Source organism: Artemia sp. Qi Xiang Cuo, chromosome 3 (assembly GCF_049724085.1).
Source record: "Artemia sp. Qi Xiang Cuo chromosome 3, ASM4972408v1, whole genome shotgun sequence".
Classification (NCBI taxonomy): Eukaryota; Metazoa; Arthropoda; class Branchiopoda; order Anostraca; family Artemiidae; genus Artemia; species Artemia sp. Qi Xiang Cuo.
In genome coordinates this window covers 77409685-77481773 of record NC_142796.1, presented here as the reverse complement: position 1 = coordinate 77481773, position 72089 = coordinate 77409685, and the positions used below count along the sequence as shown (strand labels likewise).

At 34.1% G+C, this 72089-nt stretch overlaps 1 protein-coding gene across 1 annotated transcript; it reads right to left on the bottom strand.

Annotated features, from left to right (window-relative positions):
* Window positions 1-16578: 16578 nt before the first annotated feature.
* Window positions 16579-60857, bottom strand: LOC148954559 (T-box transcription factor TBX20-like). The gene is made up of 8 exons (XM_089087148.1): window positions 60616-60857; window positions 49086-49359; window positions 46367-46483; window positions 41537-41693; window positions 33917-34069; window positions 32856-32923; window positions 31148-31281; window positions 16579-17567 (listed from the first exon to the last, which is right to left on the bottom strand). The coding sequence occupies exons 1-8, from the start codon at window positions 60704-60706 to the stop codon at window positions 17275-17277; spliced, it is 1287 nt and encodes a 428-aa protein (XP_088943274.1). The 5' UTR covers window positions 60707-60857; the 3' UTR covers window positions 16579-17274.
* Between the last annotated feature and the right edge of the window lie 11232 nt (window positions 60858-72089).

Here is a 72089-nt window from a genome sequence, read left to right as displayed (position 1 = left end):
TAAGAAACATTTCTGTGTGTTCAGTAAAAGTATGTTAGTATTAAGGTAAAATATCATTACTTTGATGAGAATGTTTGTTAGTGTTAAGCAAAAATTGCTACTTCTGACAGAAAAGTTGTTATCACAATCAAAAATGTTACTTCTATGAAAATATTTGGTATCTATGGTAGAAAACTTGCTAGTTCGAACAGAAATCGTGTTATCAGTGATGAAAAATATTATTTCTGAGAGAAAGTTTGGTTTTTTTGGTTAAAGTATGTTAGTATTAAGGTAAAATATCATTACTTTGATGAGACGGTTTGTTAGTGCTAAGTAAAACTTACTACTTCTGACAGAAAAACTTTTATCTCAATCAAAAAATGTTACTTCTAAGAAAAAATTTTGTATCTTTGGTAGAAAAATTGATAGTTCGAAAAGAAAAAGTGTTATCACTGACGAAAAATATTATTTCTAAGATAAATTTGTGTGTGTTCAGTAAAAGTATGTTAGTATTAAAGTAAAATATCGTTACTTTGATGAGAAGGTTTGTTAGTGTTAAGCAAAACTTGCTACTTCTGACAGAAAAGTTGTTATCACAATCAAAAAAATTTTACTTCTATGAAAAAATTTGGTATCTTTGCTAGAAAACTTGCTAGTTAGAACAGAAAAAGTGTTATCATTGATGAAAAATATTATTTCTAAGAGAAATTTTTGTTTGTTCAGTAAAAGTATGTTAGTATTAGGGTAAAATGTTGTTACTTTGATGAGAAGTTTTGTTAGTGTTAAGCAAAACTTGATACTTCTGACAGAAAAGTTGTTATCACAATCAAAAAATGTTACTTCTATGAAAATATTTGATATCTTTGCTAGAAAACTTGCTACTTCGAACAGAAAAAGTGTTATCACTGACGAAAAATATTATTTCTAAGAGAAATTTGTGTGTGTTCAGTAAAAGTATGTTAGTATTAAAGTAAAATATCGTTACTTTGATGAGAATGTTTGTTAGTGTTATGCAAAACTTGCTACTTGTGACAGAAAAGTTGTTTTCACAATCAAAAAATGTTACTTCTATGAAAAAATTTGGTTTCTTTGCTAGAAAACTTGCTAGTTCGAACAGAAAAAGTGTTATCATTGATGAAAAATATTATTTCTAAGAGAACTTTTTGTTTGTTCAGTAAAAGTATGTTAGTATAATGGTAAAATGTTATTACTTTGATGAGAAGGTTTGTTAGTGTTAAGCAAAACTTGCCACTTCTGACAGAAAAGTTGTTATCACAATAAAAAAATGTTACTTCTAAGAAAAAATTTGGTATCTTTGCTAGAAAACTTGCTAGCTCGAACAGAAAAAGTGTTATCACTGACGAAAAATATTGTTTCTAAGAGAAATTTGTGTGTGTTCAGTAAAAGTATGTTAGTATTAAGGGTAAAATATCATTACTTTGATGAGAATGTTTGTTAGTGTTAAGCAAAACTTGCTACTTCTGACAGAAAAGTTGTTATCATAATAAAAAAATGGTACGTCTACGAAAAAATTTGGTATCTTTGGTAGAAAACATGTTAGTTCGAACAGAAAAAGTGTTATCGCTGACGAAAAATATTATTTCTAAGAGAAATTTCTGTGTGTTCAGTAAAAGTATGTTAGTATTAAGGTAAAATATCATTACTTTGATGAGAATGTTTGTTAGTGTTAAGCACAACTTGCTACTTCTGACAGAAAAGTTGTTATCACAATCAAAAAATGTTATTTTTATGAAAATATTTGGTATCTTTGGTAGAAAACTTGCTAGTTCGAACAGAAAAGTGTTATCAGTGATGAAAAATATTATTTCTAAGAGAATTTTTTTTTTGTTCAGTAAAAGTATGTTAGTATTAAGGTAAAATATCATTACTTTGATGAGAAGGTTTGTTAGTGTTAAGCAAAACTTGCTACTTCTGACAGAAAAGCTGTTATCACAATCAAAAATGTTACTTCTAAGAAAAAATTTGGTATCTTTGGTAGAAAACTTGCTAGTTAAAACAGAAAAAGTGTTATCATTGATGAAAAATATTATTTCTAAGAGAAATTTGCTTGTGTTCAGTAAAATTATGTTAGTATTAAAGTAAAATATCATTACTCTGATGAGTCGGTTTGTTAGTGTTAAGCAAAACTTGCTACTTCTGACAGAAAAGTTGTTATCACAATCAAAAAATGTTACTTCTACGAAAATATTTGGTATCTTTGGTAGAAAACTTGCTAGTTTGAACAGAAAAGTGTTGTCAGTGATTAAAAATATTATTTCTAAGAGAAATTTTTGTTTGTTGGTCTATTGGGTGTGTCGGGGGGCCTTAGGGGGCCTTTGGGTTCGGTGTCCTTTGGTGGGCATTGTGGGGACCGGGGGCCTGGGGGCTTTGGGGACCGGGGGGCTCCTTCGGGTTGGGGATTACTTTTTCTATCTTCCATCGAAAAATTAAAATTGAACTTTAAATTTCTTTATGTCTTTTGAAATAAAGAACTGAAGTGGAAGATTTTTGTTTTCTCTGGAGAAATTAGAATTGAAGTGTGTTCTTTGGTAAAGTTCAGAAGAGAACTTGAACTTTTCTTCACTTCGTTGAGAAAATTTGGAACAGTATTTTAAATTTTTCATCCCTTTGAGAAAAATCTGAACTAAAGAGGACAATTTTTATATTATTTGGAAAAATAGAATTGAATGAAAACTAATTTCTTTTCATTGAGAAAATTCAGAAGAGAACTTGAACTTTTCTTCACTTCATTGAGAAAATTTAAAATTGAAATAGAACTGCTTATCTTTCGAGAAAATATTCACAGCTATGATATAGCTTTTTCTATCTACTATGGAAAAATTTAGAATTTGTAAAATTGGTTTAAGAAGCATATTAAGAAAAGAACTTGTTCTGAAATGCCTTTGAAAAGTATTGCTTGGTGTTGGAGCATTCAATCAGCTGTAAAGTATAGTTGTGGGTGAAAAATATGAGTACTTCAAGTTGGAAAATGGGTTAAGGATGGAAGTCGATATTGGTTATATCTATGATATGGTCTAAGTCAATTTTTACTTGGTTTTGTATTTTCCTTAATGCTGAAATGTATATTTGAGCGTGAGAGAGTGATTTACAGAAGTCTCAACATAAGGTTTAGGATGAACGATGAGTATTGAGCTTGCACTGACATTGCCAATGAAAGAATTTCTTGGGGGGGAGGTCTCCAAATTGCTGTAATTTATTTTAGTGAGTGAAATAAGTAAGCACATCAAGCGGTAACAAGGTTGGACAAGGGACAATTAGAAATTAAATTGCTTATAAATTGTCTTGTTAAAGTAGGTCTTGGTTGTGTGTAGTCCAAAAAGATGAGATGTATAGTTTTTGGTGCTAAATATCCTTCAGTCTCGATGGAAAAGGAGTATAGAAGAGACCTTGATACTGTAAATTGATCTGAAATGGTCTTTGAAAAGTAAGTCATTGTGTTGTTTTTTCCAAAAAGCAGTAAAGTATAGTAGTGGGTGAAAAAGATAAGTACTTCAAGGTGGAAAATGGGTTTAGGATGGACATTAAGAAAGTAACTTGCTCTGAAATGATCTTTGAAAAGTATTTCTTGGTGTTGGGACATTCAAAAAGCTGTAAAGTATAGTTGTGGGTGAAAAAGATAAGTACTTCAGGTTGCAAAATGGGTTTAGGAGGGACATTAAGAAAGTAACTTGCTCTGAAATGGTCTTTAAAAGGTATTTCTTGGTGTTGAGGTATCCAAAAAGCTGTAAAGTATAGTTTTGTGTGAAAAAGATAAGTACTTCAAGTTGGAAATTGTGTTTAGAAGGGGCATAAAGAAAGTAAGTTGTTCTGAAATGGTCTTTGAAAGTTATTTCTTGGTGTTGAGGTAACCAAAAGCTGTGAAGTATAGTTGTGTGTGAAAAATATAAGTACTTCAAGTTGCAAAATGGGTTTAGGAGGAACATTAAGAAAGTAACTTGCTCTGAAATGGTCTTTGAAAAGTATTTCTTGGTGTTGTGACACCCAAAAAGCTGTAAAGTATAGTTGTGGGTGAAAAAGATAAGTACTTCAAGTTGGAAAATGGGTTTAGGAGGGACATTAAGAAAGTAACTTGCTCTGAAACGGTCTTTGAAGAGTATTTCTTGGTGTTGAGGTATCCTAAAAGCTGTAAAGTATAGTTGTGAGTGAAAAAGATAAGTACTTCAAGTTGGAAAATGGGTTTAGGATGGACATTAAGAAATTAACTTGCTTGTCTTAGTCGATTACGTCATTCTATGCCCATAAATGAATTCCCATCATGACCTTCTGATAGGGTTCTACCGATTATGTAATCAATTTCTCAGAAATCCAATTGTCTTAGTCGATTACGTCATTCTATGCCCATAAATGAATTCCCGTCATGACCTTCTGATAGGGTTCTACCGATTATGTAATCAATTTCTCAGAAATCCATTTGTCCTAGTTGATTACGTCATTCTATGCCCATAAATGGATTCCCGTCATGACCTTCTGATAGGGTTCTACCGATTATGTAATCAATTTCTCAGAAATCCAATTGTCTTAGTCGATTACGTCATTCTATGCCCATAAATGGATTCCCGCCACGAGCTCCTTATAGGGTTCTACCGATTATGTAATCAATTTCTCGGGAATTCTCTCCCTTCGATTACGCAATCAATATATCTCTTCCCCACCTTCCCCTTAGAAACAACAATTAATTCCCCTTTCTTGAATCAATAATTCCCCTTAGAAACAACAAATTAATTCCCCTTTCTTGAATCAATAATTCCCCTTAGAAACAACAAATTAATTCCCATTTCGTGAAATAACAATCAATCTTGACATCACCTGTCAGACATTATTAAACTTCGCCTTGAAACAATTTGATTAATGATTGACAGTACCTGTCAGACATTATTAAACTTTGCCGGGAAACAATTTGATTAATGACTGACAGCACAGGTGTTTCAAATTTCCAATCGCTTTAATTAACCACGTGTTTTCCCTAATGACTATGCACATTGCCAAAACAACAACAACATCAACCTTGGAAATTTAGGTCATTGACCCCATTAACCACGTGTTCTCCCTAATGACTCTATGCACATGGCCAAAACAACAACAACAACAAATGTCCTGTTCGGAGTAGCGCCCCCCTTTCTAAGACATTCGCTGAAAGCGTGCACTTACAACAACAACAACATCGACCTTGACATTCGCTGAGAGCGTGCACTTACAACAACAACAACATCGACCTTGGAAAAAAGAGGTCATTGACCCCATTAACCACGTGTTCTCTCTAATGACTCTATGCCCATATTTGGTGTGGGTACGGGACCTTTAGGGTCATTTCTACTAAGACTGTATATTACCCACTATTGGTATTATAGCTGGTGAGAGCAAAATGCTGCTTGATAAATCAATCCAATATTTCTGTATGCTGTTCAATTACTTCGCGGTTATTGAAAAATATTTAGTTTTACGCTCGTGTTTTTAAGATAATTTTAATTGTATACTGAAAGTTCCTAATGTCAAAACTGGTGTAAGACTATAAAAAGCTTTATAGATCCGTTTAGTGTTGTCAAGATACATACTCATTTTTGATTCTTGAATCAATAATCCTGTTTTTTATGCGTGACGTCTGTGTTTTCAGTAAAGTGCTAGTTTTGTATAATCCTTAATGCATGGGGAAACATAACTAGTTGGTTTATTTATACTAGTTATATGGGTGTATCCCATTTGAGCGCTTTCCCATTTGAGCGCCATGGCGCGCAAATGGGAATTTCCCATTTGCGCGCCGTATTTTAATTAGTTCAGTTGTGTCCCATTTGAGCACCAGATAATATTTTGCGTTTCCTCTTCATGTTGAAAATCGCTCTTCTCTTATCCAAGTCCGAAATTGAACTGAACTGAGCTAACAATCTTGCACCCTCTTATAACATTTACTTCGAGCGCCCATTAATCCTAATTTACGATGCAAGGTCAGGTGACCTAATTGCGTAAGCGATTGCACAACCGTTTACCCACAAAATGCAATAGGATTTAGTGTGGGAGCATATTTTTTTACCCTCTTATAACAAGTATTTAGTGATGCCAGGAACAATATTTCTGGTTAGTATTAATAAGTCAGTTTGACAATGAAGAGCTCCAAGAATAAACAACTGCTAGAACACGACGGTTTCGTCTACAGATTCGATAAGCCGATTTCTGGAGGAAGAAAGAAGAGCTGGAGATGCATGAAGAAGGGATGTCTCGGGCGGTTACACACTGATTCCAGCGACGGCTCACCAGTTTCAGTTGGTACGCACGACCACAGCGCTGATCCTCTGCAGACCCAGCAGTACAAATTCCGGTCAGACCTTCGAAGCGAGTCAGCCCGTACTACTCGTCCGATTCCCGCTATCTACGACGGCCAGGTCGCAAGTGCTGCTGCCAGTGGGCTGAGTGCTTTGCCTCAGTTACCCTATAAGCACGTGAAGTCGTCCATGTACAGATCACGAAACAAGCTGATACCACCACTGCCCGCTGATACTATATCCGTACCGACGCCCTTGCCCCAGGCTTTCAGTGAGACGTCTGCAAACCAGAGATTCCTCCTCTTTCAGCTTCAAAATAACGCTGCGATTTGCTTTGCAACCGACGAGTCGTTAAGTCTGCTTGAACGAAGCCCGGAATGGTATATGGACGGCACCTTCGACTCAGCTCCTTCCCCATTCGGCCAGTTGTTCACCGTTCACGTTTTCTTCGGCGACAAGCAACTTCCCGCTGTCTTCGTGCTCATGGAGAGCAAGTCTGCGCAGCTTTACAACGACGTCTTCAGCGAGCTGATCCTACAGGCTGCGATGAAAGGAGTGACACTTCGCCCGACGACCGTCGTCTCTGATTTTGAGACCGGTCTGCTGACATCCGTGAAGCAAGTTTTTCCGGCCGCCAAGCACCGTGGGTGTTACTTCCACTTTTGCCAAGCAGTAATCAGAAACTTGGGGCGTCACTCAGTCCGTGAGCTGTACATGACCGATGCAGACTTCAACCTCTACGTTCGAAAGCTTCTGGCTCTGGCGTTCCTACCTCCAGCGATCGTCAGAATCAATTCTGGTCCAATCATTTCTCACATCGTTCGTACCTGGCCTTCGGCTCGTCCGTTTGTCACTTACTTCAGCCGTCAGTGGTTCGACCAATGTCCTCCTCATTTCTGGTCAGTCTACGGCATCCAGCGAAGGACAAACAACGACCTCGAATCATGGCACATGCGGTTTAACCGAAGAGTCGGTCGCTACCACCCGAACTTGTGGCAGTTTATCTCTTTCCTGAAGGAAGAACAAGCAGTCGTCGATTCTGCAAGGACACAGCTACTCCAGGGTCATGTCATCCATCGGACGAACAAGAAGTATGCAAGGCTGAACGAACGACTCGAAAAGCTGTCGACGGAGTACAGGGCTGGAACTCGAACAGCAGACGAGCTTCTCTTGGGTGTCGCACATAACATTTCGCCGGATGTGTGATATTAGCAGTTTTTGTTTGTATTTTTACCAATATATTAATTTGAATTATCCGTTTTTGGCACGATTTTTGGGTGATTTCGTTCCATTTCTAAACGATCGTTGTGAAATAACTCTAAAAAAAGAGCCGAATATTTCGACTTGACCAGCAAGCCTTCTTCAGCGGCAATCAGTTCTTACCCTATGAACGTGCGTAAAATCTTCACTTATATTCTTCACAAGCTTAACAAACGTTTAGCTTCTTAACTCTCAGTACAGAGTTATTTCACAACCATTGACCCAATAAAATCCTCAGTTTTCTTCGTTGTCTTCGTGGCAATAAATATTTCTACAGGTCAATGTGGCAGCAAACCACGCTTCATCCACCGCAAAATCACAATTTTGGGTTTGGCGCTCAAATGGTACTCCGTGGCGCTCAAATGGGAACAAAATTCCGTGGCGCTCAAATGGAACAAAATTCCGTGGCGCTCAAATGGGAAAGCGCTCAAATGGGAACACCCCAGTTATATTAATGTATATTAAATAGGATTTGAAGTAATGATTTTTGTCCGTTTTAAGTTTCAACTTCGCTCTTTACTTCCCTCGGAAAAACTTTGTTTTTTTGAATTAATCTTTGTTCGTTTTTGATTAAAATTTAATGCAAAAACAATGCTGCCATGATCTTTTCTATTTATACGGAATGCATGCTCGATTTAAATTTGGATGTAACTTCTTAGTTTCAGTTGAAAATACTCACAAATATGACCTATGATTCAAGTGAACATACCACTCGATGCCTATTTTTAGGCTTCTTCCGAATATAATAATTGTTTTTGGCGCAAATTCAATTTTGAACCCTTATGAAGAGAAGCTGTAACCACTTTGCATCCTATGTACCATCCTACCTTTTTTATTGTTTTTTTTTATATAAATAGTTTTTCGATTTTTCTCTCCCTACTCGGCTTATCAAAAACTTGCATTTACCCCTTAAATCAAAGAACAGTATATTTCCTTTATTCGCCGAAACAATTGATAAATAGCACAAAACACTCCCCAGAGAATATGGAGAAAGTAGGTCACATTTAGACGTTTAGTAATTAGTACTGAAAATACTTCCTAGAATACAATATTTCTTATGCCATATAAGAACACCGAATTTTCAACAATTAATCATTCATATTTTGAACTACCTCGTATTCACTAAGAATGTAAACTGAGGCAAAATTTATTCCCATGAAGTCAACAAGCAATTTCCCACAGAAAATGTAAGTCTATGATACCATTTTTCTAAGGTTGCGGAATGAAAAATATTTATACCGATATCCTGTTCTATTAAAACATTTGATCATATTTACTAAGGCAGTCAATGATGCCATAAAGAATTGTCCCTTCTCTCTCTGAAGAAATATAATTTCAAACAAAATATCATTCAAAACATTGAATACAATAAGAAATTACTAATATTCTAATGAAGGGTGTGTGCAATAGAAGCAGACTTGCCACCCCTAGTGATTTATCACTATTTCTAGTGATTTTTTATGTTGCCTAGTGATTTTTTCTAGCTAGTGATTTTCGTTCAAAAAATAGTGATTTTTACCTAAATCTAGTGATTTTTCACGATATAGCGCGTAGATTCATGATTCAATTGAATAAATGATGCAACAAGCTAACTATTAAAAAAAACACAAAATAGTGGTTCACTACAGTTCCTAATATGTTCCAGATTAGCGCTTATGCAAATATACCGCCTTTGAAAGCACGTAGATGCGAGAAACAGCTTTCTAATGAGCCATTAAGCATCTCTCTATGATATTCTGGTAAACCGCTAGCCCTGGAAAAAAAAAGGAAAAAAAGGGACACAGATCAGTGCTACCCATGCAAAAAAGTCATTTTCCTTGGTGTTCAAGGTGGGGGACTGTAATATCCTACAAGTGGTTTTCGACCATGCTGATTACAGTGGTGTACTTTCTATTTCGATCTGATGCCATTTCATGGGGCTTTAGGCTCGTTTTCAAAATCATTACAAATTTCTTTTCACGATAGATTATCACTTCTATATTTAATTAAAGCAACAGTTACTGTTTCTGATTTAGGGTCAAATGACAATTTTTTCTCACATTACTATGGGCTGTGGTTTGCTCTTTACTAGGTTGCAGCTGCCGCTGCAACCATGATTGTGTGTAATTTAAGCCAGCCTTGAAGAGAGGTATTTTTGGTTCTTTCTTGATAAAAGCTCACAAGGACTTCAAACATTTTCATGAAGACGCAAGGGATCATGCCAAATCCCAGTGGCACCACGAAGCCGTAATTGATGCTAATAACTTCTGTGATTCAATGACGATGAAGAAAAAACATCAAAGAACAACTGGATTCTGCTATATCTGATCTTATACAGATAAACCGAAGCAAACTTACATCAATTTCAAAAGCAATTATATTTTGTGGTACTCACGACATTCCTCTTCGTGGAAATTATTCAAATGAAGAAAACTTTGAAGACCTACTTCGTTTTCGCATTGCAGCAGGAGATCAAGTCCTGAAAGACCACATAACGACACAATCAAGAAAAGCTAAATATATATCTCATAGAGTCCAAAATGAGCTGATAAATATTTGTGGGACTATACTACAAGATAAAATAGTCAAAGAAGTAAATGATAGACAACCATTCTCTTTGCTAGCAGATCAGACTGCTGATATTAGTGGGAAAGAGCAGATGTCAATAGGGGTACATTAGTTAAAAACGGATTCAAACGTTGGATGGGTGATCAAAGAAGAATTTATGGGGTTTGCTGAATTTGAAAAATTAGATGCAGGAAGTATTGCTGATGCAATTTTGCATTTCAAAGACAAGATAGGACTAGACATGACAAAGCTGATTGGTTTAAGATTTGATGGATGTTTAACGATGGCCGGGAAAGATACTGGAGTTCAACGAAGAATCCAGGAAAAATATCCAAAAGCTCTGTATTTTCACTGTGCCTCTCATAGATTAAATTTAGTTGTGAATGACCTCTGTATTGTACCAGAAATTAGAAACACAATAGGCACAATAAAAAAAGTGATCCGATTCTTCGGGGAGAGCACTCTTGGAAGGAAAAAGATCCCAAAAATTCCTATTCTGTGTGAAAGAAGGTGGTCTGAGAAGTACAGATGCATACGCAACTTTTCAAACAATTTTATAGCCATCAAGGAAGCTTTGAGGCAACTTTCTACTGACAATGAGGCGAACCAAGAATCGCGTTCACAAGCTTTTCAGTTGGATATTGCAACATCATCAGTAGTTTTTATCGTATGTCTAAAAATCATTTTTTTTTTTCAGATACTCTTCGAACCTTGAGCCAGTTGTAAACAAATTGCAGTCAGTAGATTTTGACCTACATGTTGTATATATGCACGTAAAAGGGAAATTGTTATGGGTTTTTCAAAAGCACAGAGTAGAAGCAGTCACGGAATTTGAAGGAATTTTCACGGAATTACAAGAAACCTGTGATTTACTGGAATTTGAAATCAAAACACCTAGGACTACCGCAAGACAAACTCATCGCTCAAACATTTCTATGACTAATCCAATAGATTACTATAGGTTAGCTGTTTTTATTCCTTATTTGGATTCGTTAATTGTGTCACTTGAATCGAGATTCAATGACCACGACAAAACCCTGTTCAAAGGAATTCTTATTCATCCCAACATCTTAAAAAATACGGAGCACGATACATTTGTTAAGGCTATGAAAGATCTATGTTAAGCTCTATGACAATGAAAATTTAGAAGTGGAAGCAAGAACCTGGTACGATGTGTGGAAAAACAAAGACTGGGATGAGGAAGAGAAATTTGTAGATCTCTTCTCTGAAACTACATTTTCCCCTTCAATTATGAGAGCCCTTATTAACTATCTAACCATCCCACCAACAACATGTACTGTGGAAAGATCCTTTAGCACCCTGAGGCGAATTAAAACATGGCTGAGGAGCACTATGAGTGAAGAACACCTATCAAGTTTGAGTTTATTAAGCATTCACAGGTGTAGAGTACAAGAGCTCAATTTGGAAGAGCTGGCTATAGACAAATTTTCCAAACAGAAGCGAAATCTACAATTTGATTTTTCTGAAAAGTTATAATTTTGTGATTTAAAGATCATATGAAAGTTACTTTTCATGGGTTAATTCATTTTTTTTAAGATTTGGATAAATCCAAATCTTAAATTTGTTTTTTTATTTTTTGAATTCGTAATATCCTCTTCATATAATATCGCCGTCAATGATCTGAAAAAAGTTGTTACGGGTTCTTTGAGCACAATATCAGTTTGGAAGCACCACCCTCAGCTCACTTCTTCATTTCAGGAAAATAAGTGATGGTAGTAGTATGCTATCTATATATTTGACGCGTACATCGACGCGTACATCATATGCTATCTATATATTTGACGTGTACAATGGAACTAACATTTGGAACTTACATTTGGAACTTACATCGTAAAAACCTATCGAACCGGTTATACTCGGACCATAATGATAAACAATACTCAGCTTACATCCTGAGGGAGTACACCGTATCAATAGATACTGATTATAAATAATTTATTCATCATTAGTACTTGCAAGATACCATAGCTATGAGGCCATGGCAACCAATCCATAGCAACCAGTTTCAATATAAAAACGTATTTTCAATTTAATTCATATTAGTAAGAAAATAGAATTCAGAGAGAGAACAGTTTGTTTATACTCTTTTATTTGACAAGATATTTATTAGCAAAAATGAGTGCTATGTTTACACTATTAGAAGTTGATAGTGGAGCTGGTAGCAGCAATGATACAAAGATGAGAGTACCAAACATAGCAGTAAAAATTGCAAGAGAATCTAGACTAAGCCTTGAATAGGATGATATGTATCCAAGATATGTTATATCATTGAGCAAATTCAAATTGGAGGAGCAGTTAACCTTTGCAGCGAAACTTGACTTAGTGCATATAAATAGACTTCAAGCTGCTTTAAATACAATAGTGAATTATATTGAGGAGAATAAGTTGTATCAGTAATTGAGGATTATTATTGTTGTAACTATATACAATAAAAATGTTTCTAAATCGAAAATGTTAGATATTTTATAGCAGGTCACCGAGTATTATTCAATTAAGAAAATCCCAGTTAATCTGAAGTAAGTTTTAAGAGTGTTAACATTAAAAAATGGATGGATTTGAGAAACAGAAAATTATACGGAATATTGTGCTTATGGAAAAATGTTTGACTCTAGATGACGATTTTCTGGCGTTATCTTTTCAAAGGAAAATATTTCCTTAAAGAATACTTATCGATATAATGAAAAATGATTCTCCATCTTTGGAATATTGTATGAAACTTTTATGCTGTGGTCCAAACGCATTTACAAAATTTATTGACAAATTAATCGAAACAAAACAAAACTGTATTGTGGATTTGCTTTTGAACACACTGCCTTAGAAATTTAAAACCATATCCAAATGATTTTTAATGAGAAAAATGAATCAAGAATTTGTAAGATCTTGTCCAAACAGGTTTTATTATATCATTCGATTATTCCTCTCTCTCTCACTCTCCCTCTCAATTTATCGATTGTATGTCAGTTTTATTTTGGCGGTGAGAGTTTCAACACCGGAAAAAATGTTCTACACCTGTCCACTGTGCATGTGGAAAAAAAAGAAAAAAAGATGCCGTATAGGCAGAATGCTGTTATCGCTGCCACTTTTCTTGATTTTCAAGCCGATATATTTCCCTTAATGTTCAAGCTAGGGGACAGAAAGTTTCCTATATAAAGGTTTCGGACAAGTGGTTCTAATGATGTACTTTTTGTTCTGATCTGACTCTATTTTTAGGAGGTATGGTTTATTATATTTCTTAACATTAAACATGATCGTCTCTTACTAGGTTGCTAGCTACCGTTGCAATCCGGATGACTGTTTCTAGTAATTTTCTTTTTGGTTAATCAGTATCAAGTTAATGCAAAGCAAACACTCTATCATGTCAACTAAAGTTCTTAGCAAAGCTGAAAATTTTGAGAAGGGAAACAAAGTATGGTGCCCTGCAGGAGAAAAGAGAGCAGTAGTGAAGAAGGTGAATATATTTAAATCTACTAGAATTTCTAAACTCGCACCTGGAGCTACGAAAGTGGACTTGAAAAATAACAATTCTGGTCAGATGGACAAAAACGTCATCAATTTTCAAAAATTGAAATGATTGCTGGTAGCAAACAGATTGATCCGTTCGAAAAACTAGACAAAGAGATTGCCGGAATTGCCAAAATGTTATCCATGTTTTATAGACCCCCAGAAGTGAAGAAAAATTTCAGATTACAGAAAGAAATAATGGATTCTATACGACAGACCAACTCACTTGCGGAAAAATTCAAAAGATATCAAAGCCAAATTGAAAAACGTGATTTAGAGGGAATCTTATCCAGTTCTTATTTTCATGCTTCCAAACTGAGTTCAACTGTATCCAACTTAGAAAAAGAAATGAAAAAGATGCAAAATGTAGAATGTATATCAGCAAAAAACATTTTTCAATCCGAGCCAACGGCGATTGATTCTAAAAAGGTAGATAATATCACGAATCCGACTGCTGGGAGTGGCCTCAATTTCTATATCAGAATTGGCTATATTCTGAAGACATTATCAACGCTTCGTGATTCGCAAGTGGCTAAAGTGAACAAGTTGATTTCGGACATAGAATGTCTCAAGAACGATAAGAGCAAGGAAAAACAAAATAAAGCCCCAGAAAAAGAGAGTGCTGATGAAGCCAAGAAAAATAAGGGTGGAAACTCAAACTTGAATAAAAGAAATTGAACTGTACCAAAGGCTACAATTTGTACGAGAATTCCAAATGAGGCTCAAGAAGAAGGTTTACATTTAAGCCAGAACAAAACTGAGACCATGAGTTAGAACAAAGTGAGCCAGGATCAAAAAATATGTTCAGATAATTAGTTACAAAGTGGTACAAAGCTGAGCTCAAGGAAAAAGCCTTCTTCTAGTGGTGAACTGGATGAAAGTGGCAGCACCTCAAATATGAAAAAAAAGAACGAAAAAGAAATTTTTCAGCAAAACCCGGAGGAATTTTGTCCAAGGTTCATCATCAGATAGTTGGTGGAGGCGTGGTTCAATGCCTAGCTTAGAAAAATATACTCCTTCCAGTGATATAGAAGTTACCAGAGCCAACACTTCAGATGAAGAGAACCAGGTAAAAATAGATGCTGTCACAAAGAAAAGACAGTTTAATGGAAAAATCAATTGTTGACAACCGAGACAAAGTCACAGTTACCAATGTGTATGTGCCACCGTGCAGAAGAGGTGTAAACTACAAAAAAGAAGAGCCATATGCTGGTCCCAGAGTTATTGTAATAAGGCAGCCAAGAGGGCCAGATGGAACCAGAGGTTTTAAAAAAGAGTATTTTCAGAACTTCCACCAAACACGTGATGGCGTTGATAACAAGACCATATCTCCAGAGCGAAATTCTGTCGGATGAATCAGTTTCATTTAAATTTTCTGTTCTTTTATTTCTGTTAAAGTGTGTTTAATAAATGTACAAAGAACCAAAATATTGTAACTTATACAAATAATGATCGGTAGAAACAGAGAGATTTATAAGAGTTAGAAGGTGAGATGTCAGATAACTAACAGAAGTAAGCTTCTCGGTAAAACTAAAGTCAGTTCTTTTATGCCTAGGTTGGCCCCCTTAGAAGTGGCGACAATTCCAAACTGTTCGTAAGATATTGCTGTAACATCCTTTTGACAACCTGCATACAGATGGCGTGTTGTGATTAAGTTTACCTCACCCCCCTCCCAAACACAAAAAAATTCCTTTAACATTTCACCTTCATACCCTTAGGCATAGTTGTAATAATAGTTGTAATAGTATAAAAGTATATTTTGGTTTCTTTAACATGTGTCTCATCAAGTCCTGGAAGTTTCAACTTAATACAATTAGCCATTGCTATGACATTACTGATATTTCCTTTTTATAACATGTTTGTTCATATACTTCTTGAAATTTTCATCTCAATATTATTAGCCCTACTAGTAATTGCAATAGAAGTAGTAGTTGAAGCCGTATTAGTACTAGCGTGCACATATTGCCTTTTAGTTAGATAATCTTCACCTTTAAATATTTTCTTTTGGCGTCATTGAGCAACAAGGACAATTACTTTTTCTCACTGGAAGCAGTAAATCTTCTTGTTTATCAGTAAATCTCCTTTTTTAAATCTTCTTGTTATTTTCGTCGCTAATAGTGGGGCACCAAAACACCAAAGAGATATCCTTACGGGCTCGTTTGAAAGCTAGTTTTTCTATTTATATGTTTTTTGTAAGTAACTCACAGCAATCGATGCGCACAATTTTCCAAAATAAACCCAATATATTTAAACAAACATATAACAACCACATGTTTACGACAACTGTTTATAGAGACGAAAACGTGTGTTGCTTGTCGAGTTTATGCAGCCGAGAATGAAAATTGCTGGATATTTTTATTGCAGAACTTTGTGTCGGCTACGGAGAGTTACTTGAAACAAAAAAGAGACATGCTGACTTCTGGATTGTTCTGATTTACAACAGTAGCCGTCCTCACACTGCTCCAGATCCTTTAGTAATTAAAATGGGACATTTTTGAACACCAAACATTTAGTTGTGACTTACACTGAGTGACTGCCATTTTCCGTTGTTTAACTGAACTGAAGAAGTGACTTGGGGACAGTATGTCCAATCCCTTTTCATCCGCTGATTAAGCGTGTTCACCCTTTTTTCTAAGATAAACAAGTTTTCTTGCGCTCATGACTTTCGATATTTGAACTTGAGGATTTCACTCATTTGAAATTACCGTTATTTACTGCTGAAATTCCTCAGACTCTTTTGAAGCTATCCAAATTCTACTTTTAGAGTTTTGGTATTTATTGGCTAGTGTTGCCATACGCATTACCATAAACACCTTGAACCTAGTTATTAAAAGCAAAGAAGACATTTCGGTTCGGCGAAAAACCAGACGTTATTGTGGTTGTTTTGCAAAGATGTGTAACTTGATTTTAATTTTGACGTTGGATGGTCATTTTACCAGTTCTTATTTTAGATTGAATTCCCTGACAAAACCTCTTGTAATATAAGAGCCCAAAATTTCGTTGCATAATTTTATTAAGAAATCGAAGAACAAATAAACCGTCCAAAGAGGTTTCTATAAGGCACTGGACATAATAAGAGACTAGCTCACAAAAATATAATATGCACTTTTACTTTTATTAAGAACGTATAAATTCCGTCTTAATTGGTGTCACGGCTTGTCTTATTGGTAAACGAATGTAATACGGATGCTACATCTTGAGGTGACACTATAAATTTCATGAAAAAAAAATCTTCAATGTTTATATCAAAGTGTTTCTTGGGTTTTATATTTCAAAATTAATATTGTAAAACTTGCAATTTGAGCATCTCAAAACATAACACAGCATGCGGAGAATTCGCTTGACGGATAACTTGTAATTTCTACCACAGTTTGTATAATGGGATTTCTGAGTTTGTAAACATAAATGTCCAAAAGCAAAATGAAATGAGTATATGGATATTGTTTGCACCAATTTAGATTTTTAAGGATTTTTGGCCACTAATGACAAGAATAAAATCAAAATTGTAGTACCAGTATCCTTAAATGTTTGTCTATTAATTTGACGAGGCTGATATTTTGTCTCTCTGCAGTATTTCTATAACGATAGAGAATAATAAATAAAAGCGAATAACTCCTTTACAACTTAAATACAAAAAAACAACGAAAGAGAAAGCCCAAAACATCGGAAAAGATAATTAAAGCTAGTTAAACTATCTAGAAGAGTAATCGTATGGATTGCTCATATTGCGGCTATAAAAACTAGCATTTGGCGTGACAAAATTGTGGGGATAGCTAGGTGGATACATGTGCATTGCTGGCCGGGTTGGGTATGGTGATGACCGGGTCTTTGATGTGTACCCAGTGTAAACAGGACTGTATTGGCCAAATTCTCCAGGATACTGTCCAACCACGTTGAGAGATGCAGTACCAGTTAATACTTGTGTTCTTGCGTCTATATTTGACAGGACTACACTTGTTGATGGTGACTGAGAGAGGATATCGTCTATAAGAAAGTTTTGTTAGGCTAATTATTATATAGATAGGTGTTAAAGCCAAATTTCCGTTTTCTATGTTGAGTTTTCTAGTACCATGGATATGGAGAATTTCTTTATCTTTTGACTAATAGATACACTGTATAAAGAGCCCTCATGCTTGATATTATTCAAAGAAATTTGAAGTTATTATTTATTAACATTTAAAACTAAGGTTACAAACAATGAAAACAGATATACTATCAGTACTTACACATTTCTAAAACACCCTCTAAAGTTTTCGGCAGTCCCTTACTTTCCACGTAGTATTCGTATTTTACGTCTTTTAAGGGCTAGAAACCCTCCTTACATATTCCAAATAATAAGACAAATTAATTGGAGCAAAAAAGCATAAAATAGTGTTTTATTTTTAAGAATTAAAAATTTGAATCAGTTTTGACGCTGCCACTTTTCTGAAAACGAAAATATACAAAATAATACGAGTAAAAACGGAAATTGGGGTAGGCTATATTTGATTTAACGACTTGGAGTTAAGAAATACTCCAATGGGGCAAACAGAAAAATGAACAATATCCTGCATTTTTATCAATTTCCTTAGATATGATTATAGGCCTAGGCTGCTATCTTTAGATTGGACATTCAAGCTTGAAGGTCAGCAAGCTTGAATGGTTTTTAATGTTTTCAGTAAAATGTACAGTTATTATCATATGCAATAAAACTTATCAGGTTTACTGTAGACTACTCTTCCCCATTGGTAAGCTTGTATGTAATCTTGCTCATTGCTTGTATATTCAAAAAAAGAAGTAATTATGTTCCGTTTTTTTCATTTTGTGAGGAAAATCAACCAACCGACCATAAAAAAACAAAGACAAAACAAAATAGATAAGATAATTTCGGAGACCACATTGCCTTAGTAGGGAGCTATTAAGAGGTCCGAGACTTACATAATTTATTCAAGGATTATTGATCGAGTCTAATGGGGTCAATGCTCCCTTTTTCAAGGTCAATTTATTTGTTGTTTCTAGGTGTAATGATCCCGGGACGAAGTTTGCACCTGCGCATTGAATTCTAACGGGACAATGTATTGATCGACTCGAGGGGAACTAGATTTCTGAGAAATTGATTACATAATCTGACCGTGAATTATTGATCCACGAAAGGGAATTAAGAACCAATATGGCTTCTTTGGCCTTTAGTTTCAGGAATTAGAAATGACATCACTCGATTTCTAGAATTTATGCGGGACTCTAAAGAGATAGAAATTCCATTTTTAAATATGGCTTAGCTGATCTTTAGGTCACAGGGATAAATTAATATTCTATCGAAACCTTAATAGTGTAGCTAGGTACACCTTTGAGATGAAGACAGATTGAATATATTTAACGCGGGAAATGGTTTATTGGGAATTTCAAATGTGACTGCGCAGGGATGTCGAAACAAAGGAACACGCAGAAATTACTTTTAGGAGATTATTTGGGCGAAACCGTTTGAGACATTTTAGGGGATTAGTTGGGCGAAACCGTTTGAGACATTTGAGAAGATGATTTAGGTAAAACAGTTTGAGACATTTTAGAAAATGATTTTAGAAGATGATTTGGGGTGAAACTCTGTGGTCGTTATAATACACACGTTCCATTCGAACAGTGTTGTGAGGTCCCCTATCCCAACCCCAAAAGGACCCCATCCTCCCGAGCATCCCAAGGGGCCCCCTCAAAGGGGCCCCTCCCCCCGGGGCCCCAAAAGATCCCTCCGGGCCCTCATCCCCCCGGGCCTCCAAAGGGCCCCCCAAAAGCCTCCAGGGGCCCCCAAAGGCTCCTCGGGCCCCTGAAGGGCTCCAGGCCCCCCAAAGGTCCCCCCGGGGGCCCCAAAGAGCCCCTCTCCATATTTTAGAGTTTTAGTTTGATGTTAGCTTACAGTTTTAGTTAGAGTTATAGTTTAGTTTAATTATAGTTCAGAGTCTAGAGTTTCAAGTTAGACTCTCAGCACTTAGAGTTTTAGTTAGAGTTATATTTTATTTTAGTTTTAATTAAGTGTTTTGAACTTGTAGTTTAGTTTTAGCTAAACGTTTTAGTTTAGAATTTTAGCCTAGAGTCTTAGCTTATAGTTTTTTGCTGCACTTTTAGTTTAGTTTAGTATTAGTTAAGAGTTTCAGTTTAGAGTTGTAGTTTCGTTTTAGTAAAGAATTTTAGTTTAGAGTTGTAGTTTAGTTTGAGTTAAGAGTTTTAGTTTAAGGTTTTAGCTTGGAGTATTAGCTTAGAGTTTTAGTTAGAATTATAGTTTAGCTTAATTTTAGTTAAGAGTCTTAGTTTAGACTTTAGAGTTTAGAGTTTTAGTTAGAGTTATAGTTTAGTTTAATTTTTGTTAAGAGTTTTAGTTAAGAGTTATAGTTTAGTTTTAGTTAAGAGTTTTAGTTTAGATTTTCAGTTTGGTAATAGCTTACAGTTTTAGTTAGAGTTATAGCAGTTAAGAGTTTTAGTTTAGAGTTTAAAGTTTTACTTTAGAGTCTTAGCTTGGAGTTTCAGTTAGAGTTATAGTTTAGTTTAGTTTTAGTTAAGAGTTTTTGTTTAGAGTTTAGAGCCTTAGCTTAGAGTTTTAGTTAGAATTTAGAGTTTTAGTTTAGAGTCTTAGCTTAGAGTTTTAGTTAGAGTTATAGTTTAGTTTAATTTTTGTTAAGAGTTTTAGTTTAGAGTTATAGTTTAGTTTTAGTTAAGAGTTTTAGTTTTGAGTTTCAGTTTGGTATTAGCTTACAGTTTTAGTTAGAGTTATAGCAGTTAAGAGTTTCAGTTTAGAGTTTTAGTTTAGAGTTTTAGTTAAGAGTTTTTTGTTTAGAGTTTAGAGTCTTAGCTTAGAGTTTTAGTTAGAGTTTTTGTTTAGAGTTTTAGTTGTATGTATAGTTTAGTTTAGTTTTAGTTGAGAATTTAGAGTTTTAGTTTAGAGCCTTAGCTTAGAGTTTTTGTTAGAGTTTAGAGTTTTAGTTTAGTTTTAGTTAGGAGCTTTAGTTTAGATCTCTAGTTTAGTTTTACTTTAGAGTTTAGTTTAGAATTTACAGTTTTAGTTTACAGTTTTACTTTAGAGTTTTAGTTAGAGTTACAGTTTTAGTTCAGTTTTAGTTATGAGTTTTAGTTTAGATATTGGAATTTTTGTTTTGAGTCTTAGCTTAGAGTTATAGTTAGAGTTATAGTTTAGTTTAGTTTTAATTCAGAGTTTTAGTTAAGAGTCTTAGCTTAGAGTTTTAGTTAGAGTTATAGTTTACTTTAGTTTTAGTTAAGAATTTTAGTTTAGAGGTTTTGTTTAGTTTTAGATAAGAATTTTAGTTTAGAGTTTAGAGTTTTCGTTGCACTTTTAGTTTAGTTTAGTTTTAGATAAGAGTTTTAGTTTAGACTTTCAGTTTGGCATTATCTTACATTTTTTGTTTAGAGTTTAGAGTCTTAGCTATGAGTTTTTGTTTAGAGTCAGAGTTTAGAATATCAGTTTTATTTATAGTTTAGTTTATTTTTAGTTGATAATTTAAAGTTTTGGTTTTGAGTGTTAGCCTAGAGTTTTTGTTTAGTTTAGTTTTAGTTAAAAATTTTAGTTTTGATCTACATTTTAGTTTTGCTTAAGAGTTTTAGTTTAGAGTTTATAGTTTTAGTTTACAGTTTTACTTTAGAGTTTTAGTTAGAGTTACAGTTTTAGTTTAGTTTTAGTTATGAGTTTTAGTTTAGATATTGGAATTTTAGTTTTGAGTCTTAGCTTAGAGTTATAGTTAGAGTTTAGTTTAGTTTAGTTTTAATTCAGAGTTTTAGTTTAGAGTCTTAGCTTAGAGTTTTAGTTAGATTTATAGTTTACTTTAGTTTTAGTTAAGAATTTTAGTTTAGAGGTGTTGTTTAGTTTTAGATAAGAGTTTTAGTTAAGAGTTTAGAGTTTTCGTTGCACTTTTAGTTTAGTTTAGTTTTAGATAAGAGTTTTAGTTTAAAGTTTCAGTTTGGTATTAGCTCACAGTTTTTGTTTAGAGTTTAGAGTCTTAGCTTAGAGTTTTAGTTAGAGTTTAGAGTCTTAGCTTACAGTTTTAGTTCTATTTATAGTTTAGTTTAGTTTTAGTTGAGAATTTAGAGTTTTAGTTTAGAGTCTTAGCTTAGAGTTATAGTTTAGTTTAGTTTTAGTTAGGAGCTTCAGTTTAGATCTCTAGTTTAGTTATACTTAAGAGTTTTAGTTTAGAGTTTATAGTTTTAGTTTACAGTTTTACTTTAGAGTTTTAGTTAGATTTATAGTTTTAGTTTAGTTTTAGTTAAGATTTTTAGTTTAGATATGGGAGTTTTAGTTTTGAGTCTTAGCTTAGAGTTTTAGTTAGAGTTGTAGTTTAGTTTAGTTTTAATTCAGAGTTTTAGTTTAGAGTCTTAGCTTAGAGTTTTTCTTAGAGTTATAGTTTAGTTTACTTTTAGTTAAGAATTTTAGTTTAGAGGTGTTGTTTAGTTTTAGATAAGAGTTATAGTTTAGGGTTTTAGTTAGAGTTATAGTTTAGTTAAGTTTTAGTTTAGAGTCTAGAGTTTTAATTTAGAGCGTTAGCTTAGAGTTTTAGTTATAGTAGTTTACTTTGGACTTATACTTTAGTTTTAACAAAACGTTTTAGCTTACAGTCTTAGAGTATAGACATATCTTAAGATTTTTTTAATTGCACTTTTAGTTTAGTTTATTTTCAGATAGAAGTTTTAGTTTAGAGTTTCAGTTTGATATTAGCTTACAGTTTTAGTTAGATACATAGTAGTTAAGAGTTTTAGCTTAGAGTTTAGAGTTTTAGTTTAGAGTCTCAGCTTAGAGTTTTAGTTAGAGTTATAGTTAAGTTTACTTTTAGTTAAATGTTTTGTTTAGAGTTTAGAGTCTTAGCTTAGAGTTTTAGTTAGAGTTTAGAGTTTTAGTTTAGAGTTTTAACTTAGATTTTTTTTGTTAGAGTTATAGTTTAGTGTCGTTTAGATATTGGAGGTTTAGTTTGAGTCTTAGCTTAGAGTTTTAGTTAGAGTTATAGCATAGTTTAGTTTTAATTCAGAGTTTTAGTTTAGAGTCTTAGCTTAGAGTTTTTCTTAGAGTTATAATTAAGTTTAGTTTTAGTTAAGAATTTCAGTTTAGAGGTGTTGTTTAGTTTTAGATAGGATTTCTAGTTTAGAGTTCAGAGTTTTAGTTAGAGCTGTAGTTTATTTTACTTTTAGTTTAGAGTCTAGAGTTTTAATTTAGAGTGTTAGCTTAGAGTTTTAGTTTAGAGTTTACTTTAGTTTTAGTTAAGAGTTTTAGTTTAGACTTATAGTATAGTTTTAGTTTAGAGTTTTAGTTTAGAGTTGTAATTTAGATTTAGTTTTAGTTAAGAGTTATAGTTTAGAGTTGTTGTTTAGTTTTAGTTAAGAGTTTTAGTTTAGAGTTGTTGTCTAGTTATAGATATGAGTTTTAGTTTAGAGTTGTTGTCTAGTTTTATTTAATAGTTTTAGTTTAGACTTATAGTTTATTTTTAGTTAAGAGTTTTAGTTTAGAGTTTTTGTTTAGTTTTAGATATGAGTTTTATTTTAGAGTTTTAGTTTGATATTAGATTACAGTTTTAGTTAGAATTATAGTTTAGTTTAGTTGTAGTTTAGAGTCTATAGTTTCAAGTTAGACTCACAACACTTAGAGTTTTAGTCAGAGTTGTATTTTATTTTAGTTTTAGTTAAGCGTTTTTGGACTTAGAGTTTAGTTTTAGCTAACGCTTTAGCTTAGAGTTTTAGAGTAAAGTCATAGCTTAGAGTTTTTTCATTGCACTTTTAGTTTAGTTTTGTTTTAGATAAGAGTTTTAGTTTAGAGTTTTAGTTTGGTATTAGCTTACAGTTTTAGTTAGAGTTATAGTAGTTAAGGGGTTTTAGTTTAGAGTTTAGAGTTTTAGTTTAGAACCTTAGCTAAGAGTTTTAGTTAGAGTTATAGTTTAGTTTTGTTTTAGTTAAGAGTTTTTGTTTAAAGTTTAGAGTCTTAGCTTAGAGTTTTAGTTAGAGTTTAGAGTTTTAGTTTAGAGTCTTAGCTTATAGTTTCAGTTCTATTTAAAGTTTACTTTAGTTTTAGTTGAGAATTTAGAGTTTTAGTTTAGAGTCTTAGATTAGAGTTATAGCTTAGAGTTTTTCCTTGCACTTTTAGTTTAGTTTAGTTTCAGATAAGAGTTTTAGTTTAGAGTTTCAGTTTGGTATTAGCTTATAGTTTTAGTTAGAGTTATAGTAGTTAAAAGTTTTAGTTTAGAGTTTAGAGTTAAAGTTCAGAGTCTTTGCTAAGAGTTTTAGTTAGAATTATAGTTTAATTTAGTTTTAGTTGACAATTTTAGTTTAGAGGTGTTGTTTAGTTTTAGATAAGAGTTTCAGTTTATGGTTTAGAATTTTAGTTTGATTTTATTTTTAATTTAGAGTCTAGATTTTTAGTTTAGAGTGTTAGCTTAGAGTTTTAGTCAGAATTATAGTTTACTTTAGTTTTACTTTAGAGTTATAATTTAGTTTAGTTTTAGTTAGGAGCATTAGCTTAGATATCTAGTTTACTTTACCTAAGAGTTTTAGTTTAGAGTTTATAGTTTTAGTTTACAGTTTTACTTTATATTTTTAGTTAGAGTTATAGTTTTAGTTTAGTTTTAGTTAAGAGTTTTAGTTTAGATATTGGAGTTTTAGTCTTGAGTCTTAGCTTAGAGTTTTATTTAGAGTTATAGTTTAGTTTAGTTTTAATTCAGAGTTTTAGTTTAGAGTCTTAGCTTAGAGTTTTAGTTAGAGTTATAGTTTAGTTTAGTTTTAGTTAATAAATTTTAGTTTAGAGGTGTTGTTTAGTTTTAGTTAAGACTTTTAGTTTAGAGTTTAGAGTTTTAGTTAGAGTTATAGTTTAGTTTAGTTCTAGTTTAGAGTCTAGAGTTTTAATTTAGAGTGTTAGTTTAGAGTTTTAGTTAGAGTTATAGTTTACTTTAGTTTTAGTTAAGAGTTTTAGTTTAGTTTTATTTAAGAGTTTTAGTTTAGAGTTGTAGTTTAGTTTTAGTAAAGAGTTTTAGTTTTGAGTTGTAGTTTAGTTTTAGTTAAGAGTTTTAGTTTAGAGTTTTAGCTTAGAGTCTTAGCCTAGAGTTTTAGATAAAGTTATAGTTTAGTTTAATTTTAGTTAAGATTTTTAGTTTAGACTTCAGAGTTTTAGTTGGAAGCTTGGAGTTTTAGTTAAAGTTATAGTTTAGTTTAATTTTTGTTAAGAGTTTTAGTTTAGAGTTATAGTTTAGTTGTAGTTCAGAGTCTAGAGTCTCAAGTTAGACTCTCAGCACTTAGAGTTTTAGTTAGAGTTATATTTTATTTTAGATTTAGTTAAGTGTTTTGGGATTTGTAGTTTAGTTTTAGCTAAACGTTATAGTTTAGAGTTTTAGCCTAGAGTCATAGCTTAGAGTTTTTCATTGCACTTTTAGTTTAGTTTAGTTTTAGATGAGTTTTAGTTTAGAGTTTCAGTTTGGTATTAGCTTACAGTTTTAGTTAGAGTTATAGTAGCTAAGAGTGTTAGTTTAGAGTCTCAGCTTAGAGTTTTAGTTAGAGGTATAGTTTAGTTAAGAGTTTTAGTTTAGAGTTTAAAGTTTTAGTTTATCGTTTTAGGTTTCTCAACGTTTAAGTTAGGTTAGGTTATCATGAGCGCTCATGATAACCTAACCTAACTTAAACGTGGGGGCCCGGGGGTCTTTGGAGGGGGGGGGGTCCTTTGGAGGCCCGGGGGGATGGTGGCCTGGGGAGCCCTTTTGGGTGCCCGGGGTAGGGGGCCTTTGGGGGCCCCGGGGGCCCTTTGGGATCCCCGGGGGAGGGGCCCCTTTGGGGGTGAGGGGATCCCTTTGGGAGGCTCGGGGGGATGGGGCTCTTTTGGGGTTGGGGTAGGGGACCTCACAACACTGTTCAAATGGAACTTGTGTATTATAACGACCACAGAGTTTCACCCCAAATCATCTTGTAAATCATCTTTTAAAATCCTCGTCTAAAATGTCTCAAACTGTTTCGTCTAAATCATCTTCTAAAATGTCTCAAACTGTTTCGCCCAAATTTTCCCCTAAAATATCTCAAACGGTTTCGCCCAAATAATCTCCTAAAAGTAATTTCTGCGTGTTCCCTTGTTTCGACATCCCTGCGCTGTCACATTTGAAATTCCCAATAAACTATTTCCTGCGTTAAATATATTCAATCTGTCTTCATCTCGAAGGTGTACCTAGCTACACTGTTAAGTTTTCGATAGAATATTAATTTATCTGTGTGACCTAAAGATCAGAGAAGCCATATTTAAAAATGGAATGTCTATCTCTTTAGAGTCCCGCATAAATTCTAGAAATCGAGTGATGTCATTTCTAATTCCTGACACTAAAGGCCAAAGAAGCCATAATGGTTCTTAATTCCCCTTTCGTGGATCAATAATTCACGGTCAGATTATGTGATCAATTTCTTAGAAATCTTCCTCACCTGTAGTCCATCAATATATTGATCCTGTCAGTGTGTAGGTGCAAAAGTCACTCCAGAGTTATTTCACCTAGAAACAACAAATAAATTGACCTTGAAAAAGGGAGTTTTGACCCCATTAGACTCGATCAATAATCCTTGAATAAATTATGTAAGTCTCGGAACTCTTGATAGCTCCCTACTTGCCTTTCCATGACGATAAATAAAAGTTCAAATAGGGATAAAATCCTTTTAATAGACAGTGATTGTCACACAGTGATAAAATTTCACAAAAATATGCTAGGTATTTCGGTCACATATGTAGTGACCGTCATCAATAGTAAAACTTTATACAAAAAACACTAAAAAAACGCATGAAAAATTGTTTATGTCCATTTTTGTTGCGTTTTTACGAGTCAGACAAACACTTAGGGGGGGGGTTGAAGCCCCCCCCCTGGATACGGCCTTGGGTATATTTATCGTAGCACTCAATTTTCGCTGTGGAAATTTGTTCGGCACTTGTGCTGCATTTTAGAGTTACGATTGCCATCATAAAGGGTTTCAAGCGTTACTGGAGTTCGATATTTCTTTTTAAATAAGCCTTTGGTCAATTTTCTATGACCACCCATTAGGTACGTCTTTTCCCACGAAAAACAAAGAAAGACGAAAACAAACAATTATTCAGGTGTTGCTTGGGTAAAGTACAATTGTTGACAATTGTATCTTTCAGCTACGGAAACCCCTTAAAAGGATAATCGAATATGGGAATTTTAATGGCGTTTTTTTTTTATTGGAGTCTAACCCCTTTTTGGATATTGGATATATGCATTTCCCGGGGAGCTATAGAATTACATTATAGAAAATATACTAGCTATACAAAGCAAGGCAACCTGTTAGGATTTGAATTCCATAGCCTTCCATTTCTTATTAGAACTTAAAATAAATAATAATCAGAACAGCTTAGTTACAATAATTTTTAATTATTAATTTTAAATCAAGATAATACACATAATCAATCCCAGATGTGTACGACTTTGTAACTCCACCATCAGGACCGGGTGAAGGTCGATTGGAGTGATTGGGCCCAATCAGGCTGTGCATTTGAAAGGGCCCCGCGTTACCAACATAAAGAACTAAAAGAAAGATTTTGAAATTAAAAAAAAATTTACGATAAGGGATAAATTAGGAATTATTCAAATAATTAAAAGTATATTTATTTTAAGTTTGCATTCCTGGATGAGATTTAATAACGTGTTTATTATTACATAAAATATACTTTACAATATAGAAAATTGATCCCCATAAAAGTGTATTTAAAATTTATTGAATAAAAACTGGGACAGTCCTATATTAGAGAGATTTTACATTACGTATGTGAACTACTTTACATACATAAACTACTATGTAGGTATATTTTATTTAAATATTTAATACCTAGAGAGGGACCGCAAAACATCCAACTGGACCCCGCACCTATTCAATTGGACCTGTCCACCTTTACGCCCTGCTTCTGTGCCCTAAAACTTACTTCCACTCTTAGTTTCCAGAATCTTTCCTCAATACCTTCATAATCGTATCGTACAAGGAGCGGTCAAGGGTGTAAACTTTGTGGTGAAGCTTCTATATCGTGATCCTTTTTTTCTTCTCTAGTTTATTTAATTACCTTTTACGGTCCATTTTTTATGTTTCCCATTACTCATTTAAATGCAAGAGAGGAGATAACAAAAGTAAATGATCACCACCATCATGATAATCGTTAAAAAAACACCTCATCCTCGATGTATATAGTCATTTATACCTAATTGGAACAGAATACAAAATCCTAGAACATTAAAAACGTTTTTCTGGGATTTGAAAGTCCTACCGAAAGATGGAAGTGTTTTACCCATAGAAAAACAACAACTGTCATCAAGAAATGTTCCCTAAACCAAACAACATTCCTAAGAATCTTAGCAATACAAATTCCAAGATTGGTATTAAATATCGGAAGAGACAGTTTATGTTGCGACGAAAGAATCTTGCAAAAAAATTTCGGAAATTACAAAAAAATACTCCTTATACCTCCCATGTAGTAGGGATTTGAACTATGAACTGAATTTCCACCCCAACGTCACAAACAATGTCACACGAGTACGCCAGGGAATATGACAAATGTGACAGCTACGAGTTCAGGCGTTTAATTGACGGTTGAAGGTTGGAACTTATTTGTTACAGCTGACAGGAGGAATTGTTAAGATAAAAAGGATAGGATAACCTGGACATTAGTCATATTAAGTGTGGCATACGACAGCGTAATAAACATCTGTGATCGAGTGTCTTTCTGTAGTAAGGCCGTCGTAATACTTTCTATAGTAAGTCCGGCCTTACTTTCTATAGTAAGTAAGGCCGTCGTCTCATAAGAAGCTGTTCAGTTTAATTTTTGAAATGATTCGTAATTAAGTGTAGGTTACTTTAAATTAAACTAGGCTATTGGTTCAAAGGTTATTTATAATACAAACTGATCCAACAGTTCAACGGAGAAGCGAAAAGTGCCGGAAACCAGAGTTCATATGGCTCTGACTAATCAGTGGTCTAAGGTCTTTTATGAGAATATCATCAATGTTCAATGATAAAGGTCCTTTTAAATAAAAATTGTTGAATATAAGCACAATTGAATTAGATCAGCACTTTCATTAAGGAAAAAACGAAAGTCTAAGCAGAACTATGCAAGATCATATAAGTAAGATCTTAGCCGCAAGAAATGTCTTAAAGCTCCATTGACTTTTTGAGATAGATGTGCAAATGAACGTGTTAGAACTAAGAAGGGCCATCAAAAGTGAAATACAATTCTCGGCTGAAAACAAAAACTTTATTAGAAGATAGCATAAAAGGTTCTTCGCCCCATTGTACCAATACAAAGCAGCCATATGTCCCATATTTTATTTATGCTTGTTCCATGGATAATATATCCCTTTGTTATACATTTAACGGTTGCATCTTCGAACTATTAACACTAAAAACTTGTTTTTACAGCGAATGCATTAGGTTTGGACAGCCGAGAGGTAACGAAGGAGGGTAAAGTTTTTTACAGAAGGTGCGTAGCCAAAAATGATCTCTCGTATTGGGAAGCTCGATGTTCTAAATTTCTATTTTTATTTTTATTTTTTTTAATCTTTGGTCCTAAGTAGGACTTAGCCACTTAGTACGCGCACGTTTATCATGGTCACCCAAAAAAAGTTCTGAAAGAAGTGGGACACGCCCAAAAAAATTCCCAGCAAGGATTCGAAAAAGAGTTTGTTTATCAGAAATAACGTTGTGGTTTTCCAAACCTTATGACACTGTGACCTTTCTGTATCTTTTGGGTCTTTGTTCTTCATGTCAAATCGCAAATAGAACATGACCTCGATAATCGGCATTGGTTCGATCCGATTATGTCTAGTTGTAAAAATGAATAAAAGGATAAAATAGCGTTATGGATCCCGTTATAAAATAGCACTAATAAATCCCGTTAATAAGCGTTAATTAATAGCGCTAATAAATAAAGCAGCGTTTAATAAATCCCGCTACAGCATAATTCAACATGCGTTTTGAAGATACAACATTTTAATTGAGAAAAAGCTTATTCTAATAGAACAGAACCTTTAGAACAGAACAGAACAGAATTAAAAAAAGAACAGAACAGAACATAGAACAGAACAGAACAGAACAGAGGGAAAGCAACAAAGATTGAATTAAAAAAAGGTTTTTAGTATATAGAAAACTAAAATATAAGTTAAGCACATTTAAGCATATAAAGCATAAATAGCATATCCATAGTTGAACTTTAGTAAAGAGAAAAAAAATGAAGAGGAATCGGTCAATTATAACTATAAATTGGGCTATAAATTGGAGTAGTAAAATTATTGAGTTTCATTTCATTCTTGATTCAGTTGAATAATTTTAAAAAGTTTGTCAGAAATATTAAAGGATTCATGAAAAAAATATTCGCTATTTTTAGAAACTATTTGTGAGAAGAAAGGTAATAAATTTTCCATCGCCCATCTATGTTTGTTTCTTATAGACTAAAAAATATAAACACCACTGTTTATTTATAGTTGAAAAGTTTTAAGTATATATACAAGAAAATATTCCATGTCTGATAACAAAAAAAATCTCGAGTTGCTGAAATCTATCTAAAAGAGGAAAAATTGGTGGCCATAAATTTCCCTTTAGTCCAGACATCTTGTAAACACATCCTCAGACAAAAACGCCACTTGATTAGTTGTTAATTCTAAAACATTTTCCAGACTTTTTTACGGCCTTTATTTCCCAGGATTTTAAAACAACAGAACACTAAAATCTCACACGGGTGATGAGATGATTAATTTTACAGCGACAACAAATCTGGCTAATCTCTGCATCATTTGGCTATTTTAAAACAACTCTTTAGAATTAATTAAAAAACAGTTTTCTTATGAAAGTAATGAACGAAATTGAAACGAAAAAAAATATCGCTTGTCAGTCTTTGCAACATGTATGAATAAAACTAGTACCAAAAAGCAGGCGGATGATATTTCCCTACGTTTCCAGCATGATGCAGAACTAGTGCTTTACTGAAAACACTAAGCTCACGGATAAGAAACAAGATTGCCTTATTTTAAGCCGCAGTAGAGATATCTAGATATCTCTACTGTGGATATCTCTACCATTAAAACTATGTTAAAGTGCTTATGTTCAATTTTACCAAAAACCTTACACTGCTTTGTTTTTTTGGTACAGCGCTAGTATTACATAATCCTAAAATCATAGGGAAATATCACCAGTCAGTTTATTTGCACTGGTGGCGTCAATTCACGAAAACCTGGAGGGGAAAATCAATTTTTTCTAAATCTAGGCGGGGGTAAATTTTTAGCTTTTTTCAATTTTCTCAAAGAAAACACCAAAAAAGGAAGTATTTTTGAAGATCTAGGTGGAAGGGGCGAAATTCTAGGAAGAATATACCCTTTTCTCCCTCCCCCCCGCCTCCCCAATAAAAACAGCTGATATGCTTCTATGGACAAGATTAGTATTTTCAGCAACTTCTGACAAACTTGTTAGAAAGTTGATGGTTCTATTTTTATAACTGAAGTTTTTTTTGTTTTTTTTTTTACCAGCTAAGTCTAATTAACCTGAACTTCATTTGGGAATTCGTCCTAAAACTAGTTATTTTGAACAAACCTTACCTTTTTTGTGATTCTGTGTGGGATATGGCGAAGCCTTTGGTGTTGAAGCAACAGGTTTCTGTGTCGCTTTTAAACTTCCACTTCCAATCGACAGATTGTTGTTTCCAGACATGCTATTCATAACGTCTACAGAACTGAAAGAAAAATAGTGGGAAACCAAAGCACATGCATGAAAAACAATTTAAAACTTGAAAATGTTTTTTTTTTTAAAGGTATCATAAACGGTAATACTTTCTTGAATGCTTTCCTAAAGAATTTAAAGATTACGTGTTTACGAGTGTAGACCTTTTCTTTAAGACACACAAAAAAGAGTCTGGAGATGCCAGAAAAAAGAATATCCAAAAAAAGTTGCCGAAAAAATTTGCCGAAAAAAATTTGCCGAAAAAAGAATATCCAACATCTTCTGAATTCCAATAATAGCTTCATTATCAAGAATTCAATACTGAAAACAGCCGGCCTTTTTTGATTCTTTAAGCATTGGACTAAATAAATTTATACGAAATATACTATTTTTGTATAAATATAGTTTTTCAATGAAGTTGTAGTCAACGCAATAGTACTGACTTGGTAAAGAGCGATGTGTTTCCCTTATATTCTTTTTTTTTACTTTTTATTGATACTGTAAAGGTATAAGGGCTACTGATTAGAACTTTTTCTAGGTTTGGTGGCATTCGGGGAAAATTTGCCTCGACTCCCCCAAGCCCGGCACATTTTCAGTAAACTGGCATATGACTAACGTAAATACCTTTAAAAGAAACTTGACCGGGGCACCCTTCAGCCAGGTGATACCAGGGGCTTGTTGTAACCACCCTCTTTATGAACAGTCCTGCAGCAGAGGCTTGGTAGCCTGAAAAATCTGAAACCTAAAATCGTTCTTCAGAGGAAGGGACGAAGATTAGAATAAAAAAAATTAGAAGAGTAGTATATTTTTGCGAATATTATTTTTATTAGTTTTTTATAATGATCTTCTGCGGAAGATTACAATATATGATCTACCTTTTTCCCTTTTTTTGCAACTCAGGAACATGTGACTCCTTCCCCCCAATCCTTCCAACCAAGCAACCCTTCCAATCAAGACACAAAATTGCCTCATTCTAAAGAATGATCACTGACCCCTTACTTATTACGGATATTTTTGACCAATGGTAGATGCTTCGAAATATCGGTGTTAAGATTTTGGGAGAGTGCACATTCAAATGGCAATTCATAGTTCTAGTGTCCTTTTAAATAATTGAATAGAAAAAAAAACAAGTTTTTTCAAATAAAAGTAAGGAGCAACATTAAAGCTTAAAACGAACAGAAATTATTACGTATATGAATGGGGTTGCCTCCTCCTCAATATCACACTCTATACGCTGAAGTTTTTGGCACTTTTAACAAAGATTCTTATTGTTCTAATTTAAAAAAAAGTGTTTCCGGAGTCGTTCTTAAGGAATTGGGACAAAATCCAAACTTTGTCGTAAAGAGCGAGGGGTTGAGAAGGAGGCAGCCCCACTCATATAAATAATCATTTCTGTTCGTTTTTAGTTTTGATGTTGCTCCTTAATTTTAGTTGAAAAAACTTAATTTCAGTTGAAAAAACGAAAATATTCGTATAAACACTTTTTGGTATTATCTGTTTGTTTATAAAAATTCTACTTGCTGTCTGTTATTTTTCTTTTTTTTTTCAGAACAAGAATAAAAACAATTAGATAAAAAATTTTCTTACCACTCGTCAGTATCACAGTCACGAAATCCTTTTGCAAATGGGTTACTTGCAATCTTAAGCTGTGTTATCTAAAAAAGAAAAAGAATAAATCAAATACGTAACACAGTTAAAGTTTTACACGAGCCTGCCCGTTGTTCGTATGGAATAACATAAATGAAGTAATAAAAAACTTATTAGAATAGAACTTTTGTGGATGTTTGTATATTTGTATGGTCCGGGATTTTGCGCCAGAGTGTTAAATCTTGTATCATTTTGATTGTTCTTATAATAATTAAAAATTAGTATTACAGATGACTGACAAGTAATTTTTTTTGGCATGGAATTTAACCCAAAAGATAAGAAAAAGTAAATTGAAACCAAAACAGATCTTGAAAATGAGCACGTAGACCGGAAATTTACAGTCAAGAAGTCCCTAGAATAAAGCTAATTTTTAAATTTTTTTCTTATGAAAGAATTCAAAATAAATCTTTAAAATCCGCAGCGAAAGTTTGTATATCCTCTATTTTCTGTAGAATTTGAGTAACTATGTTTAAAAAACCTCGAGTTTAAAAATTAAGGGAAAAAAGCGTCTATAAATGGTTACTTAAAGAAGAGTTAAAATAACTTACAATCGACTTTTAGATCAAGAAAAAACCTTTTGTTGAGCTTGTTGAGGAAAGTTATCTGCAAGATTAGGCAACGGGTTTGCCCCCTCCCTTTTCAGGGAGACTTGTAAATAAATATTAAATTTGGAGGTATTTAAATAAATATGACAATATTCAGTTTGAATAATTTTTTCAAACTAAGCCCCTGGGAAAACTTGCATAAATTTTGAGCATCCTTCCTGAGAAAGTTTCTCGCAGCGCCCTTGCACCAATGCTTTTAGTGGTTTCTGGCTGATGCAAGGGTTCAATGGAAGTAAACTCAAAAAATATTTTTTTACGCAAACTGATCAGTCCTACTGTGTCTGGTGTCCATCATTGGGGTTTATCTTTTCATCCAAACCTGATGAACAATTAAACTGGCTTACAATCAAATATAAACACAGAACAGTTATAAAAATTAAAAAAGAAATAGCTTGCCCTATGATTCTGGTAGGCTGTGACAGCAGTAAACCTGGTTTCAGGAAAAATGAAGGTTCGAAAGTTTTCGGTTTTTGTCGCGTCTTCGTGTCTTGGATTCACATAAACCACATGAACTCTCGGCTGATATCGATGCATTGAATTCAAAATTATCTGAAAAGAAGAGCGTATCTAAGAAAGAAAAATAATATTGAAACCGTAAAGAAGATATTTACGTATTGTGTCTGAAAGCCAGTGAAGTCTTTCTTCACTAACTGTGGAACTGTGAGGACTTAGTATGGCGGCTATCTTCTTCAAGGTAGCCGCCGCGAGTTTTATTTCTATATTATTTAGAAAGAGCATACTTAAAAGGAACAAACACACCATGTACGAGTTAATAATACTTAAATCACTGACAAATCCAGGGAGGGGGCGAGTGATCCCGTATTTCCTTCCAAAGATTTATTCTGGCAACCACATTCCAAACTTGTGAATTTGGTCAATTATTGGCGCCCTTGTCACATTTACCCCCCCCTCCCAAGATTTTGCTCTAGATCCACCTTTGGTTTAAATCGTGCATACTTTGTTATTTTTTGTCGACATATTTAGACCTGAAAAAATTTTGTTAAATCTGCTTTTTATGGGTATTTGTTTTTTTACAGGTAATGAGTTTTCTTGTGTTATTTATGGTACTACCTTATCTCACTTTTAAGTTATCGTTTCTTTTCCTATAGAAAACATGAGGGCGTCGTTTTTTTGGGGGAGGGGGGCAGTTGTCCCCCCATAATAACAGTCCATGCCCCTTGACTATCCGGATATGAACCCCTCTTCCACTTGAAATTCTCTGTTGTATAAAGAGAAATTACGGGATTTCCAGAGTTCATACTATGGCTTATTTGATCTTCATTCTGAGTAATACTAAAGCGCATTTCTTACAATTTAAGATTGTTTATTACTCACTATTGGAATTACAGCTGGTCAGACCAAAATGTTACCTGATAAATCAATACAATATATCTGTATGCTGTTCAATGACTTAGCGGTTATTAAAAATGTATTTATTTTTATTCTTATGTTTTTAAGATAATTTTAATTGTATACTGAAAGTTACTGATATCACAGCTGGTGTAAGACTATGAAAAGCTTTATAGATTAGTTTCTTGTTGTCAGGCTACGTACTCATTTTAACTAATAAATCAACATTCTTGTTTTTGATAGTTGGTTTTTGTGTTTTCAGTAAAGCGCTAGTTTTCTATAATCCTAGAGACGTAGGAAATATAATAAGTTGGTTTATTTGTACTGGTTTTATTGATATATGTTAGATACACTGTGAAGCAATAATTTTTGTTTGTTTTAAGTTTCAATTTCGCACTTTACTTCCCTAGAAAAACTTTGTTTTTTTTTAAATTAATCTACAAAGGTACTAATATATTTCAGAGGCTTTATACAGTCTAAACTTAGTACAAAAATTTTAGAATTACAAAACCTAGCATCAATGTCAAATAGATAATGGAGTAGCAAAGACGAGTAGAAAATGGACATTGCGAATCCTATTGACGAAATGCTGTATCTCGATCTATTTCTCCGTTCCAAAAATTTAAAATCCACAACTATGCGATTTTCTCGAAAACGGAAGAAAAATGTAGATACCAAGCTCTGGCAGAAAACAGCAGTTTGCTGGTGGGGTATAATAGAATTGCAATCAATATCTTGCAGACACCATTCGAGGCACAAAATATCTCACGAAAATAGAACTTACACTTTCCATTACCATTGTAATAAGTCACCAGTTTGCATAGTTTCACCTTATTCACAGGAACATGGAGGTTAATGAGAATTGACATGTCTTAACCCTAGAAAGGTAAGCTTCCCAAAAAGTTACGTAGATGGTAAGCTTTCGTAAAAATTACTACTTGCAGAAACATTGACTTTTAAAACTCATCACTTAAGTATATTTTAAAAGTAAGTGGGAATTATCAAAAACAGATCTTCAGATAATGTTTCACACAGCACAAAAGGTTGCTTTCATTTCTTGGAGTCACATGGTATGCATGACTTCGCACGGTGTTCACCGCAGAACGGCTTTTGGGAGTGGTTGCAAAAACTGGTAGTCATTCGGCGAGTGCGCGCTGGGCAAAGGCTGCAGGTCGTTCTTCTCCCGTCCACAGACGTTCCCGAACGTATTTCACCTGTCACCTCCATTGTTTGACTGATATCGAGTCTTATCGAGCGCTGCAAAGTGGGGGTTTCTAAGCGAGTGGTCATATGCAGCTGGGTCAACTCTTTGAACAGAACATTCATAAAATCCTTTCATGAAAGTGGTCTTCCACCAGATTTGGAAATATTGAAGGAGTAGGTGACATAACTGTTGATACAAGCGATGTTGATCAGCCCATAAAACATGCACATGGACCACCTGTTGGTCTTCCGAGTGGTTGACATTGAATTACACATTTGGTCAAATGTGTCTACACCGCCTTTGGTGTTATTGTAGTACTCAATGATCTCAGGCTTCTTGCCTGGATGCGTGATACTGGTACTCTCATGGCAAGTTGACAGAAGCAGGACCATTTTTGATGGCTTAGGAAGATATGACACTAGAGTCAGCTCCCGATCGAAACAGAACATTGATGTTCCTGTAATTCTTCCTTTGCTCACAAGAAGCTCTTCCGGAATTTCCTCTTGTCTTTTCGCACAGCACCAACTGTCGTCAGTCGATACGGTTCTCTCAGTTGTTCTGCAGCAAATGGAATCGATGTAAACCTGTTGTCAGTCGTGACATTTCTATTTGTCAGCGTGAAAAATTTTTCCTGCTCATTTGTTAAATCAAAAATAGCCAAATTCAGCATTTTCATGTGCTATTTCCTCACGAAATTTGCTACGAAACTTGTCAACAACGTTAAAAAAATGATCTAACCTCATTGTCCGAAGAAGCTTACTAATTAACAAGTTTTGATCAAAAAATCCCTTTTCCTGAAATAGGTGAAAAAGTTACGTAGATGGTAAGCTTTCGTAAATTTTACTACGCACCCTTAATATCTCCCCAACCAGTTCAGATAATAAAACCTCGGTGACGGCACAAGAACTGGCTAGTCATAATATTAGCATATCGGGGAGGTCGGTTCGCGCAATGCATCCGTTTACATGGCAACCGCGAAAAAGTGTTTTTGCGTCGTAAAATTTACGAAAGCTTACCCTTCTAGGGTTAAAAAAACTATTTTACTTGTGATTTAGATAATGATATAATAAACGGACGTTCCATAAATTTAATTCAAAAAGGAACGGAACTATCATATTTAGAAAATGTTTTCATGTAATTTGGAAAGCGTGGGTACTTCCGTCGGGATTTGCCAACTAATACCAAAAATTGGGTAAATTTAAAAATTTTAACTATTTACCCTTTTACAGTGTATGCCTATCTAGCAGCATTTTATTTAAAAAAAAAAATCAGCTTCAATTGAAATAATTATCCTATTGAAATCGCTAAAATGGATTCTTTTTTGTGATTTCACATCAAACCGTTCAGACCAATGAACGGTAGGCGAAAGCAAAACTTCGTCCACTGAACCTGAAACTAAAAAAAAAAACGGGAGTTGGATATCTGCCAAAAAATTTTCTTTTGTCTTTTTATTTTGCTTTCAAATATAGAAACGAAGGGAATATGGGAGGGAATGAGATTTCACCCGGCCTCCTTTCTTTTGGAGGAACATATTTCAAAAAGCTGCACTATACGGACAAGGCCGTATCCAGGGTGAATTACAGAATTTGACCCCCCTCCAAAAAAATCTAAATGTCCGAGTCGTAAAAATGTACCAAAAATGTATATAAGGGAATTTTGTTGCGTTTTTAAAAGTTTTTTTTGTAATCCTCACCCGAACAAAATGCTCCTCCCCGAACAAAAATCCCGGATACACCCTTGTATATAGATAACTAAAAGGTAAAAGTTCCCACGTTTTACCACAAATATTTTGAGGGTGAAATATAACATTGGATTCTTAATGTTGCCGGCAGAGATGTAACAGGGGGGGGGGGGTCCTATCCAAGATTTGTCTGAAGGACCTTTTTTTAAGATCAACTAAAAAATCAGATCTGAAAAACCGTTTTTGGTGCTTCCGGTCACTCATTAAGAAATTGGTTTTAAAAAAGCTATTTTTTAGGGTAAGAGTTATTACCATCTTCGAATCATCGTTATGCAAAAGTTGAAGGTTAGCGTAAAGAGCGGGGGCTGCGAATAGCTGAAGATATTAATGATACTCTCAACAAATTAAAAGTTAAACTCTAGTGTAAAGAGTACGGGGTTACGGGAACAGGAGTGCCTCACATAAATAGGCTGATTGATGTTCAGTTTAGGTTTAAACCTCTTTACTTTTATTTAACATTTTTTTTTTCTATTAGACAGTGTTAAAACGCTGGTTTCTGAAGCAATTTTTTTATCGATATATTCTATTTTTATGCAAACGAAAGGTTTACCTCTGAAAACTGTATATGTTTAAAATAGCATAATTGATGACAACACATTGAGAAAGGAGACAATATCATTGACATGGGGCAGGCGGCTATGTATTTTAATGGCACATATGGCCATTCTTCAACCCCCACTTTAGTGGCATCTTGAAGACCGCAGACGATTAATCATAAGTGACGCGGGAAATTTGAATCTGAGCTTCAGGTTTCAAAATGATGCGAAAAAGTTCCATGTAGGCAAGACCCCTATGGGAGAAAAACACGGGAAAAGTAATTAAGTCTTGTGCTGGAAAATAATTGAGTTTTCCATGGAACTTTTTTGGCAGCGGAAGCGCTAAGGATGCTTATTCTATGAAAGTTTTTAAACATTGAGGGAAATGTCACTCACAAGTTCATAAAATTTAATATTATGACATTTCTCCGATAAAATATCCCATAAAGTACGAATGAAGCAGCCACCCATGCTCTGCTCTCAAGTCAGGGCCCAGTTCTGTATACAACAGAATATTTGATAAAGTAAATCACATTTTTTTTAAGTTTTTGAGATTTCGTTTTTTCTTAATTGAATAGCGCATGCTTGTTGATATTTGATAGAGGGAGTGCACTCAAGGTCTCACGGGCCAGAAGGCGTAAACGTGGAAATATTAATGGTAGGAGTGAGGATGATAATCAGAGAAAACAGGGTTAGGGGACAGAATGAACCAATAGCTTGAGGGCATGAAACCATACACGCATAGGAGAAAAATGACAAAAAAACACATGTTTCGCCTAATGCGGGGCTCCCACGGCGTCAATTAAGTTAATAAAGTTTGTCATGAAAGTATGAACAATAAAGTTTGTCCCCCTCACACAACGATTTCACCTTTTTGACTTAACAGCAGTTTTTCACAGAAAGTAACTGAAATATAAGACATGGAGCTGAGAAAACCATTTCTTTAAGTATTTTTTTGTTTCAATAGTAAATAAAAATATTTTTTTTTCTTTTACCAAGCTAAATATTTAAACAAGTATACACGATTATATTTGTAGAAACCAATTTGTATGTTGTTTATTTGAAATTTTCCACACGTCTTTTGTTATTGACTGGACTCTGCGGAATTTCTTGAAAAGGTTGAATAAAGTTTAACTTCTTTCCGACTGCAATAAAGTTAACAAAGTTATGCGAGGAAAACGGTTTATTAACTTTGTGGACAGCTTTATTAACTTTATTGACGCCATGGGAGCCCCGCTTAACAAATACGTTTCAATTAACAAATGTTCTTTTCGCCCGCATCGAAGACATGGGGGACTAGTAAGATTTGAAAATCAAGTGTGTCACCTAGAAAAATCAATGAGCACCAAAGCGTTTCCTGGTAAAATTCTAAAGCACTCTGTGCCTTTTTGCTGCTTGCACGCTGTATCTGGAATTTTTACTTCTTTTCGGCTTTTTCATTAAGCTGGGTAATACCATGCTGCCTCCGGGAATAATAGCTTTTAGGTTATATTAAATAAAAAAGAAAACAAGTTTTTTTAACTGAAAGTAAGGAAAGACGTTAAAACTTAAAACGAACATAAATTATTCCGTATATGAAAGGGGCTGTCCCCTCCTCAACACCTCGCTCTTTACGCTAAAGTTTGACTCTGTCTTACAACTTTATTTTTTAGAACAATAAAAAACTTTAGCGTAAAGAGCGAGGCGTTGAGGAGGATATATTTAATTTCTGATCGTTTTTTAGTTAATGCAGCTTTTATTTTGGCTCACCGTCATTGAATAAGTAAAACAAAATTTGCATATTAATTTTACTTTTCTTGTGCTAAATGGCTTTCCTATAAACCAAAACCAATACTATACAGAAATACCAATACAGAAATTATTCCGTATATGAAAGGGGCTGTCCCCTCCTCAACGCCTCGCTCTTTACGCTAAATTTTTTTATTGTTTAAAAAAAATTGAGTTGTGAGAAAGTCAAACTTTAACGTAAAGAGCGAGCCGTTGAGGAGGGGACAGCCCCTTTCAGATACGGAATAATTTATGTTCGTTTTAAGTTTTAACGTCGTTTCTTACTTTCAGTTAAAAAAAACTTGTTTTCTTTTATTTAACCTTTGAACGTTTTTGAATTAATACAGGTTTTGATTTTGGCTCACCGTACATGAATAATTACAACGAAATTTTTATATTAATTTTACTTTTATTTGGTTAAATGGCTTTCTCGAAACTTGTTTAATTTTATTTACGAACGTTTTTATTAGCAATAAATATACGTAACTTACGTATCGAACTTCTATATTCATATATTCTTAATACGTATATTAGGGAGTTCGCCCCCTATTCAATACTTTGCTCTTTAAGCTAGATTTCGAATTTTGTCCCTATTCTTTAAAAATGACCCTTAATCACAAAGGCCGTTAATTAAAATAAATAGCTCTTATGAAAGTACTAAAACATCTTTGGCTTGAAGAGCGAGGTATTGACTAGTGGGTGAACCCAATCATATACGTAATATTTTCTGTTCGTTTTAAGTTGTGATGTTGCTCCTTACTTTCAGTTGAAAACCTTTTTTTTTTTTATTTAATTTCTGGTCTTTTTTCTAAAGAATGCTGGGAAATCTGGGGCCCCCTTCCTAGCAATGCTCCTTCCCCCAGGAAACTTCCTTCATGGAAAGATCCTCCCACATAATGGAAAGATCCTCCCACAACGTGTGATTTTCATTAAGATTATATAACTTTTAGGGGGTCTTTCCCCCTTTTTTCGAAAATCTGCCGAATTTTCTCAGGTACGTAACTTTTGATGGGTAGGACTAAACTCGATGAAACTTATATATTTGAAATCAGCATTAAAATCTGATTCTTTTGATGTATCTGTTGGTATCAAAATCCCAGCCAAAATATATTCACTGCAAAAATACAGACATTGACCAATAGCGATTAAAAATTACGCATTTACGTAAAAAATGATAGCAACTATTGACCGAAAGTAAATAACTGCTTTCGAGAATCGAGAATGCCATTGTGCTGGTGAGGCAAAATCACAATAAATTCACACAAAATCACAAATAAATTCGGCAGCTTTGTGGCTATCAACAATTCTAATAGATAAACGAAGATTCGAATGTGGTATGTCTAACTAATTATTGATACAGGGATTGGTATTTTAATTTACACTGCGAACACGTAGGTTAAATAAAAAATATAACTCACGTGTCCATTATCATCCATTTGATTATTCGTTAGCTTCAGTTTGTCAAAAGATATTACTTGTTTCATCCACTGAGAGCCTTTTGCAGGAGATTCAGGGTGAACATGTATACGAGGCGGGGATACAGGATCTGCTCGTCCGGCAACAACCCAGCTAGAACTGTAGAAAAAATATAACATTAAATGCTTTTGTACATTTAAAATTGTTAAAGTGGTGCCTATAACCTAGTAAAGAACAAACATCGGCCAATAATTACCGAAAACAAAAAAAAAGCATCTTAAAAGAAACCGTTGAATATCGAAAATGTTCCAGTATTGACGTCTGTTTAAGAAAGGCCACTTTCGTCAAGATTCAGCTGAGTAGTACCATGAGATTCTGAGAACAAATTTTCAGGAATTTTAAATAAGAACCCAATATCCCTCAAATATGATGTAAAATGAAAACAAAAGGTACATGATTAAAGCCATCCTTGTTAAAACCTTGATAGCCATCAAAGAAGACTGCATCTTTGATTGGGTATTACTGTTTTTTCTCCATTTTTTCTTTTCATCCCCGGCTCTAGTAGGCTACTGGAAAGCCATGGAGACCACTATGGGCTCATGGAGCCAGCTAATATTAACGATTGCATATTTTGAATGCAGTGGTAATGTTACTTTTCAGAGCCGTTTTTCCCCAATTTCTGTCGAAAAACAACAGCTCTGGCTCAATAAGGGCCAAGATGTGTTTGATCTTGTATCAGGACTAGTAACAGGTTTTTTTTTACCTCACCTGGCATATGATATTCATATTTATCATGGAAATTTGCATAACTGAAAGCTGCCCAGACTCACAGCAGACTCACAGCAGGCAAAATTCTGTGATAACCAATCAATTCAAAATTGTTACGAAAGGACCCATTTTCTTGAGGTGGGAGGCTGAGACCTCAAACAGTTTTTTTTTGTGCACCAGGCTCATCTTGGCCAAAGGAATTAAGAATGTAAGTAAAACTGATCAGAGACAAAATTGTTTGGCTAATTTCTCAGCCCCTAGCATCCTTCCAACTCCCCCAATGAAATAGGCGAACCTTTTGGCCCTTGTGCGATGGAGGCATATCTATTAGAAATTTTGACTTTTTGCACAGAATGACGATCTAAAAATTCTGATCGTATTTTTTAGGGCGGTACTGGGCTGGGTATGGGGGATGGTTACCTTCCAATTCCTTTCGACCCTTAAACAAGGAACTGGAACTTCCACTTCGAATCGAATGAGCCCATTCTAAGTTATTCCAACCACCCCTTTCTCAAAAAAGTGGTTGGAGAAAAGAGAAAGAAATATTACATGGGAGGTACAAAGCTCTTTACTTAAAAAACGATAGTGCGTTGCCTTTTACATACCGATAATCAAACCGGAATTCTAATTTTTTCTTGATTTTGCTAGTTTTAATCTTCCTCTCCACTCTAGAACTGCTGAATCCACCACTGGGTTGCATCGAAAGACGTAGCATCTTAAAAACCCCGGCATTTCGTTTTATTAGTCTAGTTGATTACGATAAATTGAAGAGATTATTTCAAATTTATTCACTAGCTTATTGTTGTCCAGTTTAGTTTGCTCTTTTGCTTTGCTCTTTTCTTTGTTTTTTACTTCGCATCTTAAAGGTTGCTCTTATAATGTCTACATGACTAAGGAAACTAAATATTGACCAACAATTGTTGGTATAAAACAGATTGAAAAAGTTGGTATAAACTGTAAGTAAGGAGCAACCCGGCTCAATAGTAACCGAAACTCATAAAAATCACAATTTCGATACCAGTAGATACATCAAAAGAATCAGATTTGTATACTGATTCCAAATATATAAGTTTCATGAAATTTAGTCTAACCTATCATAAGTTAAGAGCCTGAAAAAAAATTGCCTTATTTTTGAAAAATGGGAAAACACCCCCTAAAAGTGATGGAATCTTAATGAAAATCAAACCATCAGATTCAGCGTAACAGAAAACCGCACTGTAGATGTTTCAAGCTTCTATATGCAAAAATGTGGAATTTTGTATTTTTTGCCTGACTGAAGATTACTGATGCGTGTTTATTTGTTTGTTTTTTTTCAGGGGTGATGATATCAATCTAGTAGTCCTAGAATACCGTGAGAGGGCTCATTCAAACGGAAATTAAAAGTTCTAGTGCTTTTTTCAAGTGACTAAAAAATTGGAGGGCAACTTGGCTCCCTTCCACATTCATTTTTTCCCCAAAGTCATCCAATAAAAATTTTGAGATAGCCATTTTGTTCAGCATAGTTAAAAATCTAATAAATATGCCTTTGAGGATGACTTAGTCTCCCACAGTTCCCGGGGGAAGGGCTGCAAGTTATGAACTTTGCCCCTTGTTTACATGTAGTATTGATTATTGGGAAGTATACAGACGTTTTAAGGAGGGATTTTTTCTGGTGGGGGGAGTGTCGGAGGAGGGGGCTATGTGGGAGGATCTTTTCATGGAGGACATTTCCTTGGGGGAAGGGACATTTCTATGAAGGGGGAGTCGGATTTCCCAGCATTATTTAAAAAACGATCAGAAATTAAATAAAAAGCAAAATTTTTCAACTGAAAGTAAGGAGCAACATTAAAAATTTAAACGAACAGAAATTATTACGTATATGAGGAGGTTTTCTCCATAGTCAGTACCTCGGTCTTTACGCTGAAGTTCTTTTTAGTACTTTCAAAAGAGCTATCTATTCTAATTAAACGGCTTTTGTGATTCAGGGATTTGTGATTCGAATAATATTAGCGTAAATGGCCAGGTATTAACTAGGGGACAAACCCCCTCATATACGTAATAATTTCTGTTCGTTTTAAGTCTTAATTTTGCTCCTTAATTTCAGTTGAAAAAACTTGTTTTATTTTTATTTAATCTGAAAAAAAGAAGAAGATTTTTGAGACTGTAAACAGGTTTCATTAAACCGTAAATAACAAATGAGTTTGGAAAGTTGGCCTTCGTAAACGACAATTGTTCATCAAAAACCATATTAAAACGGAAAAAAATATAATAGATATAAAAACAAATTCTCTTTTCAAATGCAATCAAAGAGCGGCCTTGAAGCTTTAAACGAGTAAAAGTAGTAATAAACAGGATGAACTGTTGCCCCTCTCGACTCCCCACTTGTAGCTACCATCTGACTCCTAGTTCTTTGCTGAAAGTTGCTACAATACAGCAGATACGAAAATGGTAACTACAAAGCCTTATTGATTTTTCAAAAATGTAAGTATTTTCATGTTCTCGACTAAAATATCGTAAAAGTGTTGCTTTCAGCAAAGCATCAGCAATTGCTTGAACGTTTTACGAGTGGAAATTTAAGGGGAAGAGCCCGTATCCTGTACAGAGTTACTTTACTCATTGGCTGTTCCAACACTGCTTTTTTAATTGAATTTAGAAAAGGCTTGTTTTTGTTTCTATTTTCGTGAAGAATTTATTCTACATTTTGTTCAGAATAAAAAAAGGAAATACAAGTAAGCCAATCAAAGTAAGCAAAATAGGAGTAAAGTAGTACAGTTTTATAATAACTGGGGTTTGATTAGTATCAAAAGTGTCCACACTTTGTAATTTGGATTTAGACATGGTAACATAATTTTCTATACATGAAAAAAAATGGATTACATATACATAACTAAATTAAACTAACATTCCTTTTTTTAGAACTACTTAAGGTTAGTTAGACCCAATGCTGGTCCAAACAAGGATTGTTCCTTCTAAAATTTGTTAGTGCAAAAATTGTCTGCTTGCCGTCAGAGATCTTTCGTTTGCTGTATCTGACCTCACGAGGTTGGTTCAGACACTTATGAGATGTTAAGTTTCCATCTTTGTTCCTCTCCTTCCCTCAAAAAATGAATTATGACGTTTACATTTTTCCCGTCTTTTCGGTTATCTACCCTTTATTTTTTCTGTTTAGAAAAATTTTGCCTCTTGTAAAAATAGCCTTATCATGTACTTTTATGTTGCCTTTCTCTGTTTGGGAAGAGCTATAACCATGTTTCAGAATTTACCATGCTGAATAGCATCACCAACTTATTGGTAAGGTCATACTCTTCAAAATTACTCGAAGTCCAGGCCAAGTACTAGATAAAAAGGATAAAGGATAAAGATCCTCCAGCACCACTTATGGCGCAAAGGGCGTTGAATAGACGTTGTAGTTGCTGGGTCTTTTTTAAAGGGACAAGTAACAAAATTGTCGCCCAGACTTGCTGCGTCGGGGATCGAATCCCGGGCTCAGTATTACCAAGCAGATCATCAATCCACTGTGCTACAACAAGATAGAAGCAGAACTTTTACAACTAGATAGACACTGAATTTTTGTTAATTTTCCTGCGCTCCCTAGCAGAAGAAGGAAACAAAGAGATAAGCTAAATTAAGTTTACATTTAGCTTATCATAATTTGAACTTGAGTTAAAGGTCTATACTTCTTTGGATCCAGCCTTAAAGTTTCAAAAAGTAAACAGATTATTTTGTTTTCAAAAATTTTCTCTGCGTCTAGTTTCCTTATCAGGGTATCCACAAAAGACCCCTAGGGATTTCGTGACGAACAGTGAGCTATGACGAAACTACGTGGACTATGGTCAAGAAATATTACTTAAATGTTTAATAAGCATTTTAAGTCTAATGTCAAAGTTGTAACTTAAGGGGGAGAGGAAATTGTACATTAATCCCAAGTAACGCATCTTAAATTGTGAAAACGTGCACATAACTATGTATTTATTGGCCATTTAATGGAGTTCAATAGCCATAATACTTTACGAATAAAAAGGCTCATTTTTGACCAGCTCTGTATAATTTAATAGGGTATTTTATAGGAGAACAAGAAAGTGTACCTGTGGAAAGCATATCTGTATCGCTTGTCGTCAACTGGAACGAAATCAACCACCAACATGTAGTCTGAATTTGGATCTAATCCGAAAAGTCTAGCTTGCATGGTTGGAAACATCCGCCTGATAAAAGAAGAAATATCTAAAGAGTTGATCAGATGGACAACCAGGGTCATACACAGGGAGGAAATACCTTTGGGTCTCAGCCCTCTCCCTCCAAATTTCGAAGTATTTAAAATGTTCGGCATATTATCTCCACTTCTTTTCCTTTAGTTCACTTGAAAAGTTTACGAAAACATACATTTTCTATTTTGAGCTAAAATCGCCTCCAAAAATCCAATTCCAGTGTACGTGCCTGCAGACGACTCTGTACTGCAAATCGATAACACTAAGAAATAAGATTAATGTAATTTTTTCCAATGACTGTCGCTGTGCTTGTTCATGAGCAAATGCTCGCGCTGAAATAATGCCGAAAATGTAAAAAGTTTGATACGGGGGGGGGGGGGATATGATTATATTAAAAACCGTAATATTACCAGTACTGCTGTGAATTCTTCTTATAAGCAAGGTAACAGGTGAACTTGAAAGGCAAAAATATTTTTGTAGCTTTTTTTGAAAGAGGACCAAGCACAGCCTAAGTTGGACCGGTAAAACTAAAGCCGGCTCTTCCGTGCCTGGGTTGGACCTCTTCGGATCTGAAGTCACAGTAGCAGCATGTTAATTTCAACACCCAAGAAATTTAAAGTTGTCTTAATGGCTGGGCACAGGTCGCTGATCTCGGGAACTGATTCTTAAATCAGCGCAAATTTTAAAAGAAATCGGCGTCGATTTGAGCTTGAAAATTTTTTTAGTTTTCGACGCCGATTTACAAAATCAGTGCCGATTTTCATCATGATCATCACCAAAAAAGTAAAGATACAAATAAGTAGTCAGCCAGAGATGTCTGTGGTGAAAGACCCTGCTACTGAGCTGAGAACTAAACTGAGAACTAAGCTGAGATCAATCATGCAACTATTCACAAACTCCAATTGACTATTTGTGTCCAAGATTTTTTGTTTTGAAAATCTCGCGCAATAAATTTTTCTTCCAACAAATTGTCTTACTGCTATCGTTTGTCCACTGATGCTGAAATTGGTTCCCGAAATCAGCTACGTGTGCCGAGCCCTTTAAAATGGAATTCGAATTGCTGATTTTGATGTTAAGAAAAGTCAATAAGGTAATCTAGCTGACCTGACAGTATATTCATATATGCAGGACACCAGTTGGATCACTTCTTGCTAAAGCTGGTATGCTAGGAAAATAAAAGTCAATAGTATATATTAAAGAAAATAAGAGACATGCCTCTGTTAACGTATTACCTGAATACCTCCACCCCCCACCAAAAACAACGAATAATGCAAAATTATAAGACATACACTTTTATTTTGCTTGAAATTATTGATGGCTGATGACCTTATATTATAACCTTATATACTATTATGACAAAAAATAGCAAGCTGCTATCCCGCATTTCGATCCAAAGTGGCACCGACCTGGGTACTGAAGGCCCGAATTCAATAAAAACCTGTTGGGTCTCGCTTATACGTCATGTGACAGCCTCCGACGGAAAAAAAATCTATATGATGAGATGTTTGCTATCTTGGTAAGCAGCTAAGTTTGGGAAGCAAAACCTTCAGGGATGGGTCCAGAGCTTTAATTATGCTCTGAGAAGTAGTTTTCAAGATCCCATCTCTACGACTTCTATAATTATAAAGCTTAGAAGAATGAGCAGAAAATATGTCTTCTACTTTGGTAAAAGAAAACACTTCTGTCCTTCATTTTGGTCTGAGTATACTTTTCTTTGATTCTACATTGTAAAAATATAATTGTTATGATTTGAGTAAGATTTTAAACCCAATCAGATTTGCTTTTTATGACCAATACTGATTCTTCCGAAATCTTTAGAACCTTGTAGAACAGGATTTGACAAGGTATAAGGTTCAAAATGCTTTCCCTAGGTTTATTTTGCTCGGTAGATTTTTTTACTTTTAAAGCACAATGTTTCTAAGCCCATCATAGATCAGGGCTCTTTGGAGGGGCCAGGGGAAGTGGTCGTTAATTAAATGAACTCTCTAGAGCCAAATTTTGGCTCTAGAGTTGTTCCTGAAAATTTCATTGATCTGAATCAACTATATTCCAAAATAATGGAAAGCCCATAAATTTTACCAGCACTGACAAATTGAAAACTGATCATTATAAATACAGTTGATTATATAGAGGGTGTCTATCGTGCACTGTGACAAATCAATATCTAAGAACCAAACATTGTGCCGTCCAATGTCCTTTTTAAACCTTTTATTATAAAAAAAAATAAAACTTGGACAGGTTATACTCCTCTATTCGGATGTATTTTTGACTAGCTGCAAAACCATAAATGGAAACTGGTCAACTAGGAACGACTAGGATAACACGATGTGTGTTATAACAGGTTGTTCTTCTCTGAGGACAGAGTATAATAAACCCGGATGAAAAAATCTCCTCTACTCGAAGGAAATCAAACCCCTTTAGGAAAATTATTTTGAAATTTGAAAATTTTGTGGACGATTCAAAGGTAAAGGCCACCTTATTGACTATTCAACTAGCAATATTTAGTAGGTTGAGTTATTTGACAAGATAGCAAAAAGTAAATGAATTAGCACGAAGTGCTGCTAAGAAAACACTATCTACCTACTTTAGGGTAACTTACCTTCCCGCTTTTGTAACAATCATTTCTGTGCCTAATTCGTTAAATTCATCCCATAGTTGTTTGAGTTCTAAGGAAGCAGTCACGCCGCATAATTTTGAATGTAGAGGTTTCTTCTCTCCTAGTTCATTATCTTCATTATCGGAATTACTTGACTGTGGAGACAAAGTTGAAGAAGGTGGTGTTAAGGGAGGAGGCTGGTTGCATTGCCCGTAAGATGAGTCTTGTAGGTCAACAGAGGTCAAATGCCGTGCTACAGATGTCTTCTCCAAAGAAGCTGGAAAAGAAGGAAATTCATCAATAAGAAGTTCATCAATAAACACTTGTGTGCGCATCTCAATGGGTTGTCATATATGCTGAAGATTTTCTAGTTGTTCAACAAGACATTTGGCTGTACTCAACGCGTGGTTGTCTTACTTGCCACTGATTTGGTAACACAACGGTGTGAATCCATGATATATATTATGTCATACCTATTTCTTTTTGTTCAGGATAACCATTTATTTGCTATTTAGTTGCAGCATAAAGTACGTATGCAAGCTGATGGCTTCAAGCCATACTCTTCAAATTTTGAGTCTAATCCCCGGTCCTACAATTTTCTTGTATTATTAATATAAGTCCTCTAATGTTACTTTTTGGCTTAAAGTGATCCCTTTCCCAAAACCAATAACCATTTACTTTGAAGTATGGTCCTGTTTACATGCATATCCAGGTGTAGTTTTTTCTCTTTTGTAACCACAGTTTATATAATTATCCAGTATGATTATTCCCTATCTCACCCATTATAAAAACCCGGACCGGGGTGCGAGTGCTCCGGAGAACGTTTTTGCAGATAGAAACATAAGCGGCATCAGATCTTTTCACGGGTAGACAAGTCAGACGCGAAACAATCGGAAACAAGTGGAAACCTGCTATTACGAATAATGCACTTTGTAACCATTTCTCATTGATTGACAAAAACCCACTAACCCGCTAATGCAGAAATAAGAGGGAGGAGCTTTTTGTTCGCACCGAGAATGAAGACCAGAAATGATCTGCGATAAACTTACTGGATAATTCTATAAACTGTGGTTGTAACCGAAAAATGTTGTTTCACAGACACTTTGGGACCAAAAATATTTGCAGGCAGCTTAGTGTTTTTGCAAAAGTTTAGATGGTTGCCGAAAACCAACTCTTTTATTAGATATATTTAGAAGAAGGTTTTTAAGCTACAACTATAAGTTTTTAGTAATCAATTCTTTAACTAAGCAATTTTTCGACTAAGATTTAGCCCCCTAGATTTTGCCTCTCCTTAGATTTCTAAAGACACCTTATATGGCATTTTCATTAAGAAAAAAACTGCTCCCCCTGATAAATATATTTTGTTCCCCCCTCCCCCACAATATTTGACAACATGACAGAGACGACAACAATTTAAGGGAATTTCATTTCTAATTATATCAATTCCTGAAAACTCAGCAATTCAGATGTTTTCCCCTTTAATTTTTTATTTTTTTACATTATAAATATAATAAAACGTATATGGCCTATTTGTTCAGTACAGTGTAACTGATGTAATAGGCTTTAGAACTTTTACAGTTAGAGGAGACTCCCACATGCCCCCTTTCCCAATGACAAATACTAAAATAACTAATGGGTAAATGACATAAATTACAGCCCTTGTCCAAAGGGCTGTGGGAGTCACATCATCCCCAGAGGCATATTTATTGGACCTTTCCACTATGCTGAACAAAATGGCTATCTCGGAATTGTGATCGAATGCTTATGAAGAACAATGGGACATGAGCAAGGGGCTGAATGCCTTCCAATCAGTTTTGACTCTTAAAAAGAGTACTAGAATTTTAAATTTCCAATAGAATGACCCCCCCTCCCCAGTTTCTACGACAACTCCTTTCATATGAAGCACCTTGGTAAAAAAAAAAAAAACTTCAAAGAACCCACTTCGCTCTTATTTAGGTGCCCTATGATGTTTTGAAAATCCAAAGTACGGCTTCTTGAATATTTAGCTCACTCTCGATAAATTTACCATCAATGATCAGACATGAAAGAACTAAAGGAAACTAAAAGGGGGGCCTTAGGATGCAACAAGTCGCTGGAACCTCATTACCGCAATATACGATTAAAATAATACAAAGACTTTAATGTCTAGAATGTTACCATAAATACCTACATTGGTGTCATTCCAAAGAAAACCCAGAAACGCTAGAGCATCATCAATACTTTACTGAAAACCTAACAAAAGCTTCAGTTGAAAATTTAATTTGGTCAATTTATTTTCATTGCATTTTATTTAAAAGAAATATTTGAAAGCAAGAAAAACAATATTGGTGAAAATCTATCACATATTAAACTAAAGAAACTAAACGGATTGTTACAAAAATAAACGTAATATTAGCAGAATTCCTGAAATTTTGAGCATTATCTATTTTTTAATGTTATAATTACAAAGAAAACTATTTAAAATCGGTTTTGTTTGCAAAAAAGCAGAGATGACTCTCTAACCTGAAAGCACAGATGATAGGCAGAGATGGAAAAATTGGGTGGTTTTTATAGGTAAAGAATTCAAATTATAACTCAAACCATACAGTTTAGGCTCATTGTATTATTTCGATTTAAACCAGGCGCAACATGCTCTTTTTTTCTTTTTTTTTCTTTTTTTTTACTAAAGTTCATGTATTAACAGTGTTGGATCTTGGAGTTCTTTGATAACTCTAATTTCAACACAGTGTGATATACACTCCTTTATGATATGTAATAGGAAGAGGACGTGGGTCAAAAAGCCCGACCCTGAATAAGGACTAGCTTCGTTTATCTTTGGTAAGATTATCAATCTTAGCCATATAGTCAAAATTAAGAGTACATAGAACTTTGAACTTACGATCGAACGAGCCCTCCCCAAAGTTTCTACAACTTCTTGTTCCGTACAATGAGGTAGGGAAACTCAGTAATGCTGTACATAGGAGTTACATCACTCGTTACTGAACCAAACCTAATACGTTGACTTAGTAGAGGACGTTTCATCAGTTATAAATATACGACTTCCAAATAATATGCTGAGCGATTCAGCCCGTGTCTAGCACTTTATTAACAGGCTTCATTATCCAAAAAAAAAATAGTGTTCTTTTAATATTCATGAATTGACCAGTGAAAAAGGGTTATGCTGAATTTGTCAATATTTTTAGCAAGAGAGACATATCCCTAAGTAAAGAATCAGTTATAAGAGGGAGTTTCTAAACTGATTGTCCAAACAATTGGCACAAAATAGTAATTATTTTTTATTGGAAAGCTATTTGTTAAGTATCAATGGCTATTTAAAATGAACATGATTTTTTCAGGATCAGCTCAGGAAAATCATTTGTGGTGCAATACGACTCAAAATAATAAAATACTAGCAAAAAACTGAATATTTTCATGAAAATGGGAACAGATATTTTTTCTTTAGATCAACCTTTCCCCCTCCTGTCCTCAGAAAAATTGTTGGCTCTTCTTAAGCTTAAAATTACACACAAGAAGTTGCTACCCCCCCCCCCCCAAAGAAAAAAAAAGTCTTACTTTTTGAAAAAGCTACTACTACTACACCGCAGTACCAAGCCGCAAAATACCTACACACGCTCCTCCTTTATCCCAATCCATTCAATGCCTACCTCTTTACACCCTCCCAGGAAGTCCCCATTTCCTTTAAGGCTTCCCATACGACATTATCCCACCCCAACCGAGGGCAACCTGCTTTTCGTTTAGCCCTAGAAGGTTGGCCGAAAAGGACAATCTTTGGCAATCTGTCGTACTTCATCTACAGAACGTGTCCTAGCCATCTCAACCTTACTCTCGTTATAGCCATAGAAAGCGGGATTGAACCATACTTTTCGCAGAGCTTACTGTTTAAGATACGGTCAGTCAGTCGGTACCCAAAACAATCCTTAAGCAATTTCTCTGGAAAAACGTCTAGTAAACCTTCATCCGTTTTTTGTAGCGCCCATGTTTCAGAAAAATACTTGACCATTGTCATCACTGTAGCTTCCAATGTTCCAATCTAGATTCGCAGCCTTGTCTTCCTATTCTTCCAAGCTTTTTGAGCCGTCATTTACCCCCCCCCCCCACCCAAAATTCCCCCGAAAGAATGATCATAGATAAAAACAACAGCAAGTAAAACAACGGAGAATTTACCTAAGACAATAAAATTTGTTTAGACGTTAAAAATATTTCGGCTCTATATCCAACAGCTGTCCATATCACACTACGTATAAATTAAATAGAACTTACAATAAAATGAGATTTTTAAAACTAAAACTGAAAAATTAAAACAGTCCCAACTTTGTTGTTTTTATGATGGAAAGGCAATGTCGTCTTCGTCGTTATTCAAAGATCATAGATGCGTGTTGTTTGTTTTAGTTTTTTTTTCCAAGGACGATCTTATCAAACCGAGGGACCTAGAAGATCGGAAGAGTGCAGATTCGAACAAAAATAAAAGTTCAAGCGCCTTTTTAAGTGACCAAACAGAATGGAAGGCAACTAGATCCCCTGTCCCTTTTTTACCCGAAGACATCCGAATGAAATTCTGAGATAGCCATTTGGTTCATCATAATTGAAAAATCCAATAATTATGCCTCGGGGGATCACAAGACCCCTCACATCCCTTGGGGAAAGGGCTGTAAGTTTTAAAATTTGTTCATTGCTTACAGATAGTATCAAACAGTTCGTGTCAAATAGTGCCCTTTTTAAGTGACCACAAAATTGGAGGGCAACTAGGCCCCCTCCAACGCTCACTTTTTTCCCAAAGTCACCCGATCAAAATTTGAGATAGCCATTTTGTTCAGCATAGTCGAAAAATCTAATAACTATGTCTTTGAGGGTGACTATCCCCCCAGTTCCCAGGGGAAGGGCTGCAAGTTGTGAACTTTGTTTACATATAGTATTGGTTATTGGGAAGTATACAGACGTTTTCAGGTTTTTTCTGGTAGAGGCTTCGGGGCAGAAGGTTACGTTGGAGGATCTTTCTATGGAGGAATTTTCATAGGGGAAGGGAATTTTCCATGAAGGGGGCCATATATCCCACCATTATTTAAAAGAACGATCAGAAATTAAATTAAAAAAAATATTTTTTCAACTGAATGTAAGGAGCGAAATTAAAACATAAAACGAACAGAGATTATTACGTATTTGAGGGTGTTCGCCCCTCGTCAATACCTCGCTCTTCACGCTAAAGTTCGGTTTTCGTCCCAATTCTTTAAGAATGACTCCCGAACCATAAAGGCCGTTTAATTAGAAAAATAAGTTCTTTCAAAAGTTCCTAAAAAAACTTAACGCAATGAGTGAGGTACAGATGAGGGGGTGAACCCCTCATATACGTTATAATTTCTGTTCGTTTTAAGTTTTAATGTGGCTCCTTACTTTCAGTTGAAAAACTTGTTTTTGTATTATTTATTTATGAGGTAGAAATTGATATCTAATCCCTCTTGATTCCCGAGAATAGTTTTGGTACACAACTTTATTATTGGTACTGGTGGGTGGGGGTAATAGTATCACTCTCATTGCTACAGTCTTTTTTCTATGCAGTATGAATATAGTATTCACATGCCGTAGATAATTAGTATGACTTTTGTACTACTGATGACGGTCACTGCATATATGACCAAAATATCTAGTATTTTTGCGAAATTTATCACTGTCTATTAAAAGGATTTTATCTCTATTTGAACTTATATTTATATTCATATGCCTAACGGAGAAGAGGGGCAAAGGCGAGGCAGTGCAGCATGGGCCTTGCCAGGAAATTCTTGGAGGATGGGGGGGGGTGCAACGAGTACTACCATGAGCTTTGTTTTCACCGATTTTAAATGGTAATTTCCCTCTTTTCCTGAGTACAATGTTTAAATGTATTTAAACATGTGTATACAATGTATTTAAACATCAGAGAACACTATTGTAGAGATGGTGATGGCTTCATCCACGTAGAAAGGCAGTCATGAAGAACTTCAATTCACATGAAGAATAATACCCGTCTCCGTCCACCCAAATTTCTTTAGTAAAATTATTATTAGGAACTTATTCAACAAAACTATTGTTCATCGAAAGTTGGACTAAATAATCAAACCTTGTCCAAAATTTTACTTACGACCCAATATTTGAATTATCAATCAGAAAACTGAAAAACCTGGAACCTACCAACCAATTTAAAATTATTGGTACATACACTTAAGCAGCAATAAATTGTGTGTTTATTGAACTGGTTGCCCACATCCTATCTTGGTTAAGCTTGGGCATGATTTGAAAAACGATTAGAAGTTAAATTTTTGTTAGTGTTGTATTAAAAAAAACCAAAAAGGGAGTTTCTTTTCCTAGTTCTTTAAGCATCAGAGGACTATGAAAATTCAAGAAACTTATTTCTCTTTCAACGCTCTGTACATTGAATATGCGGATTGGTTCTATATCGATTACAAACGAAAAAGTAAGCAAGAAAAAACGGGTTTTAATTTCAACAATAACTTGGTTTTGTTCTTGTGATATAAAGTCAGTGCTGGAAGTTTGTTTATAATGTGAGTTGTTCTTTTTTTTTTTTTTCTTCGTTTGTTTAGTTGTCGTGTTTTCTTTATGTGTTTTTTTTTTAAAAAAAATTGTTTTGTTTTTTCGGTGTTTTTTTTTTTTTCCCGTTGATAAAGGCTCCCGGACATGGGGGCCGAAATATTCGGAATATTTTTTAATTAAAGTGTTGTTTTGTTTTTATTTATTGTTTGTTTCACTGCTAAGTTGAAATTAAAACCCGTTTTTCTTGCTTAATTTTTTGTAAATGGAAAAACAGTGTGATCTAAGAAATTATTTATCGAGTATAAACGTCGATATTTCATTTACTACGGCCAATATGATCAAATAATTGGTGGGGTTGGAAAGGGAAGAAAGAGACGGCCATTTATGCTCTGTTAAATTGACTTCTTTGGAAAAATACGGCCCAAGACCAACATAATACCTGAAGATACAACCTATATGGTTTAAGAAATCACCCGAAAGAAGGATTAAGAATTTGCATTGTAAAAAGAACACGGGAAAGTATTTGTGAAAAATTAGATATGAATTTTGCGGGTATTGACGAGATTCTTGAATCCTATGACAGGCTGAGAGGAAATGTTACGGATCAGGTTGAGCTTAAAACCCAATTTATTTTCCAACAATGCAATGAATTAAACTAATTAGCTACTTTTCAACCTCAAATATGTCCTATTCTATGATGGGACAATTATCCTCCCTGATAATTCCCCTACTTCCCTGATAATTCCCCTACTAAGAGTCTATATACATTTTTGAACATATTTCCAGTTGATCTCGTCCCTTAAGTCCATTGTGTCTTTTTTAGAAAAATTAAAGAATGGAAAATGGAAAATTAAAGAAAAATGGATTCACATTCTTCTATTTCGCTTTCTAAAAACAATTTAAAACTATATCTAATAAATAATAATTAAATAATATGAAATTATGGTTGCCGGTGCTGGCGTTTATTTATATTAAATAAAAAAACAAGTTTTTTTTTAACTGAAAGTAAGGAACGACGTTAAAACTTAAAACGAACAGAAATTATTCCGTATTTGAAAGGGGCTGTCCCCTCCTCAACACCTCGCTCTTTAAGCTAAAGTTTTTTATTGTTTAAGAAATATAGAGTTGTGAGAAAGTCAACCTTTAGCGTAAAGAGCGAGGCGTTGAGGAGGGGACAGCCCCTTTCATATACGGACTAATTTCTGTTCGTTTTAAGTTTTAACGTCGTTCCTTGCTTTCAGTTAAAAAAAAACTTGCTTTTTTATTTCATTTTTGAACGTTTTTGAATTAATGCAGGTTTTGATATTGGCTCACCGTGCATGAAAAATTAAAAAAAAATTGCATATTAATTTTATTTTTATTTGGTTAAATGGCTTTCTCGAAACTTGTTTAATTTTATTTACGAACGTTTTTATTAGCAATAAATATACGTAACTTACGAATTAACTTACGTAACGAACTTCAATATTCACATATTTTTAATACGGATATTAGGGGGTTCCCCCCTAGTCAATACCTTGCTCTTTAAGCTAAAGTTTAAATTTTGTTCCAATTCTTTAAAAATGACCCCTTAATCACAATGGCCGTTAATTAGAATAAATAGCTCTTATGAAAGTACTAAAAACTCTTTGGCTTAAAGAGCAAGGTATTGACTAGGGGGTGAACCCAATCATATACGTAATATTTTCTTTTCGTTTTATGTTTTGATGTTGCTCCTCACTTTCAGTTGAAAAACTTTTTTTTATTTAATTTCTGATCTTTCTTTTAATAACGATGGGAAATCCGGCGCCCCCTTCATAGCAATGTCCCTTCCCCCATGAAAACTTCCTTCATGAAACGATCCTCCCATATAACCCCCAACCCCCCCCCCCACCTACCAGAAAAAATCCCCCCTGAAAACGTCTGTATACTTCCCAATAACCAATACTATATGTTTACATTGGGTAAAGTTCATAACTTTCAGCCCTCCCCCCGGGGACTTCGGCAGATTAAGTCATCCTAAAAGACATAGTTATCATATTTTCGACCATGCTGAAAAAATGGCTATCTCAAAATTTTGATCGGGTGACTTCGGGGAAAAAATGAGCGTGGGAGGGGGCCTAGTTGCCCTTCATTTTTTTTTGTCATTTAAAAAGGCCACTAGAACTTTTAATTTCCGTTCAAATGAGCCCTCCCACGATATTCTAGGACCACTGGGTCGATACGATCACCCCTGGGAACAAAAAAGACAAAAAAACAAATGAACACGCATCCGTGATCTTTCTTCTGGCAAAAAATGCAAAATTCCACATTTTTGTAGATAGGCGCTTGAAACTTCTACAATAGGGTTCTCTTATACGCTGAAAACGATGGTGTGATTTTCAGTAAAGTTCTATAACTTTTAGAGGGTCTTTCCCCCTTTTTTCGAAAATCAGCCAAATTTTCTCAGGCGCGTAACTTTTGATTAGTAAGACTAAACTTGATGAAACTTATATATTTGAAATTAGCATTAAAACCTGATTCTCTTTATGTATCTATTGGTATCAAAATTCCGTTTTCTAGAGTTTCGGTTACCATTGAGCCGGGTCGCTCCTTACTTACAGTTCGTTATCACGAACTGTTTGATTATGTTTTTTATTTGACTTAGAATGCGGGCTGTGAGTTGAATATGGTGTCTTATTTTCTTTTTTATGATGTTTATTTTTATTGTTTAATATTATTTATTTTTCATTACTTTTATAATATTATTTATGTTTTTGTCTAAGGGTGCCGGTTTTCGAGTATAATTCACTTAGTAGGCACCCTCTTTAAATATTTTCTTTTTGTTGTAAAATGTATTATAGTGTTATAGTGAGTGAAATTAGTTTGAAAATTAAAATAACCTGAACTTGAACTATCTATGGAATATTCACGGTGAATTTTCCAACGGGGGGGATTTTCTGAGGGGGAGTTTCCTGGATGTATTTTCAGCGGGATATTTTGTACGGGGGGATTTTCCAACACATATATATATATATATATATATATATATATATATATATATATATATATATATATATATATATATATATATATATATATATATATATATATATATATATATATATATATATATATATATATATATATATATATATATATATATATATATATATATATATTGGAAAATGTATTAATACATATTAAACTAGGAGTCTCTTAAGCTAGGAGTATTTAAATGATTTTTCGATAGGTCTAGGCTAATCGGGTATCTAAAAACTTTCGTTTGATATAAGTTTGGACCTAATCACGTCAAGATTCATATTAAGCGCCGCAAAATGTCGGTAATTGGCATTTTAATATAGCATGAAAAAACTATTACGAACCTATTTTCTTTTATTTAATTTCTGAATGTTTTTCAAATCATGCCAGTCAATCCCCTTCCCCCGTGTAAAATTTCCTCTGGAAAATTCCCCCTGGATTTTTTCTTCCCTACAGAAAATTCTCCCTGTGAAAAATCCCCCTCTGTAGAAACTTGGTCCAAATGATTTCTGTATTTTTCCTAGTAATAAATACTATATGTAAACAATAGGCAAAAATGTCAACTTACATCCCTTTCCCTGAGAGCTGTGGGGAGGAGGGTATGGCATGCCCATTAATACAATTATAGGACCTTTCAACTAAGTGTTAGGGGAAAAGAGGGCGGGAAGGGGTCTGTTTGCCCACAAATATTTTTGGTCACTTACAAGGGCACTAGAACTTTTAGTTTCTGTTCAAATGATACCTCCCACGATCTTCTAGGATCATTGGTTAGATACGATCTCCCCTGGAAAAAAAAAATCAAATAAAGACACTTCCGTTATCTTTCTTCTGGCAAAAAAATACAACATTACACATTTCCGTAGATTAGAGCTTGACGCTTCTACAGCAGTCGATGCTTCTTTACTGATATACTGAATCCGATGATGTGATTTTCATTAATATCAGTCGACTTTTTGGGAGTCTTTCCCCTCTTTTATAAAAATCAGGGAAATTTTATCAGGCTCGTAACTTTTGATGGGTAACAGTAAACTTAACAAATCGTATATATTTTCGGAATAAGCATAAAAATTCAAGTCTTTTAATGTATATATTGTTATCGAGTTCTAATTTTTATTGGGTCGAGTCGCTTCTTACTTACAGTTCGTTACCACCAACTGTTTGATGCAAGATTTCAGAATTTCGGACTTAGTTTTGGACTTTGTTTCCTACCACAAAATAAACACATAGGAAGCACATAGAATCATTGATAATTACGTTTGACTGTTGCAAAAGTTTTCAATATAATTGAAAATTAAAAAAATCATATATTAGCAAAGTAGCACTACTTGACATACTAACAGGGATGAGGAATATTATAGATACAAACTTTTTTTTGTGTTTGTCTGGCTATAAAAAAATATAGACATTTTTTAACCTATCAGATTATATTTTTGAGCTTGAAGTGTATCTATATACTACTGCTGGGGGAGGGCTATAGCCGGCAATATCTCATTTCTTTAAAAAAAAAACCTTCTAATGTCTGTCTAACATTCTGGAAAGTAAAGGAAAGTTTTCGTCACCACATCCACCCCAAATGTCCTCCTTTCCTCACATACAATATATAAAGACGAAATTTTCGACGTAGTCCCTTAAATTAGGTATTTTACGGTTATGTTAAGTTAAATTGTTTTATAGTTAGGCAACATTAAAGAAGAAAATTTACGACTTAGGACTTTGGATGAACCCTGTTATTGAACTCTCTCAGACAAATCTAGTGAATGAACCGGAAGTTAATTATTTATTTCTGTATAAAGATGTTAGTTTTAATTTAATACTTTAGTATTTCTGCTGATGACTATCACTGTATATGTGATCGAAATATCCAGAGTTTTTTATCCCTTTTCAATGTCTAAATAAATGACTTATCCCCATTTGAACGTTTATTTCAAAGACGAAATTTTACATGCAAGGAAGAAAGAAAAAGAAAACTATAACAACAGCTTTCTTATTTTTTCGTATGTCACCTATTTACCTTCAGTAGCTTTAACTGTCCCAGAATATCCATTCAAGTTATCAACACTCCAACAACTACTCCAGCATTCATTCGACTGTACTGCGGACATTTTCTATCACTTCTTTTAATTTCAACAAAAATAAATGAATTTCTCCGTTTCCAACACTTGTCATCAAAATGACATCGAACTCTTTTATGATTTCAAGGTTCAAGCAGTGTTTCGCACTTAGATTAGAACTTGTTGAAATTAAATGTTGTCACTCACCGATCAGGCGAGGATGACTGAACTAATTTTGGCGATGAGAGGATGAGTCCAAATTACCTTCCAAAAATAATTGCTTGCCAGAAACCCTTAGAATTTTTTTCTAAAAATTATGCCAAAATTTTCAGAGAAAGATGGACCAATTACTCTCCACAAAATTAAGTTAAACATTAAGAAAGTACATGTTTTTTATTATAAAAAGCAATTAGTTCTTAAATTTTATTAACACTTGATAAATTTTTAGCCAATGATTTCCAGGCTGGAAAATTTCTCTTCGGAATTTCTTTCTAAAATCTGGTTTGCAACCAATCGGAATTTACGTTTCTGTTTATGGGAGGAGCAATTCAGCGTATGTTTTCCAGACAATTTGACGAATGATATAAATGATCTGGAAGGCAACTGGAATTTCCAGGAGCACTATCTTACCTTAGAAAAACAAACGGAGGCTTCCATTAAGGTTAAAAATACAGAAAGAGCCCTGACAGCGGTTGAAAATTAATTAAATTTTGTTGTCTTATTACGGCATTAACAATTGCTTAAAAATAAGGAAAAACCGACTTAAAGTAATTGACAATAAGTAAAAAGACTGCTTGAAAAAAAGAAAAAATATCTGAAATAATCAAAGCAATTTTTAGCAGCCAAAGTTGAATTGAGTTAGATGCGTCATACATCCGTACATTTTTATCCATAAATATTCTTAGTGTTTTTTTAAAAAGCAAAAAGCAAATATTTAAATGACAAATTCAGGTGTTTCTAGGTAGAGATGAAATAGCAGAGACAAGAATAGAATCTAAACTTGCGCTTCTGATTATAATTTATTTCCTGTCTATCGATAGATTTGTCTCTTCTAAGGAAACGGTAGACCAGGCATGATTATGGATTTGACAAAGTTGCCTTTGCCTGTTGTTTTTTAAGAGGCATTAAAAACGTTTTTTTTTCTTTTTTTTACGGATTTTATTCTCAGTGTGTTTTATTAAGAGAGAAAACTAAAACCAACAATGACGTACTAAAATCCAAAGCAACAAAAAACAAATTATATTTCGACTCCACATCCGGGAGCCTTTATCAACGGAAAAAAAAGAAAAAAGAAAAAAAATAGTTAGTCATCTAAAGAAAAAGAAAAAGAGAACACAAACAAAAGAGAAAAAAAAAGAACAAAAGACAAAACAAATAAATAAAACTGACATATTAATAAAACTCCCAAAGTACGGCACAACTGTAATCTCAGATAAGAATACCAAAATCTTTAGATAATATTCGTATATAAGATCTTATTGGCAAACGGGATCTATCAAAAATAAAATACCATTTTTTTACTAATTAATGTTTTGTTTTTGCTTTTGATTTGAGTACGTTGCAGTGTGCCCATCACTGCTTTATTTAAATTAAACCTGTTTTTTTCTCTTAAACTCTCTCATATAAATGAAAAAGCAGTGTAGTCTTTTCTTTCTCTTAAACTCTCTCTTGTAAATGGAAAAGCAGTGTGGTCTACGAAATTATCTAATGTGTTTTATATTCAGTGGCTATGAAATAAAACAATACTGCTAGTTCTTAAACCGAAAGTTCATCGACAATGGAACCGTCGGCTTTTTGAGCCCGCTTCGTAAACCAAAATGCCGTTGATTCGGACATGAGAGAAATCGTAGAAAATATGTTCGGTCATCAGTTTTGGTCAGATTATAGTAAGTGTAAGCTAAAAGAAAAGAAAATAAGGGAGCCATATTTTTTACATTCCTCCATTATATAGCGTCGAATAGGTTCAATCATTCAATTAATTCAAATAAATTCAATTTAGTCTTCCTGAGGGTCAAGTCGTTCCTCTAAATTTTGAATCAACTAGAAACGCAAAGTTTATTAGAATGAAAGTGAAGACTAACATTAAAACTTTAAATATACTAAAATGATTCCCCATATAAAGGAGGGGTGTCCCCTCCTTATCCCCCACAGTCGGTACCATGCTTCAGTTTTATAATGCTATGCTGAAAGCATTTACGAGCGTAAGAATTTGGTTAATAGGCAATTGCAAGTGTTTGTTTATAAATTGCCTTTTAAAACATTTGAAATGAAAATTTTAATGTTAAAAGGGAAAAACTCTTCCTTTTTTGAGATTTTTGGAAAATGCTTTTTATATCCCGTTCCGATTGCCATTGTACTTGAGCAGCCGTTCTTGCAATATTAAGGACAAAAATGTCAACCTTTAGTAAAAAGTGCGGGGGGAGTAAAAAGGGTGTAGCCTCCCTCACACACGGAACATACTCTGTTGATCTAAAGTTTTAATGTCGCTTTAAGATGTTTTAAGGTATTTTTTATTTAATTTCTGTTCGTTTTCAATAGTCTCCCCAGGGTTATCCCAGGTAAGAGGGGGGCTACTGCTCCATCAAACCCGATTCTTTAAATCAAAGTAACTTTGCCAGAACATTACTTAAAGAAAAAACATTTTATTTGGCATGTTTGCTTCTTGATCTTGAAATAACGCAAAAATTTCATATTTATAAATGGTGGCCTCGGGGCTTTCATACATGTTGAATTTCAGTGCATGTCCATTAGGATCATTAGGGAGTTCAATTCCCGTTTCATCTGCTAATAGCAATGATAAGAAAGTTTAAAACTAAAGCATCTTACAAGATTAGAATCAGCATAAATTAGATTTTATTGTTAAATATATTGCAATCAAATCTCCGTTTTTAGCGTTCTGGTTTCTATTGGCAAGGGTTTATCTCTGCTTAGAGTTTGTTTCTACAGACTCTTTGACCCAACGCTCTATTGAATTTGGGGGAGGATATTATTCCATCCTTAAACCCCTGTTTTTTTTTACATTCGAATTTAATATTCGCACAACAATGCTTCGAGAATGATAATCATCCCCGGAAACGTATACCCCTCCAAATATTTAATAAAAAAGAGGAATTGAAACATCAAAATTAATTCCACTATCATCATTAATTTCAGGGTCATCAATTCCACGCTTTTCAAGATGAGTTCTCCCAAAAAAAAATTATAGTGATTTTCCCCATAGACGCCGAGAAGAGTGGCCAAGGGGATAATCGCTTCCTCTAAACAAGTAGACATTAAAAAGATATATAAATAGGAAAATGAAAAATACTTCCATTTAAGCATCGGTGAAAACAAAGTCCCTTGCAGCCAAGGCCGTTTACAGGGGGGTTAGGGGGTTTGACAACCTTCCCCCGAAATGTTTGTCCGACTCGTAAAAAAAGTAACAAAAAATGAATATAAACAAATTTTTGATACGTTTTTTTAGTTTTTTTGTACCCCCCCCTCCCTGAAAAAATAAATCCTGGATATGGCCCTGCTTGCAGCTCTTGCCTCCACCTCCCTCCTGGGAAATCTCGTACTAGGGCTCATGATCGCTCCCCTACCACTGCAACTTTTGTGCTGATAAGCATACGAAGATTATCTATTATGTTACACAGGAAAAAAATTCTGCAATAAGACCGGAGTTCTCACCTCGCAGCACCCATGCTACAGTCCTATTCCAAAAATATTCCTGGGAATTCAAGGAGATTAGAGATTAATTTCTCACTCCCCCCCCCCTTTTTTCGTAAATATCTTTTTATATTTATCTGAGGGTTCATGGAGAATTGGAAAATTTGGATATAAAATGCACTTTTTGAGGCTTAAGGCAGACTGCCCTACCTACGTTAAGATCCACCGGTGTAATCACACACTTTGCAGAATTTTATCAAGCCATTTTAGGGGAAGCGCATTAACTTCTCCAGTCAGCATTAATATTTCCTAAAATTCATTTTATCAAATTGACCTTTACTAAGAGAGTCTTGACTCGCCGATATTTGATTTTGTTTTTCAATATTAGAATGTGGAAAGGCTCCGGTTTCTTTTAATATTAGACTACTTCAAACAAGATTTTGCCTATAACACCTCTCATGCCTATCATTTGTATGTAATGTAGTGTTTCTACTCTAATATCTAATTCATAATATTTTAAATTATATTGAGAAATTTATAACAGTCAAAAGCAATTATAAATCATTTTAGCTCGAATAAACATTATGGCGAGCAGGGTAGCCATCTATAGCACGAAAGTGCTATTTTAGCACTATTACAGTCAATTTTTTGACTGTAGCACCGAAAATCACTATGTAGGACTCAAATATAGGCAATTGTATCAAACCGTTCGTAGTAACGAACTGAAAGTAAGGAGCGACCCGGCTCAATAGTAACCAAAACTCTAAAAAACGGGATTTTGATACCAACAGGTACATAAAAAGAATCAGATTTTAATGCTGAATTCAAATATATAAGTTTCATCAAGTTTAGTCCTACCCATCAGTTACGCGCCTCAGAAAATTTGGCTGATTTTCGAAAAAAGCGGGAAAAAAACCCTAAAAGTTGTAGAACCTTATGAAAATCACACCATCAGATTCAGCTTATCAGAGAACTTTGCTGTCGAGATTTCAAACTCCTATCTGCAAAAATGTGGAATTTTGTATTTTTTGCCAGAAGAAAGATCACGGATGCGTGTGTATTTTTTTTTTGTTTGTTTTTTTTTCCCAGGAATGATCGTATCGACCCAGTTGTCCTAAAATTTCGTGGGAAGGCTCATTAGAACGGAAATTAAAAGTTCTAGTGCCCTTTTTAATTGATCAAAAAATGGAGGGTACCTAGCCCCCTCCAACGCTCATTTTTTACCAAAGTCACCCGATCAAAATTTTGAGATAACCATTTTGTTCAGCATGGTCTAAAATATGATAACTATGTCTTTTAGGATGACTTAGTACCCCAACGTCCCCGGGGGGAGGGCTGAAAGTTATGAACTTTACCCAATCTTAACATATAGTATTGGTTATTGGGAAGTATACAGACGTTTTCAGGGTGATTTTTTCTGGTATTGGGGAGGGGGGAGGAGTCGGGGGTTATGTGGGAGGATCTTTACATGGAGGAAGTTTTCATGTGGGAAGGGACATTGCTATGAAGGGGGTGCCGTAATTCCCTGCATTATTTTAAAAAAATCAGAAATTAAATTGTAAAAAACAAGTTTTTCAACTGGAAGTAAAGAGCAACATCAAAACTTAAAACGAACAGAAGATATTACGTACATGATTGGGTTCCCTCTAGTCAATACCTCACTCTTTAAGCCAAAGATTTTTTAGTATTTTCATAAGAGCTATTTATTCTAATTAACGGCATTTGTGATTAAGGGGTCATTTTTCAAGAATTGGAATACAATTCGAACTTTAGCGTAAAGAGCGAGGTATTGACTAGGGGGCGAACCTCCTAATATACGTATTAAGAATATATGAATATAGAAATTCATTATATAAGTTAATTCGTAAGTTATGTATATTTATTACTAATAAAAACGTTCGTAAATAAAATTAAACAACGTTCGAGAAAGCCATTTAACAAAATAAAAGTAAAATTAATCTGCAAATTTGGTGTTGATTATTCATGTACGGTGAGCCAAAATCAAAATCTGCATTTATTCAAAAAACGTTCAGAAATTAAATAAAAAAACAAGTTTTTTTTTAACTGAAAGTTAGGAGCGACGTTAAAGCTTAAAACGAACAGAAATTATTCCGTATATGAAAGGGACTGTCCCCTCCTCAACGCCTCGCTCTTTACGCTAAAGTTTGACTTTCCCACAACTTCATTTTTTAAACTATAAAAAACTTTAGCGTAAAGAGCGAGGCGTTGAGGAGGGGACAGGCCCTTTCATATACGGAATAATTTTTGTTCGTTTTAAGTTTTAACGTTGCTCCTTACTTTCGGTTAAAAAAAACTTGTTTTTTTTATTTAACCATTTTAGGAACTTACCGTGGTGGCAAACCTAATAGCGAGAAAGAATATATAAATGCTATGCACCTGCTCAATCCAAAAATATCTAGTCACAATTTAGGGAGGAAGCTTTTGCTGTTTTATAATGTTAGAGCCTCTTTTTTAAAATATGTTATTGTCTTGCATATATTTAAACCTTGCCGAAAATGGAAATCGAAATCCAACATTTTAGAACGTGAAAAGAAAAGCTTAGAAAAAGCCTTGCAAATATTTTACAACTAGCCTTTAATAAAGAAATGTGTCAGGAATATAAATTTTATTTAAATAAAGTTTTCAGAAGAAAAATTTTCAAAGAAAATTAACGTGGAATATTAAAACCTGAAATGAATTGCAATAAAGTCATAAGATAAGCCAAAGAAGTGGAACAGAAGTTACATTGAGTGAATAATGAAAGTTAAAAAGGAACAGAAACTAACCGGAATAATTAAGCCAAATTTGAAACGATCAGAAAACACTACAACTTTGACTGAGGATGGAACAACCTAAAACCCTCTAGGAGATGGAGCAATTTAGTGCTTTACCGAAAACAATATATTTACCAAAACGATGCTTTACTGAAAATTCCCAACAGTTTGATATTATTCGTCACAACAAAAAAAAAAAAGAAAGAAAGCCGTAATAGTAATGAGGTACATGGGAAAGAAACAAATAATAAATCAAAATATGTACATTTATGATTTTCAGTTTAGTTTTACCATTCCAAAAAGTTTTTTTTCTGTTTTACCTTTTATTCTATATAAATCAAGAGCATAGGAAATCCATATCTGAATAAAGCTTTTAAAACGTTAATTTGTAAATTTTGAAGCATCCTATTTAATTTTTTTTTTTTGTAATGGAAGTCTGAGCAGTAAATATTTTTTATGTTATAAATGAAAAAAAACCTTTCAAAATGTAATGACTGCGTAAGAGCAAATAAGTCCTGATTTGGTTCTATAAGTAATTAAATAAAAAAAACAAGTTTTTTAAACTGAAAGTAAGGAGCGACATTAAAACTTAAAACGAACAGATATTATTCCGTATATGAAAGGGGCAGTCCCCTCCTCAAAGCCTCGCTCTTTACGCTAAAGTTTTTTATTGTTTTAAAAAATAAAGTTGTGAGAGAGTCAAACTTTAGCGTAAAGAGCGAGGCGTTGAGGAGGGGACAGCCCCTTTCATATACGGAATAATTTCTGTTTGTTTTAAGTTTTAATGTCGCTCCTTACTTTCAGTTTAAAAAACTTGTATTTTTTTATTTAATTTCTGATCGTTTTTTAGTTAATGCAGCTTTTATTTTGGCTCACCGTCATTGAATAAGTAAACAAAATTTGCAAAAAAATTTTCTCTTCTTTTGCTAAATGGCTGTCTCTAAATTTGGTTCTGACGTAATTTACAAATTAACTTACGTAACGAAGTTGTATATTCGTATATTTTTCTTCTGGCAAAAAACACGTTGCAGATATAGTTGTAGATATTTGCAGATATGAGCTTGAAACCTATGTAATAGGGTTTTCTGATACGCTGAATCTGACGGTGTGATTTTCATTAAAATTCCTTCACTTGTAGGGGATGGTTCCTCCCTCTTTAAAAAATCAGGTAAATTTTCTCAGGCTCGTAGCCTTTGATGAGTAATACTACACTTAATAAAATTTATATATTTAGAATCAGCATTATAAGCCCATTCTTTTGATACATTTATTGACATCAAAATTCCGTTTTTAAAAGTTTTGATTACAATTGAGCAGTATCGCTTATTTTTTTTTATTGTTTTTTTTAATTAAATCTATGTTATTACGCATATGAGGGGGTTCTCCCCGAAGTAAAATACCACCGTTTTAATTTAAAAGTTAAAACAAAATTTAATTCAAAAACACCAGAATCAAAAAGGCCGTTTAATTATAATAGATAGATATTTTTAAAGAACTAAAAAAAACTGTAGCGTAAAGAGCGATGTATTAATTTGGGGGAGAACCCCCTCATATACTTAATAATTTCTGTTCGTTTTAAGTTCTAATGTTGCTTCTTACTTTCAGTTGAAAAAACTTGTTTTTTTTAAATTTAATTTCTGATCGTTTTTTAAATACTGCTTGGAAATCCGGCGTCCCCTTCATAGAAATATCCCTTACCCCAAAGAAACATCCTCCACGGAAAGATTCTCCCGAGTAACCCCCTCCTCCATCCCCCCCCCCACCAGAAAAAAATCCTTCCTGAAAATGTCTGTATACTTCCCAATAACCAATACTATATGTTAGCAATGGGCAAAGTTCATAACTTGCAGCCCTTCCCCTGGGAACTGTGGGAGAATAAGTCATTCTCAAAGATATAGTTACTAGATTTTCAACCATTCTGAACAAAATGGCTAACTCAGATTTTTGATTGAGCGACCTTGAGAAAAAAATAAGCGAGGGAGGGTGCCTAGTTGCCCTTCATTTGTTTTGTCGCTTAAAAGACCACTAGAAGTCTAGATTTACGTTTAAACGAGCAATCTTAATATATTATAGAACCACTCGGTCGATACGATCACCCCTGGAAAAAAAAAACAAAAAAAAAACAAATAAACACGCACCCGTGATCTTTCCTCTGGCAAAAAATACAAAATTCCACATTTTTGCAGATAGGAGCTTTAAACCTCTGCATTAGGGTTCTCTGATACGCTGAATATGATGGTGTGATTTTCATTAAGGTTATATAACTTTTAGGGGGTCTTTCCCCCTTGTTTTTGAAAATCAGCCAAATTTTCTCAGGCGCATAACTTTTGATAAGTAGGACTAAACTTGATGAAGCTTACATATTCGAAATTAGCATTAAAATATGATTTTTTTGATGTATCTATTGGTATCAAAATTCCATTTTCTACAGTTTCGGTTACCATTGAGCCGGGTCGCTCCTTACTTACAGTTCGTTACCACGAACTGTTTGAATCGGGATGAAAAGTCCTGACTCGGCGCAAAAAAATTAAAGTCCTGATTCAGCCTTTAATGGCATAAAGTCCTGATTCAGCACAATAAGTGCAATAAGTCCTGCTTTGTTGTGAGAAAGGGCTAAGTTCTAGATTAGGGGAAAAAAGAACTAAGTCGTGAGCTTTTGGAAAAAGGAGAAAATTTCTAGACCAGAGCGTAAATAAGCGAAGTCCTGCGTCGATGCAAAAAATGAAATAAATTCAGCTGCAATTAGTGTCATCTTTCACTGCCAACTTTCTAGCAGAACGACAGCCAGGTTACATCTTGTTTAAATAGAAAGCCTGCAATGATTTTCAATCTGTATAATTGGAGACACGCAATTGACCCCAAACACCTTCAACCCCACCCCCCTCTATTGCCACCAAGTCTTAGTATTTCTTATTGCATATTCTATCATATTTCTTCGGGGGCAGATTGATTGACAGCATCCATTCCTACGTATATAGTTCATAAGTTCGTTTTGTTAGAATTCTATCGAAATCCAGTTGTTGAAATTCTCATTAAGTCTTTTAAAAACTGTTGCATACGAATGTTACTAATTTTCAACTATTTTCGTTTTTTACAGTATGAACAATATTGCCACCACGTTTTAGTATTTCCTATTGCCTATTCTATTGCACTTCTTCGGAGGCAGATTGATTGACAGCATCCACTCCTACATATAAGTAGTATATAATTTATTTTTTTAGAATTCTAACGAATTCCAGTTGTTGTAATTTTGATTTTGTCTTTTTAAAAAATGTTGCATATGAGTAAGGTACTATTAATTTTCGACCATTTTTTTTCGCAGTACAAACAAATTAAAGACTGCGCAGCAATGTTCATGAGATTCTGCTGAAGCTTTTCGTCCCACCACCTGAACAATTCAAAGAAACAAAGTTTTGGCAATATATCTTTCATAATGACAAAAGACAAGCCAAGGCAAAAGAAGTAGCTTTTGTCCCACCTCCTGAACAATTAAAAGAAACAAAGGTGTTCGTCAATGCCTTCCATACCTAATAAAATCACAAAACTTGGACTAGATAAATCGTTGGAAGAAAAAGAAGTTTCAAATCACGTGAACAATTAAACGAAACAAAGGTTCGGTGATATGTCTTTTATAATGACAAAAGACAAACTGAGGCAAAAGTTAAAGGTCCAATAAAAAAAAAATTACAAAGGCACCACTTCTAATTTAAGGTCCATTTGGACGTCATGACATCAAGAAAAGGCTCAAATTGTATGTGTTTCAAAGACAAGCGGCAGTGAGAATCCATATATAGAAGGCTGCCGCGTGCCGAGTGCCGGGGCCCGGTGGCGAAGCCACCGGGCTCCCAGTACTATATATATATATATATATATATATATATATATATATATATATATATATATATATATATATATATATATATATGTGTGTGTGTGTGTGTGTGTGTGTGTGTGTGTGTATATATATATATATATATATATATATATATATATATATATATATATATATATATATATATATATATATATATATATATATATATATATATATATATATATATATATATATATATATATATATATATATATATATATATATATATATATATATATATATATATATATATATATATATATATATATATATATATATATATATATATATATATATATATATATATATATATATATTTCATTTACTACTGATTATGGTTAGACACTCCCTTTTTAATGTTCCTGGAACTTTGACACTACATTTCATTTTTAGATACGATTACATCTAAATTTCGCACAAGGTTGCAGAGATGCGATTGAAACAAATAATTTGCTCTAATTCCTAGAGATATATATATACGGTTTTAGGAATCAACTTCGAGTTAGTTTTAAACTCACCAGTTTCCGGATTTACTCCCGGTCAATCCTAATTACTGTCTAATTAAAGTCAAATCGCGGACTACCTCTCGAATAATTACTGTTATTTTCACAATCAAGTCACCTGGCAGGTCTCATAGACATTCTCCTGAAAATAGGTCCTAATGGATGACCTAAGTCAATGTTTAAATGTCATAGCCCGTCAAGGCATGTCATAACACCCCATTACCGACATAATCTCTGTTGCGTTGCTCCTATCCAAGTCATAAATTTAAAAGTCTTAAAACGCACAATAACGTCAGAGACTGGCACTCTTAGAAAAATTTTAGGATAGATGAAAGATGGATGGTATTTTGCTAGTGGGAAGACAGTTTTTTAGTACAAGCGCCTGGAAAAGATAAATCGATGAAAATTACTAAATCATTTTCTTCTTATAATAAATTACCACTACAACAGTGAGACATTTTGAGGAATAGCTGGCATTTCAATGCGGCGTTCATGCCGATCTCATAGGTAGTATATATGCTAAATATATTGCATGACTTTTAATTGTTATTTCATGGTTCTATATATAATACGATATGATAGTTTACTAACTCTAAAAGCCTTAATGGACTAAAGTTGGCATAAATTTAAATACA

Coding starts and splice junctions, on each gene's coding strand:
- LOC148954559 (XM_089087148.1), bottom strand. CDS start 60,706: ATGTCCGCAGTACAGTCGAATGAATGCTGGAGTAGTTGTTGGAGTGTT. Junction 34,070..41,536: donor AAATGGATGATAATGGACAC/GTGAGTTATATT, acceptor TCTTCTTTTCAG/ATAATTTTGAATTCAATGCA. Junction 31,282..32,855: donor GACTGTGATACTGACGAGTG/GTAAGAAAATTT, acceptor TTTTTCTTTCAG/TTCTGTAGACGTTATGAATA.